Here is a 72,089-nt window from a genome sequence, read left to right on the forward strand (position 1 = left end):
GTTGTTATTGCTGCTGTTGTTGTTGTTGTTATTGCTGCTGATGTTGTTGTTGTTACTGCTATTGTTGTTGCTGTTGTTGCTGCTGTATTTGTTGCTGTTGTTGTTGTTATTGCTGCTGTTGCTGTTGTTGCTGCTGTTGTTGTTGCTGCTGATGTTGTTGTTGCTGATGTTGTTATTGCTGCTGATGTTGTTGTTGTTGCTGCTGTATTTGTTGCTGTTGTTGTTGTTATTGCTGCTGATGTTGTTGTTGTTATTGCTGCTGATGTTGTTGTTGTTATTGCTGTTGTTGTTGTTGCTGCTGTTGTTGTTGCTGCTGCTGTTGTTATTGCTGCTGCTGCTGTTGTTGCTGCTGTTGCTGTTGTTGCTGCTGATGTTGTTATTGCTGCTGATGTTGTTGTTATTGCTGCTGTATTTGTTGCTGTTGTTGTTGCTGCTGATGTTGTTGTTGCTGATGTTGTTATTGCTGCTGATGTTGTTGTTATTGCTGCTGTATTTGTTGCTGTTGTTGTTGCTGCTGATGTTGTTGTTATTGCTGCTGTTGTTGCTGCTGATGTTGTTGCTGCTGCTGTTGCTGTTTTTGTTGCTGTTGCTGTTGTTGTTGTTATTGCTGCTGCAGCTGTTGTTGTTGTTGCTGTTGCTGATGTTGTTATTGTTGTTATTGCTGCTGCTGCTGTGGCTGCGGATGTGTATAGGGTTGAATCATCAGCATAAATGTATTTCATTTATCCTTTATTTAAACATTGAGATTGAAAATCTATTTTACATGAGAACCCTGTACACATTACAATAAAACAGAATGATAAAACAGCATACACATACAGTATGTGTATAAAACAATATAATTCAGCACAATAAACAAAAAATAAACAGATTTAATAAAAGCAATCACATTCAACTACATAGAGGTCCTCAATCAATAATTTAAACTGCCTGAGTGGCACCAGCATATGTAACTGCAGTGCACTCTGCAGATTGTTCCACAAATTAGTAGCAACAAAAAAAAAAAAACGTAGATTTTCACAATCTGTGGAGACTAGAGGGATCTCTAGTGTTATCCATTCCTGTGAACGGGTTTGGTAACTTATGATTATTTTTTTAATTAACTAATGATGTTACATATAGACAGAATTTCTGTAAGATTGCTTTGTCAATAAATAAAAGACAATGCAGCTCTCTTCTTACAGACAGAGAGGTCCATCCCACATTTTATACAGACTACAATGATGAGTCCTACAATTGTCCCTTGTGATAAAACGGTATTGCTGAATGGTAGACGGCGTCCAAGGGGTTTTAAAATACAGGTTGCTACATGCATGTAAACAATATCACCAAAATCCAATACAGGGAGAAGCAATGTTTGAACAATCTTTCTCCTTTTTTTTAATACTAAGGCATGATTTATTTCAATAAAAAATAAAAAAACAATCTTGGATCTTAGCTTCTTAGTCAGATTTTCTATATGCGTTACGAAGGACTACTTGTCATCAATCCAGACACCCAGGAACTTAAATTGAAGAACAAGCTCAATTTGGGCTCCATTTGTAGCGCACATATGCATGTCCTCAAGGTCAACATTTTATGACCTAGAGAACAACATGAGCTTGGTTTTACTTGTATTTAACACTAATTTAAGACATGTAAGGGATTTCTGCATTGAATCAAAGTCATGCTGAAGTTCACGAACGACCTAAGGTGGCACAGGAATACAAAGCTGTGTCATCTGCATAGAGATGAATGTTACAAGTATTAACAGTGTTTCCTATGTCATTAATATACAAAGTGAACAATATTGGACCCAAAATAGAACCCTGAAGAACACCTTTTTGAATCTCAAGAAATTCAGATTTAAGCCCCATCTCTTAACCCTCCTGTTGTGTTCGTTTTATGTTAATTAGTTCTGTGTTCCCGGTCCAAAATGACCACCCCATTATAGCTGATTATAAATCCATAATAATACATATATTATCACCTAATGTTGTGTTAGATCGTTTTATCAACTTAATTTATTGTGAACATTACAAGGTTTGAACTTCTATGTGCTATTTATGGCCTGTAGGCCTCATTGACCTGAGCTCATACAACTCATTTGTGAGTAAAAAAAGCATAATGTATGGATTATTTTGACTATAACAAATACTCAGATTAAAGATATTGTGCTATTTTATCACAGACTACTTTGTTTAACAAGGACTCTCTCCTCCTCACCAGTGTCATGATCAAAGATATGATCAAGAGCCTCACATACAGTACATAATTTGGTCATTGTGCTGCCACAGAATGAATTGTGAGCGAGGCCTAAAAAAGCTTTATACACCAGAGCAGCGAGAAAAGTTATATATATTATTGAAACAATGTTGTGATTGTTTGTGAGAATGCCATCCACAGCAGGAGGGTTAAGATGGCTTGAGTTCTGTCGCTAAGATCATTTTGAAACCATAAACAAGTTGTATATTCCAGGCCTACTCTTCATCATTTCTCCAGCAAAACAGAATGATTAACAGTGTCGAACACCTTTGACAGGTTAATAAACAAGGCAACACAGCTCTTTTGAGAGAGAGAGAGAGAGAATTATTTATCCCATGTGGTCCAGTTTGCCGGGGTAAATTTAACACCACTTTATTAGAAGGACTGGGAATTGCCAGGGACCTCACAATACGGTACTTAGGTGCCAATACGATATGTGTTGCGATTCGATACTGTGATTTTATTGCGATTCGATGTTCCAAACATATTGCTCATCATATTTATTCTGCAGGGCGTCAAAAGGGAACCATCAGAAAACACGTTTTGATCAGTCATGGGTTAGGGTTAGTTTTCGTACAGGCACAGCGAACTAGCAATATTGTAGTGGTAGTGGTGGTGATGCTGGTGGTAGTGGTGGTGGTAGTGGTGGGAGTGGTGCTGGTGGTGGTAGTGATAGTGGTGGTGGTAGTGATGGTGGTGGTGATGGTGGTGGTGATGGTGGTAGTGGTGGTGCTGGTGGTGGTAGTAGTGATGGTGGTAGTGGTGGTGGTGGTAGTGATGGTGGTGGTAGTGGTGGTGGTAGTGATGGTGGTGGTGATGGTGGTAGTGGTGGTGGTAGTGGTAGTGATGGTGGTAGTGGTGATAGTGATGGTGGTAATGGTGGTGGGGGTGGCAGTGATGGTGGGGATGGTAGTGGTGGTGGTGGTAGTGATGTGGTAGTGGTGGTGGTGGTAGTGATGGTGGTGATGGTAGTGGTAGTGATGGTGGTAGTGGTGGTGGGGGTGGTGGTGGTGGTAGTGGTGGTAGTGATGGTGGTGGTGGTGCTGCTGGTGGTGGGGGTGGTGATGATGCTGGTCGTGGCGTACGTGTGTGTATGAAGGGGAGTTCCGAAGGCTGAAAACACCAGGATTCAATCAACAGCTCTAGCCTCTGTCCCAAATTATACTCTATTCCCTATATAGTGCACTACTTTTGACCAGAGCCCTGTGGCACCCTATTTCCTATATAGTGCACTGCTTTGACCAGGTACCATAGGGCTCTGGTCTAAAGTAGTGCACTACATAGGGAAAAGGGTCCCATAGGGTTCTGGTCTAAAGTAGTGCACTACATAGGGAATAGGATACCATTTGGGATTCACACTAAGATTCTCTCCTCATAGAAGGCTGATTAGAGCTGGGTTTGGTTGTAGTCTGGTTTTGACAAGTTTCCCTCCTTTCACTCAAGAAAAGCAATTAAAAAAAATGAAGGCCTGCTATTTATCCTTTATGCTGTTCTGAGGACAGCCTTTTTTTTTTAAAGAGTCAGTGGACTAGAGTCTGATGCTTTGCTGTTTTCACTGAGCAGCCTGGGGTTACCATACTTACAAAGAGCTTCCACAGAGAAAGAGAGAGAGAGAGAGAGAGAGAGAGAGAGAGAGAGAGAGAGAGAGAGAGGGGAGAGAGAGAGAGAGAGAGAGAGGGAGGAAAGAGAGCAAGAGAGAGAGAGAGAAGCAAAGAAGAGAGTGGGTGAGAGTGGGTGAGAACGATAGACAGAGAGAAAGAGATCTTTTTTTTCTCCTGTTCATTTGCCTGTGTAAAAGATGAGAGCTGCAGTTCAAATGCTTGTCATGTTAATCCCATTAGGAATAATCCCAGACCTAAAATGAGAAACAATACAGATGTGTCAGACAGACATTCTCCCTGAGTTGAAGGCCAGTGACATCATCTAGACCATCCACTAGGAAGGAAGGATCTGATTCAGAGCAGAGACACAAAGAGGATACGAGCATCTTGTTGAGTCTCTGTGTTTAGTCACACTCCTAGTATGATACACATATTGTCAGGGTTGGATGTCCTTGACAGGCTCAGATCTCAGATACTAGCTACAGTAGGCCACTAACTCAATTGAGCTGTTAGCTAGCTAACTTCGTGCACTATTTAGCTAAGTGAATTAAATGACATTTGCTAGCTAACTTCCTATCAACTAGCTCTCTTGATGTAATTATCAGCTAGCTAACTTCCTATCAACTAGCTCTCTTGATGTAATTATCAGCTAGATGACTTCCTATCAGCTAGCTCTCTTGGTGTAATCACCAGCTAGCTAACTTCCTATCAGCTAGCTCTCTTGATGTAATTATTAGCTAGCTAACTTCCTATCAGCTAGCTCTCTTGATGTAATCACCAGCTAGCTAACTTCCTATCAGCTAGCTCTCTTGATGTAATTATTAGCTAGCTAACTTCCTATCAGCTAGCTCTCTTGATGTAATTATTAGCTAGCTAACTTCCTATCAGCTAGCTCTCTTGATGTAATCACCAGCTAGCTAACTTCCTATCAGCTAGCTCTCTTGATGTAATTATTAGCTAGCTATCTTCCTACCAGCTAGCTCTCTTGATGTAATTATTAGCTGGTTAACTTCCTATCAGCTAGCTCTCTTGATGTAATCACCAGCTAGCTAACTTCCTATGAGCTAGCAATCTTGATGAAATCACCAGCTAGCTAACTTCCTATCAGCTAGCAATCTTGATGTAATCACCAGCTAGCTACCTTCCTATCAGCTAGCTCTCTTGATGTAATTATTAGCTAGCTAACTTCATATCAGCTAGCTCTCTTGATGTAATTATTAGCTAGCTAACTTCCTATTAGCTAGCAATCTTGATGTAATCATTATAAATTAATAACACAGTCTCCAAATGCATTTGTAGATAACAGCCAGAGAAGAGGGTGACATTGCAGCTCCAGCTGTCAGTAAAGGGACAGTGTAGACTAGTGGACAGGGCAGGTCACATTGAGGGAGAACATTAGGAAGATATTCCCCAGTTCCAGTCCCTAGAGGGGAAAACTTTGAAGACCGAGAGATAATAGCAAAATATTATTCAGTGCTGTCTAATTTTAGAATAATGAAGCCTGTTTCTTTGTGATGTTTTCTGTCCTCAGATATGGAAAGCTTTAAAAGCCTGTTTGTAGATGAAAAGAGAGGTCCCAATGAATGTCACAAGAGACTAACACTTTATCCTATATCCCATGGGTTATATGTGTAGGCCTACCTGTGTTAGGGTTATGGTGTATACAAATGTTGTATACAAAAATACAGTTAAACAGCACACACAATGTATAAACCTGTTACGATTGGAGCAGACCAACCCTGCTGGAGGTCTGCTGGGTGTGCAGGGTTCTGTTTCAGCCCAGCAATAACACACCTGATTCAACTCAAGAAATCTAGTGAGTTGATAATCTTGTGTGCTATTGCTGGGCTGGAACAGAACCCTGCACACCCAGTAGATCTATTACTGGGCTGGAATAGAAGTCTGCTCCCCCCAGTAGATCTATTACTGGTCTGGAATAGAAGTCTGTTCCCCCCAGTAGATCTATTGCTGGGCTGGAATAGAAGTCTGCTCCCCCCAGTAGATCTATTACTGGTCTGGAATAGAAGTCTGCTCCCCCAGTAGATCTATTGCTGGTCTGGAATAGAAGTCTGCTCCCCCAGTAGATCTATTACTGGTCTGGAATAGAAGTCTGCTCCCCCCAGTAGATCTATTACTGGTCTGGAATAGAAGTCTGCTCCCCCCAGTAGATCTATTACTGGTCTGGAATAGAAGTCTGCTCCCCCCAGTAGATCTATTGCTGGTCTGGAATAGAAGTCTGCTCCCCCCAGTAGATCTATTACTGGTCTGGAATAGAAGTCTGCTCCCCCAGTAGATCTATTACCGGGCTGGAATAGAAGTCTACTCCCCCAGTAGATCTATTGCTGGTTTGGAATAGAAGTCTGCTCCCCCCAGTAGATCTATTACTGGTCTGGAATAGAAGTATGCTCCCCCAGTAGATCTATTACTGGGCTGGAATAGAAATCTGTTCCCCCCAGTAGATCTATTACTGGTCTGGAATAGAAGTCTGCTCCCCCAGTAGATCTATTACTGGTCTGGAATAGAAGTCTACTCCCCCCAGTAGATCTATTACTGGTCTGGAATAGAAGTCTGCTCCCCCCAGTAGATCTATTACTGGTCTGGAATAGAAGTCTGCTCCCCCCAGTAGATCTATTACTGGTCTGGAATAGAAGTCTACTCCCCCCAGTAGATCTATTGCTGATCTGGAATAGAAGTCTGCTCCCCCCAGTAGATCTATTACTGGTCTGGAATAGAAGTCTGCTCCCCCAGTAGATCTATTACCGGGCTGGAATAGAAGTCTACTCCCCCAGTAGATCTATTGCTGGTTTGGAATAGAAGTCTGCTCCCCCCAGTAGATCTATTACTGGTCTGGAATAGAAGTCTGCTCCCCCAGTAGATCTATTACTGGCCTGGAATAGAAATCTGTTCCCCCCAGTAGATCTATTACTGGTCTGGAATAGAAGTCTGCTCCCCCAGTAGATCTATTACTGGTCTGGAATAGAAGTCTACTCCCCCCAGTAGATCTATTACTGGTCTGGAATAGAAGTCTGCTCCCCCAGTAGATCTATTACTGGTCTGGAATAGAAGTCTGCTCCCCCCAGTAGATCTAGTACTGGTCTGGAATAGAAGTCTGCTCCCCCAGTAGATATATTACTGGGCTGGAATAGAAGTCTGCTCCCCCCAGTAGATCTATTGCTGGTCTGGAATAGAAGTCTGCTCCCCCAGTAGATCTATTACTGGTCTGGAACAGAACCCTGCACACCCAGTAGATCTATTGCTGGGCTGGAATAGAAGTCTGCTCCCCCCAGTAGATCTATTACTGGTCTGGAATAGAAGTCTGCTCCCCCAGTAGATATATTACTGGTCTGGAATAGAAGTCTGCTCCCCCCAGTAGATCTATTACTGGTCTGGAATAGAAGTCTGCTTCCCCCAGTAGATCTATTACTGGTCTGGAATAGAAGGCTGCTCCCCCAGTAGATCTATTGCTGGGCTGGAATAGAGAGCTGCTCCCCCCAGTAGATCTATTACTGGTCTGGAATAGAAGCCTGCTCCCCCAGTAGATCTATTGCTGGTCTGGAATAGAAGTCTGCTCCCCCAGTAGATCTATTACTGGTCTGGAATAGAATTCTGCTCCCCCCAGTAGATCTATTACTGGTCTGGAATAGAAGTCTGCTCCCCCAGTAGATCTATTACTGGTCTGGAATAGAAGCCTGCTCCCCCCAGTAGATCTATTGCTGGTCTGGAATAGAAGTCTGCTCCCCCTAGTAGATCTATTGCTGGTCTGGAATAGAAGTCTGCTCCCCCAGTAGATCTATTACTGGTCTGGAATAGAAGTCTACTCCCCCCAGTAGATCTATTACTGGTCTGGAATAGAAGTCTGCTCCCCCCAGTAGATCTATTACTGGTCTGGAATAGAAGTCTGTTCCCCCCAGTAGATCTATTACTGGTCTGGAATAGAAGTCTACTCCCCCCAGTAGATCTATTGCTGATCTGGAATAGAAGTCTGCTCCCCCCAGTAGATCTATTACTGGTCTGGAATAGAAGTCTGCTCCCCCAGTAGATCTATTACCGGGCTGGAATAGAAGTCTACTCCCCAGTAGATCTATTGCTGGTTTGGAATAGAAGTCTGCTCCCCCCAGTAGATCTATTACTGGTCTGGAATAGAAGTCTGCTCCCCCAGTAGATCTATTACTGGCCTGGAATAGAAATCTGTTCCCCCCAGTAGATCTATTACTGGTCTGGAATAGAAGTCTGCTCCCCCAGTAGATCTATTACTGGTCTGGAATAGAAGTCTACTCCCCCCAGTAGATCTATTACTGGTCTGGAATAGAAGTCTGCTCCCCCAGTAGATCTATTACTGGTCTGGAATAGAAGTCTGCTCCCCCCAGTAGATCTAGTACTGGTCTGGAATAGAAGTCTGCTCCCCCAGTAGATATATTACTGGGCTGGAATAGAAGTCTGCTCCCCCCAGTAGATCTATTGCTGGTCTGGAATAGAAGTCTGCTCCCCCCAGTAGATCTATTACTGGTCTGGAACAGAACCCTGCACACCCAGTAGATCTATTGCTGGGCTGGAATAGAAGTCTGCTCCCCCCAGTAGATCTATTACTGGTCTGGAATAGAAGTCTGCTCCCCCAGTAGATATATTACTGGTCTGGAATAGAAGTCTGCTCCCCCCAGTAGATCTATTACTGGTCTGGAATAGAAGTCTGCTTCCCCCAGTAGATCTATTACTGGTCTGGAATAGAAGGCTGCTCCCCCAGTAGATCTATTGCTGGGCTGGAATAGAGAGCTGCTCCCCCCAGTAGATCTATTACTGGTCTGGAATAGAAGCCTGCTCCCCCAGTAGATCTATTGCTGGTCTGGAATAGAAGTCTGCTCCCCCAGTAGATCTATTACTGGTCTGGAATAGAATTCTGCTCCCCCCAGTAGATCTATTACTGGTCTGGAATAGAAGTCTGCTCCCCCAGTAGATCTATTACTGGTCTGGAATAGAAGCCTGCTCCCCCCAGTAGATCTATTGCTGGTCTGGAATAGAAGTCTGCTCCCCCTAGTAGATCTATTGCTGGTCTGGAATAGAAGTCTGCTCCCCCAGTAGATATATTACTGGTCTGGAATAGAAGTCTGCTCCCCCCAGTAGATCTATTACTGGTCTGGAATAGAAGTCTGCTTTCCCAGTAGATCTATTGCTGGTCTGGAATAGAAGTCTGCTCCCCCCAGTAGATCTATTACTGGTCTGGAATAGAAGTCTGCTCCCCCCAGTAGATCTATTGCTGATTTGGAATAGAAGTCTGCTCACCCTAGTAGATATATTGCTGGTCTGGAATAGAAGTCTGCTCCCCCTAGTAGATCTATTGCTGGTCTGGAATAGAAGTCTGCTCCCCCAGTAGATCAGGGATCAGTGGAGCAACATTGGCCAACACTGGTATGGAGTTTCTCTTGTTCCCCTGAAATTATTCTTTGGTAATAATAGCCTACTTGTTGCTACTCAGTGATATATTGTTGTTTAGACTAAGAGGTCTCGTCTTTAAATACAAGTTAGTTTATCACTTCCAAATGTTTAAATAAAGTGTTAAATCTTTGAAGTGAAGTAATTTTAAAATTGCTTTAATTGTTAAAGTATTATTCTAAATGAACCAGTGTCAATGTTGATTAATCACATATCACAATCCTGCAATAAAGGGAGGTAGGGGATCTGTCTGTAATGTGTCTGTGTTCCTGTGTTGTTTTCTCAAATGAACATTTCCTTTGTGTCCAGTTGTAAGATCTCCAATCTGTTTTAATTTGACTGTCACTCTGTCTCAGTATATCAGCCATGTGAATCCATTGTGCAGCTTATAATATGACATGCATCACCAATGCAGCCATAGGCCGACAGTATGATGTCATTACTAGCTTTATGGGCATCTGTGATCTGAAGCAGAGAATAGCTAAAACTCACACATTGTTTACATGTTGAGCTATATGTTCTCAATTTAAAATGAAGCCAGTAGACAATGTATATGAGGCAAACCATATACCAGATTTTGTACATGTCTATTAAGTGCTGACATAAAACATTGTTTAGTGCAAATCGAACCCTTCTAATGTTTGTACAGTATGAAAGTAAGGAGATGACATTTAGGCTACAGGAGATGAGCATTACAGGTATCATACGAGGTCAATTTTATTTCATTAATTTTAGCAATGTTGCTTCCAAAATGATTCCAGTTGGTTCCGTTAGGTTGACAGTAAATGGTTGCTCTATGTATCACTGATGCTGGATAAGCTAGTGACTATGCTAAAACTGATAGCCTTCTAAATCAATAATATGCTGTTTTTATTAACATTTTATTTGCTTTATAATCGTGAGAGAAATTGAACTAGCTAATAGCTTTATACCTAGGTAGCTTACAAGGTTAGCTGACATTTCTCAAAACAAACTTCATTGTGGTTTTGCTACACTTCTTGTCCCTCATGCTAGCCAGATGAACGTGGCCAAAATATCACTCCAAAAACAACATAATATTGATTATGTTCAGCATTGTAGATTATTTATCTCCTCATGCTTCAGCTCATCTCAAAACAACAGAGAAAGGCAGGGAAAACAGCGCGCTGCGGCACATTTTCAACGGGTAAATAGCGTTTTCGCATGGTGGAGACAGACGAGGACACTGGATCGATGAGGAGGACGACGATTAAGAAGCGAGTGAGAAGATGGTGGTGAAATGGATATGGAGCTTGAGATAAAACAATGGGGAAAAAAGTAGTGGAGATGATGGAGGCTGTGAGCCAGAGAGGAAGAAGTGAAGCAAGAGGGTTCATCCGCCCCAAATCTGTCCTGGAAAAAAAGACGGCAAAGTGAGAACACTCACTCACTCACACCCACCCACACACACACCCACCGACACACATACATACAGACACACACACGCACGTCTCCATCTCCCAAACCATGAGGCCCTATACAGGGAATGGTAAAATCGTCCCAGTTCAAACGCTGTCCAGGAATAATATACATCAGTTGCTTTACAAAAAACAAGGGACCAGAACATTTAAAAGAGGGGAAAACGATGAGGTAAAAAGGAGTAGCAGCAGAGTGAGAGAATACATGATGATGACTCCTCCTCCTCATCTCCCTCCTCTCCCTCCTCCTCGTCCCCCTCCTCATCTCCCTTCTCTCCCTCCTCTTCCTCCTCCCTCCACCCCTCCCCCTCCTCTCCCTCCTCTTCCTCCTCCCTCCACCCCTCCCCCTCATCTCCCCCCTCCCCCTCCTCATCTCCCCCCTCCCCCTCCTCATCTCCCTCCTCCCCCTCCTCATCTCCCTCCTCCTCATCTCCCTTCTCTCCCTCCTCTCCCTCCTCATTTCCCTCCTCTCCCTCCCCCTCGCCCCCCTCCTCATCTCCCTCCTCCCCCTCCTCATCTCCCTCCTCCTCGCCCTCCTCCCTCCCCCTCGTCCCCCTTCTCTCCCTCCTCCCTCCCCATTGTCCCCCTCGTCATCTCCCTCCTCTCCCTCCTCCCTCCCCCTCGTCCCCCTCGTCATCTCCCTCCTCTCCCCTCCCCCTCGTCCCCCTCCTCATCTCCCTCCTCCCTTCTCCCCCTTCCCCTCCTCGTCTCCCTCCTCCCTCTCCCCCTCGTCCCTCTCCCCCTCCTCCTCTCCCCCTCGTCCCCCCTCCTCCTCTCCCCCTCCTCCTCTCCCCCTCGTCCCCCTCCTCATCTCCCTTCTCTCCCTCCTCCACCTCCTCATCTCCCTCCTCCCTCTCCCCCCTCCTCCTCATCTCCCTCCTCTCCCTCCTCCCTCCCCCTTGTCCCCCTCCTCATCTCCCTCCTCTTCCTCCTCCCTCCCTCCCCCTCCGGCTCCTCTCCCTCCTCCTCTCCCCCTCGTCCCCCTCCTCCTCTCCCCCTCGTCCCCCTCCTCATCTCCCTTCTCTCCCTCCTCCACCTCCTCATCTCCCCTCCTCCCTCCTCCTCATCTCCCTCCTCTCCCTCCTCCCTCCCCCTTGTCCCCCTCCTCATCTCCCTCCTCTTCCTCCTCCCTCCCCCTCCTCCTCCTCTCCCTCCTCCCCCTCCTCGTCTCCCTCCTCCACCTCCTCATCTCCCTCCTCCCTCTCCCCCCTCCTCTTGGGGACTCTGGGGACATGTTGCATGTCATCTCAGCGTCTCACTGTGAAGTGGAGCGGTGATGATGTGGTGGGAAGGGGCAGTGTGTGTGTGTGTGTGAGTGTGTGTGTCTTTGTGTGTGTGTGTGTGTGTGTGTGTGTGTGTGTGTGTGTGTGTGTGTGTGTGTGTGTGTGTGTGCGAGGGCATGCATGTCTGTGTGCAGCGGTGCGGGGATGATGTGACGGGGCAGTTCAGAATAAAGTCAAGGTTACGGGGTGATGGGGGAGCTAAACACTGTGGCTGTCTCCAAATAAATATATGGATGAGAGAGAGAGAGAGAGAGAGAGAGAGAGGAGAGTGGAAGGAGGGGGAGAGAGAGAGAGAGGTATAGGGGAGAGGAGGAAAAGGAGTGATGGGAGTGAGAGAGAAACAGAGAGAGAGAGAGGTGTAGGGGAGAGTAGGAAAAGGAGTGATGGGAGAGAGAGAGAGAAACAGAGAGAGAGAGACAGAGGTGTAGGGGAGAGGAGGAAAAGGAGTGATGGGAGAGAGAGAGAGAAACAGAGAGAGAGGTGTAGGGGAGAGGAGGAAAAGGAGTGATGGGAGAGAGAGAAGCAGAGAGAGAGAGAGAGAGGTGTAGGGGAGAGGAGGAAAAGGAGTGATGGGAGAGAGAGAGAGAAACAGAGAGAGAGGTGTAGGGGAGAGGAGGAAAAGGAGTGATGGGAGTGAGAGAGAAACAGAGAGAGAGAGAGGTGTAGGGGAGAGGAGGAAAAGGAGTGATGGGAGAGAGACAGAAGCAGAGAGAGAGAGAGGTGTAGGGGAGAGGAGGAAAAGGAGTGATGGGAGTGAGAGAGAGAGAAGCAGAGAGAGAGAGAGGTGTAGGGGAGAGGAGGAAAAGGAGTGATGGGAGAGAGACAGAAGCAGAGAGAGAGAGAGGTGTAGGGGAGAGGAGGAAAAGGAGTGATGGGAGAGAGAGAGAGAGAAGCAGAGAGAGACAGAGGTGTAGGGGAGAGGAGGAAAAGGAGTGAGGGGAGAGAGAGAGAGAGAAGCAGAGAGAGAGAGAGGTGTAGGGGAGAGGAGGAAAAGGAGTGATGGGAGAGTGAGAGAGAGAGAAGCAGAGAGAGAGAGAGGTGTAGGGGAGAGGAGGAAAAGGAGTGATGGGAGAGTGAGAGAGAGAGAAACAGAGAGAGGGATGGACATGGTCTTTCCCTCCCATCCTAAGCTCTTCCAGACATCACATGATGAACTGTCTTTCTCGCCTTTCTCCGAGAGCAGAAACGAGTTCAGAAGAATTACTGTAATCTACAGAGTCAAAGCCTACAGACAGCAGCAGAATTAGTCGCTATTTGTGCATCGGCCTCACTAGAGATGCTATGTGACTTGCGTTGCATCCCTATGGCCCTTGTAAAAAGTAGTGCATTATTTAGGTCAGGGTTCATCAACTAGGTTTGGCATTGTGACAAATTTCTTCTGCGCTAATAGTCGGCGGGACAGAACATAATTAGTATATGGTATTAGCACAATTAATTGACCTACACTACAGATTTAACAACATTTTTAACACATCTGATTAGTACATCATAAATTCAGTGATTACGCTCCTAAAATCACCATGCCTCTCTTCAATTATTATTTTGTTGTCTATTTCTCTGTGCGTTGATTGTTGGGGAAAACAGGTCTACGTAGCAATTAACTTGTTAGGCAAGACAAAATGTCGCTCTCATAAAGTATCAAAAGAAAGGCGGATAATGAAAATCGAAGTTTCAGGGTTAGAACGTACTGTGAGATATGCGTTCATATTTTCCCCAATGCCAATATGCAATGAAAATGTCGCTGTTTGCAAGGAATTCGATCTCAGACGTAATTATGAATCTAAGCATGAAACTTTCAAAGTGGCCTTCGATCACCAGACAAGAGGCCCAACACAGAAACATCTTAGCGTTAACTGCAAGCTGCACGTACAGATTTTTTGGGGGCTGACGTATTCTGTCACTTAAACGGGTTAAATCTCCAGTTACAAGGAAGAGGGGAAACAGTCGTGTACATGGTGGAAAAAAAACGTGAAGCCTTTTACTAGGAAGCTTGAATGGTTCGATTTGGACTTGTCATCCGGGAAGGCTACTGTACTTCAGCACACTGAAGAAACGAAAAGGCTGAGGGACCAGGCCGCAGCATGGAAGATTTCATCAAGCAGCTGAGGGACAATTTATCCAGCAGTTTTGAAGACTACAGCATGCCCAATGATATAATTGTGTTTGTACGTGATCCTCTCACACTCCTCCCTTGCTAAGAAAACGATACCCTCGCTGGATGTAGCCGGAATTCAAACGGAGCAGATAGAGAAAAATCAGGGATGCGCTCAGTAGTCCTTGTGTGCGTTTTGGGTGACATGCTCAGAGGAATACAGCCAATAAAGAAACTTCATTTGACAACAATGTTTGGTTCAACTTACACCTACGAGTCCTCCTTTTCCTCTATGAACGCAGAACACTCTCACGACAGGAACTGGCTTTCACATAAGTAAATCAAGGACTGCCTACGCATCAAAATCACATGCATCTCACGCAAAATCCACAAGATTGTGTCCGAGGGGAAATGCAACTTTTCCCATTGAATGGGTATAGTTGCCTATGTGACTGTATTTAGTAAATACTAACATTATTTTGAGTGCTTGTCCAAGGATATTTAGTTCTCAAGCTGACAGTATTTTCTGTTTGTTCTGTCGTTAGAGGAGCAGGCTATCCCGATACAGACATTCAGACACAGAAATCGCATTTTTTTTCCCTTTCAATTATTGTTTTATGTAGGATGATACATTTTTGGCCAGTTGCAATTGTAAAAAAAAAATCAAAATCGCACTTCTATTAGGCCATATATTTTTTTGATGGTGAAAGATGCTGGTAAACCTCATAGCCTACCTCAGCCAGTTTAGTTATTTCATATAGGCCTAGGCTCGGGAAAGAAATACATTCCAATGTAGCACTCTTGTTGTTTGTAAAGTCAAATTAAAATGAAGATTATTGTTTAAATAAATGGATCGACTGGTGTAGGTTTTCTCCATCTGTCGCTGTGCAACACTTGCATAACAAGTGAGCTATATTTTCTGCACCAGGTAGCTGTTCACCTATTTATTTCGCTGTGGTTGTAGCTTTACGTTTGAGCACCACACGAAATGGTCCGCTGCCTGCTTTATTAGTTGACTGTCTCCTGCATTCTCCCTCCCTCCTCACGAATGAAATTGAAATGTAATTTTTGCATTATTTAGGTAGTGTAACTTCCTTCTTGGAACATTACATTTCGGAGTTTTTTTCATCTCGTGTCCGATCATTTTTTATTATTATATTCATAATACATTTTGGGGGCTTTGGGATGGCCAAATATTATTGTTGGCGGGCCAGATTTGGCACGCGGACCGCCAGTTGGGGAACCCTGATTAATCAAATTAAGTAATTGCCTGTAATAACATGTAGCTGTTGAAAACCACCATTAAATCCACCTCAACCAATTATGGCTGGTTCTGTGCAAGATATTCATTAATGTCATTTAGAGAGTTTAAACTGAGTGTTTTTTTTAAGACTCATCCTGCAGCATTAATAGTCCTAGTTTATTAGGCCCAGGGGCTGGTGTGCTTGTGTGTGAGTGTGTGCATGTTTTTTTTTTATCTGTCTAATGATTCCCTCTACTCTTCACTATTCAAACAGTTCTAAGTGGATCATTTGGTTTATTTAATTAAACTAAGTAACACTAAGTTACACTTACATTAAGTTCCCCTAATACTATGTAACTAAACAGTAATAACTACAGTAGTTACATAGGTATTACTATGTAACTAAGCAGTAATAACTACAGTAGTTATATAGGTATTACTATGTAACTAAACAGTAATAACTACAGTAGTTCGAGGTATTACTGTGTAACTAAACAGTAATAACTACAGTAGTTACATAGGTATTACTATGTAACTAAGCAGTAATAACTACAGTAGTTATATAGGTATTACTATGTAACTAAACAGTAATAACTACAGTAGTTCGAGGTATTACTGTGTAACTAAACAGTAATAACTACTGTAGGTACATAGGTATTACTGTGTAACTAATCAGTACTAACTACTGTAGTTACATAGGTATTACTGCATAACTAAACAGTAATAACTACTGTAGTTACATAGGTATTACTGTGTAACTAAACAGTAATAACTACAGTAGTTAGAGTTATTACTATAACTAAACAGTAATAACTACAGTAGTTAGAGTTATTACTATAACTAAACAGTAAAAACTACAGTAGTTAGAGGTATTACTATAACTAAACAGTAATAACTATAGTAGTTACCATGGTATTATGATGTAAACACATGGTAGTAGGGTTGTAGGGCTATCAGTTATTACACAATTGGAACAGGGACTGTGTAATTGAAGGTTATTTCACACGAGTAATTACTGATGTTATTACACATTTTCTTGTTTTTCCGCTACGCACCTAACGTTTTGTAATTACACACTGAAAGTCACCAGCGAATTACCATGTTAATAACTCGACTCAAAACTACAGTGTTGCCGCCACCCAATCCACATGTAATACCAGTGTTGATAAATACGCTCGGAGCGGGTCACAACAATTGAACAAGGCACACCCTGTCACAAGCTAGGTTTCCATCCAATTGGCGAGAGATTTTTCGTATGAATATTCTAAAATCTGCATTAAAACACACCAGGGATATGTTTCCATCCAATTGATTTGTGACAGATTAAAGACTATGCGTGATGACGTAGATCAATATATAAAAAATATACATTTTGCGGTTAAATTCCCATGTAACGAATAACAAATACAAGTTGAGTGGGTTTCCATGGCATTTTCAACTCTACTGATGGTTTTCTCACCCTCCAAAAAAGTGCGTAATATAGCGAGTGTGTTAACTCTGTTAAAGGCACCTGCGTCCTAGCCAGCAGCGTACTGTACCGGCGTGCTGTTGGCTAGAGAGAATGTATAGCCTACATGTTGAGATAATTACGGACAGAAGAGCGAGATGATTCGTATTTGTCAGAAGGCAGCCAAGCATCCGCGATCATGTTACCAGAATAAGACCCTGGATATATATTGGAAAAGAGTAAACAAGCTCACATTATGCTTGCATTTTCACCACCATGGGAAGTTCATAATCACCTTTTTATTTAACTAGGCAAGTCAGTTAAGAACAAATTCATATTTTCAATGACGGCCTACGAACAGCCTTGTTCAGGGGGCAGAACAACATATTTTTACATCGTCAGCTCGGGGATTCGATCTTGAAACCTTTCGGTTACTATGCCAATGCTCTAACCAGTAGGCTACCTGCCGCCACTTATTTCATCTGTGGGCTAATAAACTGCACGCTTTCCCGACGAGTGGGAGGATCACATGACATGTAATCGCGTGACTCCAAGTTTACATCGATCGTTATAATGGTTATTATATAAATATTTGCGCATAAGCTTTTCCACTGACATTTCTCACATAATTCATTTTATATACACAAAAAAATCCTACCATATATATATCTTTTTTTTCTGTAATGTAATGTAAAAACAATGTAGTTACATAGGATATACTTGTAATTGTCATATACCTACCCAGGAGCAAGAAACTTAATGTGAATTGAAACCCAATAGGGTATAACCTTAATAACTACTATCTAGTTACAATGTAACAACCTTTGTTACATGTAATGGATTATAAAAAAATTAAAAAAATGTAACTGTAATCCGCTACATTACCAGCAAAAATATTGTAATCAGATTACAAATACTTTAGAGAAATTAGATTATTAAATTCAAAAAGGTTGTTTGGTAAAAAAAAACGTAGGCACTTTTCTGTTTTCTCAATAGCTGGGTTTCCATCCAATTTGCAGACAGATTTTCATGTGAATATTCTAAAAATCCGCAAAAGAAAATATGCGTATTTTCCCACCAGTGGGTGTTTTACCAAATTGACAGTTTATGTACCGAATAAAAGTTTATGTACCGAATAAAAATCTAAACTTCAATGTGTTTCCGTCACATTTTCAAATCTAACAATAGTTTTGTCACAAAAATTGTTGCGTTAAATTGCAAAGTGCTTACTCTGGTCTTTGCATGTGCGTTCTAGCCTTAACAAATAAACGCTTGGAGGTAAGGATGACAGCTGGGGTGTAGCCTACGGGCAATATGGATTTCACTTATTATTGATATCTACATTTACATTTACATTTTAGTCATTTAGCAGACGCTCTTATCCAGAGCGACTTACAGTAGTGAATACATACATTTCATTTCATGCATTTTGTTACATAGCGTATTGATGTGAATCATACTGCAGCTCTCTCATTTAGCTTTTTGTACCTTATTGATTGTGGTGGTTGTGGATGGCTGTTCACAAATGTACAGTATATGTTTATTTTAACCCAATAATGGTTGAATTGAAGAAGTTTAAGTTGCCTATAAATCATTGTTTTTGCGAAAGCAAGTGAAAAATGTGGTCTTGCAAAAGTTGCATAGTGCAAATCCAGGGCCTGATTAATGCATAAACTTACAGGGGCTGAAGCCCTGGGGCCCAAGGACATAAGGGGGGCATTGAGGCAGATTTAAAAAAAAATGTATACATATAAATACATATAAATACATGTCCTCAAAGATGGAAGGAAGGAGGGAGGAGGCGAGATCAGGCGGGACCATTCTAGCCAATGAGAGGGCAGATACGCATGTGAACAACAGGCCATAGAGATAGATAGAGGACTCATCTTTGTATCGGTGTCCTGTCTCTTTGTCCTAACCTGTCCTGTCTCCCTGTCCTGTCTATCTGTACTGTACCTCTGTCCTGTCCTGTCTCTCTGTCCTGTCTCTTTGTCCTAACCTGTCCTGTCTCCCTGTCCTGTCTCTCTGTCCTGTCCTCCTGTATTGTCCTGTCCTGTATCTCTGTCCTGTAATGTCCTGTCCTGTTCTCCTGTACTGTCCTGTCTCTCTGTCCTGTACTGTCCTGTCCCTCTGTCATGTATTGTACTGTCATGTCCTGTTCTCCTGTACTGTACTATCCTGTCTCTCTGTCCAGTCCTGTCCTGTCTCTCTGTCCTGTCCTGTCTTGCTGTCCTGTCTCTTTGTCCTGTACTGTCCTGTCCTCCTGTCCTGTCTATCTGTACTGTCCTGTTCTCCTGTACTGTCCTGTCTGATCTCTCTGTCCTGTCCTGTCTCTCTGTCCTGTCCTGTCCTGTCTCTGTCCTGTCCTCTACTGTTCTGTACTTCCTTGCACTCATTTCCTGTCCTCTTCTGTCTCTGTCCTGTCTCTCTGTCCTGTCTCTCTTTCCTGTCCTGTGTCTCTGTCCTGTCTCTCTGTCCTGTCTCTCTTTCCTGTCTCTCTGTTTTGTCCTGTCTACCTGTCCTGTTCTGTTCTGTGTCTCTCTCCTGCCCTGTACTGTCATGTCCTTTTTATCTGTCCTGTCCTGTAATGTCATGACCTGTCCTGTTCATCTGTCCTGTCTCTGTCCTGTCCTGTGTATCTGTCCTGTCTTGTGTATCTGTCCTGTCTCTGTCCTGTCCTGTGTATCTGTCCTGTCTGTCCTGTCCTGTGTGTCTGTCCTGTCTGTCCTGTCCTGTGTATCTGTCCTGTCTCTGTCCTGTCCTGTGTATCTGTCCTGTGTATCTGTCCTGTCCTGTGTATCTGTCCTGTCTCTGTCCTGTCCTGTGTATCTGTCCTGTGTATCTGTCTCTGTCCTGTCTTGTGTATCTGTCCTGTCTCTGTCTCTGTCCTGTGGTCCTGTCTTGTGTATCTGTCCTGTCCTGTGTATCTGTCCTGTCTCTGTCCTGTGTATCTGTCCTGTCTCTGTCCTGTGTATCTGTTATGACCTGTCCTGTCCTGATCCACACACACTACCTCACACTCCTATGTGGCACATTTTATCTTTGGCAGAAGTAGTTCTCCAACCAATATATGGGAAAGTAAGGATAAGGATTAAACTGGAAGCAAAGGGACGCTGAAAATCATACGAGAATCCCAGAGGAATCCCAGAGGAATAACAGAAGAATTACATAGGAATCACAAAGGAATCACAGATGAATCACAGAGGTATCACACAGGAATCACAGATGAATCACAGAGGTATCACACAGGAATCACAGATGAATCACAAAGGAATCACAGATGAATCACACAGGAATCACTGATGAATCACAAAGGAATCTCAGTGGAATCACAAAAAAGGAAAAAAAGTGTTTTTTTTTGTAACATGATCGACATTACCTTGTGCTGTTACTGCGTGTAATGACTACTGCATTATAACAAAAACTTTCAGAACTGTGTTGATAAACTGATCAGCAAGCCGCTTGAATGAGCCAACACCATTGTCCTCAAACAGACAGACAGTCAGACAGACATAATGCTATTGGTAACACAAGGACAGAGGGGCAGAGACCATGTCTGCTCTCCATCTAGTCATGATGAAATTCTGGAAGTCTGGCGGTAGGGAATTAGTTCCTTTGTCCCGAGCATGCAGCATGGGGCCTTGTGATTGGCTGGGCACGAGCTCATCTACAGAACATGCTCCCCACATTGCCATAGTAACTGTGGGAGGCTTCTGAGACTAAGGCCAGGAGTACCAGTCAGGACTGTGTGCCCGCTAACCATGTCAACAGATAAAAAGAGAATATCTTGCATGCACACACACACACACACATACCCTCCTACTCGGCGACGCTCTTCTCTCTCTTTCATCTTGCCGAGCTACTAAATGTCTCTGTGCCATCTGGAGTTTGAGAAGGAAAAGAGCTTTCAGGAGCCGCTTTTATTTTAACGACAAGACTGTGCAGATACTCATTCTAATCAAAGATCTCCATCTACTCATGATATCACCGTACACAGCGGAGCAACTTCCTGCTCACTATACTATACAGGCGTCAAACAACAAGAGCAGGATGGGAATCTATTCCAAGAACAACGCTATCCCAATGTCACCCCTCCACACGCATGCAAGCACACACAGCAGTATGTGTGTATGCATACATCCCATTGTGTAGGTGTACAAGTCCATTCTTCTTGTTGCCTAGTCCAGTCCACTAAGTCCATTCCAGTCCAGTACAGTATAGTATAGTGCAGTCCAGGTGAATTCCAGTCCAGTCAGAGACTCAGCACAGTACGTGGTTTGGAACCTACCTTCTCATTCATCACCATCACAGCCAACTGTGTGTGGATATGCATGCAAAGTCAGTTAAGAACAAATTCTTATTTACAGTGACAGCCTAGGAACTGTCTTGTTCAGGGGCAAAACAACAGATTTGTACCTTGTCAGCTCAAGGATTCGATCTAGCAACCTTTCAGTTACTAGTCCAACGCTCTAACCACTAGACTACCTGCCGGCCCAGTGTGTCCATACAAGTTTCAGTGTGTGCGTGTGTGTGTGCGTGTGTGTGTGTGTGTGTGTGTGTGTGTGTGTGTGTATCTTTCACCATCACAGTACTCACCAGTGTGCAGTATGTCTCAGGTGGGTCTCCACAGGTGATATTGGGCGGGTCCAGGCTGACGGTCAGGTACTTGGTCATGACTGTAGCTTCTGGTTGACAGGCCATGTAGTCCCATGTTAACCCTTCCTCTGTGTAGATCCGACTCTTACACACGTCATAGTGGGACCAAGCAGCTGGGTATTGCTGCATGGCCACACACACACTCACACACACACTTACACACACACACACCGCCTGCAGTGTCAAAATCTCTGGACAACGCATCGCAGGTTTCTCTTTTGTCCGTCCTATCGTGACAAAGTGGCAGGTTTTTACTGTCCCTTTGTACTCACACAAAGAGAAGATGGACAGAAATAAGATGGACAGAAAGAAGATGGACAGAGAGAAGATGGACAGAAAGAATATGGACAGAAAAAAGATGGACAGAAAGAGAAGATGGACAGAGATAAGATGGACAGAGAGAAGATGGACAGAGAGAAGATGGACAGAAAGAAGATGGACAGAGAGAAGATGGACAGAAAGAAGATGGACAGAGAGAAGATGGACAGAGAGAAGATGGACTGAAAGAAGATGGACAGAGAGAAGATGGACAGAAAGAAGATGGACAGAAAGACAATGGGCTGAAAGAAGATACACAGAGAGAAGATGGACAGAGAGAAGATGGACAGAGAGAAGATGGACAGAGAGAAGATGGACTGAAAGAAGATGGACAGAGAGAAGATGGACAGAGATAAGATGGACTGAGAGAAGATGGACAGAGAGAAGATGGACTGAGAGAAGATGGACAGAGAGAAGATGGACAGAGAGTACTTTGAAAAGATGGTTCCCAACGTCAAAAGGTGGGAAGAGGGGGCACCATGTTACTGTGTGTGAGCAGCTTCAGACTACTGTTATTCCTCTTCGTTTACTGGTCTTTGTGGGACCAGGCTGGAGCTACAGTCACTATTGTGGGACCAGGCTGGAGCTACAGTCACTGTTGTGGGACCAAGCTGGAGCTACAGTCACTGTTGTGGGACCAGGCTGGAGCTACAGTCACTGTTGTGGGACCAAGCTGGAGCTACAGTCACTGTTGTGTGACCAGGCTGGAGCTACAGTCACTGTTGTGGGACCAGGCTGGAGCTACAGTCACTGTTGTGGGACCAGGCTGGAGCTACAGTCACTGTTGTGGGACCAGGCTGGAGCTACAGTCACTGTTGTGGGACCAGGCTGGAGCTACAGTCACTGTTGTGGGACCAGGCTGGAGCTACAGTCACTGTTGTGGGACCAGGCTGGAGCTACAGTCACTGTTGAGTGACCAGGCTGGAGCTACAGTCACTGTTGTGGGACCAGGCTGGAGCTACAGTCACTGTTGTGTGACCAGGCTGGAGCTACAGTCACTGTTGTGGGACCAGGCTGTTGTTTTTCTGGTGAAAGGTCGAGAGAGTGTGTCAGAAGGAAACGTTGTTCAGAAGTGTTGATTGTTAAATGTTTTTGAAGAGCTCAACGATGGGTCGGGGATGGTGTGGAGGGGTGGGGCCAACCTGTTGTCTGTATCTTCATCAACCAAGCAGTTTGTATGGTCTCAGGTCACTGTGGTCAGCCAGTGCTCTGTGGGAGAGAAGGAGAGGAGGTTATCTTACAGTCAGTGCTCTGTGGGAGAGGAGGAGAGGAGGTTATCTTACAGTCAGTGCCCTGTGGGAGAGGAGGTTATCTTACAGTCAGTGCTCTGTGGGAGAGAAGGAGAGGAGGTTATCTTACAGTCAGTGCTCTGTGGGAGAAAAGGAGAGGAGGTTATCTTACAGTCTGTGCTCTGTGGGAGAGAAGGAGAGGAGGTTATCTTGTAGTCAGTGCTCTGTGGGAGAGGAGGAGAGGAGGTTATCTTACAGTCAGTGCTCTGTGGGAGAGAAGGAGAGGAGGTTATCTTACAGTCAGTGCCCTGTGGGAGAGGAGGTTATCTTACAGTCAGTGCTCTGTGGGAGAGGAGGAGAGGAGGTTATCTTACAGTCAGTGCTCTGTGGGAGAGAAGGAGAGGAGGTTATCTTATAGTCAGTGCTCTGTGGGAGAGGAGGAGAGGAGGTTATCTTACAGTCAGTGCTCTGTGGGAGAGAAGGAGAGGAGGTTATCTTATAGTCAGTGCTCTGTGGGAGAGAAGGAGAGGAGGTTATCTTATAGTCAGTGCTCTGTGGGAGAGAAGGAGATGAGGTTATCTTATAGTCAGTGGTCTGTGGGAGAGAAGGAGAGGAGGTTATCTTATAGTCAGTGCTCTGTGGGAGAGAAGGAGAGGAGGTTATCTTACAGTCAGTGCTCTGTGGGAGAGAAGGAGAGGAGGTTATCTTACAGTCAGTGCTCTGTGGGAGAGAAGGAGAGGAGGTTATCTTACATTCAGTCCTCTGTGGGAGAGAAGGAGAGGAGGTTATCTTACAGTCAGTGCTCTGTGGGAGAGAAGGAGAGGAGGTTATCTTACATTCAGTCCTCTGTGGGAGAGAAGGAGAGGAGGTTATCTTGTAGTCAGTCCTCTGTTGGAGAGGAGGTTATCTTATAGTCAGTGCTCTGTGGGAGAGGAGGAGAGGAGGTTATCTTACAGTCAGTGCTCTGTGGGAGAGGAGGAGAGGAGGTTATCTTACAGTCAGTGCTCTGTGGGAGAGAAGGAGAGGAGGTTATCTTATAGTCAGTGCTCTGTGGGAGAGAAGGAGAGGAGGTTATCTTACAGTCAGTGCTCTGTGGGAGAGGAGGAGAGGAGGTTATCTTATAGTCAGTGCTCTGTGGGAGAGAAGGAGAGGAGGTTATCTTATAGTCAGTGCTCTGTGGACAGGAAGTGGATTAGTAGATACGTGGTCAGTGATCATGCACGCACACACACACAAACGCACACACGCACGCACGCACACACACACACACACACACACACACACACACACACACACACACACACACACACACACACACACACACACACACACACACACACAAGTTGTCTTATTTGACCACCGTTATCTACCCTTCAATAATGGCTCAGCTGAACTATACAATTTAAATGTGTCTTTGCTCGGATGTGAAACTTAATATTCATTAGAATTCCAAACAAAGCGGTGCTTTTCCATGTGTCGAGTAATTTAAATTGCTTTTCCAGTCAGCCCCTTTTATTTGTTGGAATTTCAGAGTTCAGTGTCATACATACACCCACATAATACCCTATTCCCTAGTTAGTGCACTACTTTTGACCAGGGCCCTGATCTAAAGTAGTGCACTATGTAGGGAAGAGCGTGTCATTTGGCGACACAGTTTAACTACTCATATTCTTTGGAGCGGTGGAGGTAGAGAAAATTGGGAGAGGAAAAATGGTGTGTTGAGGGATTGTTTTGCAGCTATCACTGAGAACTACTGTTCCTGTAAAAGTACCTGGCAGCCTTCAGTGTGTGTGTGTGTGGATGTGTGTGTGTGTGTGTGTGTGTGTGTGTGTGTGTGTGTGTGTGTGTGTGTGTGTGTGTGTGTGTGTGTGTGTGTGTGTGTGTGTGTGTGTGTGTGTGTCAAATCAAATCAAATATTATTTTATTTGAGCAACAGGTGTAGATGAACAGTGAAATGCTTACTTACGGGCCCTTCCCAACAATGCAGAGAGAAAATTAGAAAGATAATAACACAAGGAATAAATAAACAATAAGTAACAATAAATTGGCCAAATACAGGAAGTACCAGTACCAAGTAGATGTGCAGGGGTACAAGGTAATTAAGGTAGATATGTACATATAGGTAGGGTTAAAGTGACTAGGAAGCAGGATAGATAATAAACAGTAGCAGCAGCGTATGTGATGAGTCATAAGAAAAGTGCAAAAGGGGGACAATAGTCCAGGTAGCTATTTGGTTAACAATTTATCAGTCTTATGGCTTTGAGGGTAGAAACCGTTCAGGGTCCTGTTGGTTCCAGACTTGGTACCACTTGATGGGTGGCTGGAATATTTGACAATTTTTATGGCCTTCCTCTGACACCTAGTATAGAGGTCCTGGATGGCAGGAAGCTCGGCCCCAGTGATGTACTGGGTCGTACTCACTACCCTCTGTAGCGGCTTGCGGTCGGACGCCGAGCAGTTGTCATACCAAGCAGTGATGAGGCTCATACCAAACCTTTTTAGCCTCCTGAGAGGGAAGAGGCGTTTTAGAGCCTTCTTCACAATTGTGTTGGAGTGTATGGACCATGTTAATTCCTTAGTGATGTGGACACCAAGAAAACTTGAAGCTCTCGACCCGCTCCACTACAGCCCCCCATCAATGTGGTTGACGGCGTACTCGCCCCCCCGTTTCTTGTCTTAGTATCGTTGGTGATCCAGCCTACCACCTTCGTGTCATCCGCAAACTTAATGATGTTGTTGGAGTCGTGGGTGAACAGGGAATACAGGAGGGTGTCTGGGTTAGTTTCCTGCTCCTTGAAAGCAGCAGCTCTAGCCTTTAACTCAGAGCAAATGTTGTTCGCAATCCATGGCTTCTGGTTGGGATATTGTACGTACAGTCACTGCAGGGATGACGTCGTCGATGCACTTATTAATGAAGCCAGTGTTAATTAAACACCTCAATGTTATCGGATGAATCCCGGGAACATATTCCAGTCTGTGGTAGCGAAACAGTCCTGAAGCTTAGCATCTGCTTCAACGTACCACTTCTGTATTGAACAAGTCACTGGTACTTACTGTTTGAGTTTTTGCTTTTGAGCAGGAATCAGGAGGATAGAGTTATGGCCTTGTATGAGAGAGCCTTGTATGACCTTTTGTGTGTGGGAGTAAAGGTGATTAAGAGTTTTGTCACCTCTAGTTGCACAAGTGACATGCACTAAAATCACCGGCCAGTAGAAGCGCCACCTCTGGATGTGCATTTTCTTGTTTGCTTATGGCCGTATACAGCTCGTTGAGTGCGGTCTTAGTGCCAGCAACGAACGGTTTGAGGTGGTAAATAGACACCTACGTAAAATATAGATAAACTTTATTGGTAAATAGCATGGTCTGCAGCTTATCATGAGGTTCTCTAACTCTAGAAACGTCCTTAACCTTAGAGATCGTGCACCAGTTGTGGTTAACAAAGTGTGTGTGTGTGCGCGTGTGTGTGCCTGCGTGCGTGTGTGTGCGTGTGTGTGCGTGTGTGCGTGTGTCTGTGTCAGTAACGTAAAGCCTGTCAATAGGTGTGGGCAAAAAGAAACCAAAATAGATGATAACATTTGAATGCCAACCTCAGGATGAGTATATAGGACAGCTCTGAGCGAGAGTTAAGGTACTGTTGATTACATGTTGGTAACACCGATATTTCAACTCAAGGTGTTTCTGACTTTACAAGGCTATCTTTTAATGAATTTTCCATTGTGCTTGACTAAATATAGTCCTTTGCTGCTTTCAAGACAAAATCTACAATTTATAACGTAATCTTTATTTCAAGGGAAATAACTGCTTTTACTCTATGGCGTCATCAACTATTTAAAATAAATAAATAGATTTATGAACTACAGTGACAATCAAAAGAAATAGAATCCTTCAAATAAATCCTTCAACCACATTGACATTTTCAAATGTACATCTTAACGTGTCTCCTATTCCCTGATATCTTAACGTGTCTCCTATTCCCTAACATCTTAACATGTGTCCTATTCCCTGACATCTTATCGTGTCTCCTATTCCCTAACATCTTATCGTGTCTCCTATTCCCTGACATATTTCTTTCTACTGTATCATTGATTGTATGTTGTTTTACTCCATGTGTAACTCTGTGTTTTTGTATGTTGTCGAAGTGCTTTGCTTTATCTTGGCCAGGTCGCAATTGTAAATGAGAACTTGTTCTCAACTTGCCTAACTGGTAAAATAAAGGTGAAATAAAAAATAAATAAAAAACATCTTAACGTGTCTCCTATTCCCTAACATCTTATCGTGTCTCCTATTCCCTGACATGTTATCGTGTCTCCTATTCCCTAACATCTTAACGTGTCTCCTATTCCCTAACATCTTAACGTGTCTCCTATTCCCTAACATCTTAACGTGTCTCCTATTCCCTAACATCTTAACGTGTCTCCTATTCCCTAACATCTTAACGTGTCTCCTATTCCCTGACATCTTATCGTGTCTCCTATTCCCTGACATCTTAACGTGTCTCCTATTCCCTGACATCTTATCGTGTCTCCTATTCCCTGACATCTTAACGTGTCTCCTATTCCCTGACATCTTAACGTGTCTCCTATTCCCTGACATCTTAACATGTCTCCTATTCCCTGACATCTTAATGTGTCTCCTATTCCCTGATATCTTAACATGTTTCCTATTCCCTGACATCTTAACGTGTCTCCTATTCCCTGACATCTTAACGTGTCTCCTATTCCCTGACATCTTAACTTGTCTCCTATTCCCTGATATCTTAACGTGTCTCCTATTCCCTGACATCTTAACGTGCCTCCTATTCCCTGACATCTTAACGTGTCTCCTATTCCCTGACATCTTATCGTGTCTCCTATTCCCTGACATCTTAACGTGTCTCTTATTCCCTGACATCTTATCATGTCTCCTATTCCCTGACATCTTAACATGTCTCCTATTCCCTAACATCTTAACGTGTCTCTTATTCCCTGACATCTTAACGTGTCTCCTATTCCCTGACATCTTAACATGTCTCCTATTCCCTGACATCTTAACGTGTCTCCTATTCCCTGACATCTTAACATGTCTCCTATTCCCTAACATCTTAACGTGCCTCCTATTCCCTGATATCTTAACATGTTTCCTATTCCCTGACATCTTAACATGTCTCCTATTCCCTGACATCTTAACGTGTCTCCTATTCCCTGACATCTTAACGTGCCTCCTATTCCCTGACATCTTAACGTGTCTCCTATTCCCTGATATCTTAACATGTCTCCTATTCCCTGACATCTTAACATGTCTCCTATTCCCTAACATCTTAACGTGCCTCCTATTCCCTGATATCTTAACATGTTTCCTATTCCCTGCCATTTTAACATTGCTGCATATTTAACCATTCTTAATAGAACCCAGATGACTGGCCCAGATTTATAAGAACTGGGATTCAAACACATCAAGCAGTACCAGTTTCTACCAATGTAATACTTCTTTACATTGGTGGACTGACTCCGGAGCTGAAAAGGCTCTGAATACACTCAGGTTAAAGGGATACTTCGAGTGTTTTTTTTTAGCAATGATAATCTCATTGGTACAAATTTGTATGTCGCTGTGTCCAGTATGAAGGAAGTTAGAGGTAGTTTTGTGAGCCAATGCTAACTAGATTTAGCAGAATGACTGGAAGTCTACACTGTTAGAGAAAATGGTTCCAAAATAGTTCTTCAGCTGTCCCCATAGGAGAACCCTTTTTGGTTCCAGGTTTTTTTTCTAAGAGTGTATAGGTATCTGCTAGCATGCCAGTAGATACACATGACTTTCAGTCATTGCCCTAAACTCTAGTCAGAATTTGCTCAGAAAAAGACCTCTAACTTCCTTCATACTGGACACAGATACATAAAAATGGTATCCACGAGTTCATCTGGGGAAGCAGATAAATTCTGCCAAAATCCTGAGGTATCCATTTAAGTCCCCTAGTTTTAACCAGGTCCCCGCTGGCTCTTGTCAAAGGTAGTGCACTGTATAGGGAATAGAGTGCAATTTGGGATGCAGATATTGATGAAAAGACTGAAATATTTCTTTACACTGGAGACACGATCATTTCTGCAATTCATCCACATCTGAACATTTAAAATGAAACATGTTAGGAATGTATTACTGACAGCCTTGATTAGATATACATCTATGGGTGAGAAAGGGGAGGAGGAGGGAGAGAGGAGAGGGAGGAGGGAGGATGAGAGAGAGGATAGAGAGAGGAGGGGGAGAGGGAGGCGGGAGAGATAGTAGGAGGGAAGAGGAAGAGAAGGAGGGGAGGAGAAAGGGCGGGAGGGTGGCAGGGAGGGCAGAAAGGGGGAGAAGGGGAGAGAGGAGAAAGGAGGAAGCAGAAAGAGATGAAGGTGAAATGAGGAGGAGAGTGAAGGGAGAGAGGGAGAGAAAGGGAGGGAGGAGAAAGGAGGAGGAGAGAGAATGGAGGGAGGAGGGGAGAGATGAAGGTGAAATGAGGAGGAGAGTGAAGGGAGAGAGGGAGAGAAAGGGAGAGAGGAGAAAGGAGGAGAGAGAATGGAGGGAGGAGGGGAGAGATGAAGGTGAAATGAGGAGGAGAGTGAAGGGAGAGAGGGAGAGAAAGGGAGAAAGGAGGAAGCAGAAAGAGATGAAGGTGCAATGAGGAGGAGAGTGAAGGGAGAGAGGGAGAGAAAGGGAGGGAGGAGAAAGGAGGAAGCAGAAAGTGAGTAGGGAGAGATTTAGATTAGATTCAACTTTATTGTCATTGAACAAGTACAAGTACAACAAAATGCGGTTAGCATCTGACCAGAAGTGCAAATAAAGAGTACAAAAAATGTACATGTGAAACAATTAAGTTCAATGTATGTTATTAAGTGGGATGTATAAAAGTGCAATGAAGGAAATTGAAATTGCAAGGAGGTATGCAACTGAAATGCAGGGATAGCAGCAATGAGGTTACCGAGGTAGACATGTACAACTGAATTATGTCCTTAATCGGACTTTGCAAAGCAATGTCAGAGTCCAGTCGTACCGTGAAGAGTGCAAAGAGAGTAGTGCAACAAGGTCCCTGAGAGGCAGTACTAAGCGGTGGGCGGGTGGATATGGCTAGTGCCGTGTCACAGAGTTCAGCAGGGTTACAGTAGCTGGAAAGAAACTGTTCTTGAGCCTGTTAGTGCGGGAACATAGAGACCTGTACCGCCTGCCTGAAGGTAGGAGTACAAACAGTTTGTGGCATGGATGTGACAGGTCCCTGATGATGCCACGCGCCCTAAGCAGACACCTAAGCAGTCCCACTATAGCTCAGTTGGTAGAGCATGGCGCTTGCAACGCCAGGGTTGTGGGTTTGATTCCCACGGGGGGGGGCCAGTATGTAAAAATGTAATAAAAATGTATGCACTCTACTGTAAGTCGCTCTGGATAAGAGCGTCTGGACTAAAATGTAAATGTAGGTCTTCAATGGCTGGGCGTCAGTGATGTGCTGGGTGGTTTTCACCACCTGTTGCAGAGCCTTTTGGTTGGCCACGGTGCATCCGCCAAACCACACTGTGGCGCAGTTAGTCAGAATGCTCTCGACTGTGCAGTGGTAAAAGTTCACCAGGACCTAGGGAGACAGACAGGCCTTCTTCAACCCCCTCAAAAAGTACAGGTGCTGCTGTGCCTTTTTGACCGGTGTTGAGGGTCCAGGAGAGGTCCTCAGAGATGTAGACACCCAGTAATTTGAAGCTGTACACACGCTCCAACTCAGTGCCATCAATGAGAACTGGTGCATGGCTGCAGCTTTTAGACTTCCTGTAATCCGCAATGAGCTCCTTGGTTTTCTTTGCATTGAGGACCAGGTTGTTGTCAGCGCACCATGCAGCCAGGTGCTTGACCTCCTCCCTGTAGGCTGACTCGTCATTGTCACTGATCAGGCCTACCACCGTGGTGTCATCTGTGAACTTGACAATGGTCCGTGTACAGGAATGCAGTCGTAGGTGAAGAGGGAGTACAGGAGGGGGCTCAGCAGGCAGCCCTGTGGCACACCGGTGTTCAGGTTCAGGGTTGAGGAGGTGAAGTTGTCTAACCTGACAGACTGGGGTCTGTTGGTCAGGAAGTCCAAAGTCCAGTTACAGAGAGAGGGGCTGATCCCTAGGTCATGGAGTTTGGTGACCAGCCTAGAGGGAATGATCGTATTGAATGCTGAGCTAAAATCTATGAACGGCATTCTCACATAGGTGTGGGTTTTGTCCAGGTGGGTCAGGACAGAGTGCAAAGCTGTGGAGATGGTGTCATCTGTAGACCCGTTCGGTCGGTAGGCAAACTGGTGGGGATCCAGTGTTGGAGGACTTAAGGTAGGCCAAAACCAGTCTTTCGAAGCACTTCATGATCGTGGGGGTGGGTGCAACAGGTCGGAAGTCATTCAGGCTTGATGCGGTCGAATGCTTCGACACTGGCACAATGGTTGCCATCTTAAAACACGTGGGGACAACCGCCTGAGCCAGTGACAGGTTGAAAATGTCAGTGAAGACCTCGGCCAGCTGCCCAGCACATGCTCTGAGCACACGACTGGGGACACCATCAGGACCAGCAGCCTTGTGTGCATTCACCCTGCTTAGTGCAGACAAAACATCTGCGATGGATAGTCTAAGGGGGAGGTCATCTGGGGGGAGCTCAGCTTTGATGTCTGGATCCTTGTTGTCCCTGTCGAAGCGAGCATAGAACCTGTTTAACACGTCGGCGATGGAGACGTCGCTGGTTGTGGGGGTAGGGTTTTTTGGCTGATAGTCTGTGATGGCTTGGATGCCCTGCCACATGCGTCGAGGGTCGGAGTTGTTGTTGAAGTGCTCCTCAATCTGCAGTTTGTGGTCATGTTTAGCTTGGTCATGTCTTGATGCCCTTTTTCAGGTTGGCCCTGGATGAGCTGTAGGCTTCTGCATCGCCGGATCTGAAAGCAGCATTGCGTGCCTTTAGCAGTAGTCGGACCTCTCTGTTCATCCAAAGCTTCTGGTTGGGAAAGGCCTTTATTAGTTTATGGGTGGTGACATTTTTGATGCAGATGTTGATGTAATCCAGAACAGAAGAAGCATATGTTTCTATGTCCATATGTGAGTCAAGGGTGGCCTGAGTGGCAAACAATCTCCAGTCTGTGTGTTGAAACTGGTGCTGTAGTAATGAGTCTGACCCCTCTGGCCACACACTGACTGTCCTCACTGATGGTTTCACGCGTTTAATAAGGGGTAAATACTTGATGAGCAGGAACAGTGAAAGGTGATCAGACTGTCCCATGTGGGGGAGGGGAATGGCTTTGTAAGCCTCCGGAATGTTTGTATACACGTGGCCTAGTGTATTGTGTCCCCTAGTGGGGCAGGAGACATTTTCGTGGAATTTGGGAGAAACAGTTTTCAGATTTGAGTGGTTAAAATCCCCTGCAACAATAAAAGCACCATCAGGATGTGCCGTTTGCTGTTAGCTATTAGCAAAGTGAAGTTCTTTCATTGCTAATTTAGCATTAGCATCCGCAAGGTATATATAGGCTTCAGTAACAACAATGGATGTAAGCTCCCGAGGAAATTAGAAAGGCCTGCAGCAAATCATCAGGTAGTCCAGATTGGTTGAGCAGTGACTCCTGGTTATCTTACTGCCTGTACACCATGCTTTGTTTACATAAATGCACAGACCACCTCCTCTGGTCTTACCAGAGTCCTCTGCCGTACGATCAGCCCTGAAGACGTCACGCCCCTCTAGCCCAATAGCGTTGTCGGGCTGTTGTTTAGCCACGTTTCCGTGAAAATCATGACGCTACAATCCACAATCCTTTTTTTGTTAGATGATTCTTAGTCGTATTTTGTTCATTTTTGTTCGCCAATGTCCGGACGTTACCGAGGAAAAGGCTAGGTAGTGAAAGCTGATGTGGGGTAAGCTTTTGCCTCGCCCGGAGGCCACCTCACTTCCCTCGCCTTTGTTTACAATCTCGACGCCGCCTCCAGGCATGCACTTCCTCTCTGCTATGTTTCAGTCTCCTGGGGTTTCTTCGCGATCTCCAGAGGAAGTTGTCAAAAAACTCTTTGTGCATTGTGATACAATATCCAGGAGTTCTTGTTGGCTATTTAGAGTGTACGTCAGGCTGTACTGAGTACTGAGTGAATAAACTAAGAACTATTAAGTAAATGACTGCTAATTCGCTAAATCTAGGTAGATGCCAAGCCTCGTGTTGTACACTCGCTGCAATACAGAATGTGAAAGGTTTGTCTCTCTAAATGTGCTGATATCAATCAAGAAGTCTTGTAACAAGAAGCCAATTACAAATTTGATATCTATCCCAGAACTGAATATGATGAAGTCACCGGCCAGGAAGCTGCCCAGGGGAGGAGGGAAGACCGTGATGTGATAAAGTGAGATAAAGTGTAGAAGATGGTGTGTTAGTGTGTTTAATAATAACACAAATAAAATGGTGGGTGATTATATTTGTTCTAACTGCAGGGGGTTCCAGGAACTGATAAGGGCTAGGCTGAGGAAAATCACCATAATCACCATTTAGATAGAAACCTCCCGCCCATTATCGGATGCTTGAGTTTCATTATTCCACTGGTCAGATTATGTTTCACACTTACCTCTCTCTCTCTCTCTGATCACTGGAGTGAATCTGTGGAGCCGTGGAGCCGCCTTGCTTCTTATCTGTTTTGCATTAGGAAAAGTGAAAAAGAGAAATTCAACGCTAAGCGATAGTGGATGGGGCTGACTGCATGAATATTGGATGTCATTCAGAGAGCGAGAGAGAGAAAGAAGAGAGAGAGAGAGACAAGAGAGAGAGAGAGAGAGAGAGAGAGAGAGAGAGAGAGAGAGAGAGAGAGAGAGAGAGAGACAGAGAGAGAGAGAGAGAGAGAGAGAGAGAGAGAGAGAGAGAGAAGTGTCCGGACATTCTGCCATGATGGTGGAATAGTGGAATGATCTCCAGGACAACCTGATCAAACTAAATGTTGACAGTTTAAAATATGTGGTAATAATATTATGAAGATATTTTGCAGCTGAATAAATGTTGCTTTTGATGCAAAATCCACACATTTCTTTTAGTACTAACTTACTCACAGTGTGGTTTTCATCTGACTAAATAAGATGATACTAATGTCTAGCCTTTAGCTCAGTGGGCTAACACAGTCCTGAGCAACACTGGAGACCAGGGTTTGAACTCACTCGGTCACACACCATGTTACCCAATGACTAATGCACTGGGGATAACAACATTTTCAGGGTCCAAGGTTGCAGGAAGAAAATGCTAAGGCTGCTAGGATGCATTCTATATTAAAATTCATAAATATTTCACCAGATCTCTTTATGTTCAGGAGAGAGAGAGAGAGAGAGAGAGAGAGAGAGAGAGAGAGAGAGAGAGAGAGAGAGAGAGAGAGAGAGATCCAGAGGTTGTCTATCTTAAATCCTCTCTTCTGTTGTTTTTTTAGTTGTGTGAAACACCCGCTTGTGTCTGCTATCATCCCATCCTATGGGCCAGTCAGGCATGGTGGAGTGTTTAAAGATGGCATCCGGCCTCTTTCTCTACATACCCCTCTCATACCCAATATGGCGCCGAAGAACATGGCTGACGTTTTACATTCTCCCAACCAATTGTGCAATTTTGTTATATTTTTTGCGTTTTGTTTAACACATTTTTTTTTACTTATTGTGTACATAATGTTGCTGCTACCCGAAAATAACTTCTGGACATCGCGATTACTCACCGCGGGCTGGAAGAAACTTTTTCCTTTAACGAGTCCGACGAGAAGGATATCCTGCTTTCACTGGATCAGGCCCAGATCCACGCCTTTTGCGTGAAGAAAAGACGCAAGAAAAAAGGGGACGCAGATCGGGAATCCTTCTGAGAATCCGGAGAAGAGCGAGTAAACGCCCAATGCCTTCCATTCTCCTTGCAAACGTGCAATCGTTAGAAAATAAAATTGATGACCTAGTATTAAGATTATTCTACCAACGGGACATTAAAAACTGTAACATCTTATGTTTCCCCGAGACGTGGCTGAACGAAGAAACGGACAATATAGAGCTGGTGGGATTTTCAATGCACCAGCAGAACAGAGACGCTACCTCTGGTAAGACAAGGGGTGGGGGTGTGTGTCTTTTTGTCAATAACAGCTGGTGCGCGATGTCTAATATTAAAGAAGTCTTGAGGTATTGCTCACCTGAGGTAGAGTACCTTATGATAAGCTGCAGACCACACTATCTACCAAGAGAGTTCTCATCTGTATTATTCGTAGCTGTCTATTTACCACCACAAAGCGAAGCTGGCACTAAGACAGCTCTCAACCAACTCTATAAGGCCATAAGCAAAGAAGACAATGCTCACCCAGAAATGGCGCTCCTAGTGGCCAGGGACTTTAATGCAGGCAAACTTAAATCCATTTTTCAAATTTTTTACCAGCATGTCACATGTGCAACCAGGGGAAAAAAAATCCTAGACCAGCTTTACGCCACACACAGAGATGCATACGAAGCTCTTCCCCGCCCTCCATTTGGCAAATTTGACCTCAATTCTATCCTCTTGATTCCTGCTTACAAGCAAAAACTAAAGCAGGAAGAACCAGTGACTCGCTCAATACGGAAGAGATCAGATGATGCGGATGCTACACTACAGGACTGTTTTGGTAGCACAGACTGGAATATGTTCTGGGATTCCTCCAATGGCATTGAGGAATACACCACCTCAGTCATCGGCTTCACCAAGAAGTTCATCGATGACGTCGTCCCCACAGTGACTGTACGTACATATCCCAACCATAGGCCATGGATTACAGGCAACATCCGCATCGAGCTAAAGGCTAGAACTGTCGCTTTCAAGGAGCGGGAGACTAATCCGGACGCTTATAAGAAGTCGCACTATGGCCTCAGATGAACTATCAAACAAGCAAAGTGTCAATACAGGATTAAGATTGAATCCTACTACACTGGCTCTGACGATCGTTGGATGTGGCATGGCTTGAAAACTATTACAGACTACAAAGGGAAACCCAGACGCGAGCTGCCCAGTGACACGAGCCTACCAGACGAGCTAAATGCCTTTTATGCTCGCTTCGAGGCAAGCAACACTGAAGCATGCACGAGAGCACAAGCTGATCTGGATGACTGTGTGATAATGTTCTCGGTAGCCAATGTGAACAAAACCTTTAAACAGGTCAACATTCACAAAGCCGCTGGGCCAGATGGATTACCAGGACGTGTACTCAAAGCATGCGCAGACCAACTGTCAAGTGTCTTCACTGACATTTTCAACATGTTCCTGACCGAGTCTGTAACACCTAAATGTTTCAAGCAGACCACCATAGTCCCTGTGCCCAAGGAAGCGAAGGTATCCTGCCTAAATGATTACCGCCCCATGCCACTCACGTCGGTAGCAATCGAGTGCTTTGAAAGGCTCGTCATGGCTCACATCAACAGCATCCTCCCGGACACCCTAGACCCACTCCAATTCGCATACCGCCCCAACAGATCCACAGATGACGCAATCTCATTTGCACTCCACACCGCCCTTTCTCACCTGGAGAAAAGGAACACCTATGTGGGAATGCTGTTCATCGACTACAGCTCAGCGTTCAAAACCATAGTGCCCACGAAGCTCATCACTTAGCTAAGGACTCTGGGACTAAACACCTCCCTCTGCATCTGGATCCTGGACTTCCTGATGGCCCGCCCCCAGGTGGTAAGAGACAGCAACAACACATCTGCCACGCTGATCCTTAACACTGGGACCATTCAGGGGTGTATACTTAGTCCCCTCCTGTATTCCCTGTTCACCCACTACTGCATGGCCAAACATGAATCCAACACCATCATTAAGTTTGCTGACAACACAACAGTGGTAGGCCTGATCACCGACAACGATGAGATGGCCTTTGGGAGGAGGTCAGAGAACTGTCAGTGTGGTGCCAGGACAACAACCTCTCCCTCAATGTGAGCAAGACAACGGAGCTGATCGTGGACTACAGGAAAAGGCGGGCTGAACAGGCCCCCATTAACCTCACTAGGGTAGGGGGCAGCATTTGGGCAGCATTCGGAATTTTGGATGAAAAGCATGCCCATAGTAAACTGCCTGCTACTCACGTCCAGAAGCTAGGATATGCATATAATTGGTAGATTTGGATAGAAAACACTCTAAGGTTTCCAAAACTGTTCAAATAATGTCTGTGAGTATAACATAACTGATTTCCTCAGGCGAAAACCTGAGGAAAATCTATCCAGGAAGTACTATTATTTTGAATTGCCTGTTTTTCCATTGAAAGCCTATCCACCATACAAAGACTTATGACGCAGTTCACGATCCCCATGGCTTCTTCCACTACATGTGGCCAGCTGGTGTATAACATTTGTATCTTTTATGTATGTTTATTACGCTCTGCAATTTCACCGGATGTTGTTTGAGACAGTGGATTACTGAACAAAACGCGCTAACAAAATGGAGGTTTTTGGATATAAAGAGGTACTTGATCGAACAAAACGAACATTTATTGGGTAACTGGGAGTTTTGTGAGTGTAACCATATGAAGATCAAAGGTGATTAATTTTAGCGCTATTTCTGACTTTTGTTACTCGTCTACTTGGCTGGTTACTGTTTGTAATGATTTGTCTGCTGGGCGCTGTTCTCAGATAATCGCATAGTTTGCTTTCGCCGTAAAGTCTTTTTGAAATCTGACACCGTGGTTGGATTAACAAGAAGTTAATCTTTAAACCAATGTATAACACTTGTATGTTTCATGAATTTTTATAATGAGTATTTCTGTTTTTGAATTTGGCGCTCTGCAATTTCACTGGATGTTGGCCAGGTGGGACGGTAGCGTCCCACACCCCCTAGAGAGGTTAACATCGAAGGGGCTGTAGTGGAGCTGGTCGAGAGTTTCAAGTTCCTTGGACTCCACATCACCAACGAGTTATCATGGTCCAAAATTACCAAGAAAGCCGTGAAGAGGGCACGACAAAACCTTTTCCCCTCAGGAGACTGAAAAGATTTTGCATGGGCCCCCAGATCCTCAAAAGGTTCAACAGCTGCACCATCGAGAGCATCCTGACCGGTTGCATCACTGCCTGGTATGGCAACTGCTCGGCAGTAAGGCGATACAGAAGGTAATGTGAATGGCCCAGTACATCACTGGGGCCAAGCTCCCTGCCATCCAGGACCTATATAATAGGCAGTGTCAGAGGAAAGCCCATAAAATTGTCAGAGACTCCAGTCACCCAAGTTATAGACTGTTTTGTCTGCTACTGCACGGCAAGCAGTACCGGAGCACCAAGTCGAGGACCAAAAGGATCCTCAACAGTTTATACCCACAAGCCATAAGACTGCTGAATAATTCATAAAAATCGCCACCGGACAATTTACATTGACACCCCCCCCCCTCTTGTACACTGCTGCTACTCGCTGTTTGTTTGTTACCTAGGCATAGTCACTTCGCCCCCACCTACATGCACAGATTACCTCAACTAGCCTGTACCCCCGCACACTGACTCAGTACCGGTGCCCACTGTATATAGCCTCGTTATTGTTATTCTTATTGTGTAACTTTTTATTTTAGCCCACTTGGTAAATATTTTCTTCTTCTTGAACTGCACTGTTGGTTAAGGGCTTGTAAGTAAGCATTTCACGGAAAAGTCTATACTTGTTGTGTTTGGTGCATGTGGCAAATAAAATTTGATTCTCTCCCTCTCTCGCTCTCTCTCGCTCTCTCTCTCTCTCAATTCCATGGGCAAATAGTTAAAGTACAAAAGAGAAAATAAAAAACATAAATATGGGTTGTATTTACAATGGTGTTTGTTCTTCACTGTTTGCCCTTTTCTTGTGGCAACAAATATTGCCGATATTATTGCCCAATAGATATGAGTTTATCAAAGGTTTTTCAAAATTGTATTTGTTTTCAAATTCTTTTTGGATCTGTGTAATCTGAGGGAAATATGTGTCTCTAATATGGTCATACATTTGGCAGGAGATTAGGAAGTGCAGCTCAGTTTCCACCACATTTTGTGGGCAGTGTGTACATAGCCTGTCTTCTCTTGAGAGCCAGGTCTGCCTATGGCGACCTTTCTCAATAGCAAGGCTATGCTCACTGAGTCTGTACATAGTCAAAGCTTTCCTTTATTTTAGTTCAGTCACAGTGGTCAGCTATTCTGCCACTGTGTACTCTCTGTTTAGGGTCAAATAGTATTCTAGTTTGCTCAGTTTTTTTGTTAATTTTTTCCAATGTGTCAAGTAATTATCTATTTGTTTTCTCATGATTTGGTTAGGTCTAATTGTGTTGCTGTCCTGGGGTCTCTGTGGGGTGTGTTTGTGAACAGAGCCCCAGCACCAGCTTGCTTAGGGGACTCTTCTCCAGGTTAATCTCTCTGTAGATGAAATACATCCTTCAAACAAAAGTGTGATGGAAGCTTCAAACATCTTCTCCTTTCCTTTCGCACTTTCAGCCATAAGAAATGTATATACAGCGCAAGCATATCGTCACTGTCTGATAAAAACGTCCTCTCTCTCAAAACAGAAACTTTTCAGGAAATGAAAAAAAAAAAATATATATATATATATATACACTGCTCAAAAAAATAAAGGGAACACTTAAACAACACAATGTAACTCCAAGTCAATCACACTTCTGTGAAATCAAACTGTCCACTTAGGAAGCAACACTGATTGACAATAAATTTCACATGCTGTTGTGCAAATGGAATAGACAACAATTGGAAATTATAAGCAATTAGCAAGACACCCCCAATAAAGGAGTGTTTCTGCAGGTGGGGACCACAGACCACTTCTCAGTTCCTATGCTTTCTGGCTGATGTTTTGGTCACTTTTGAATGCTGGCGGTGCTTTCACTCTAGTAGTAGCATGAGACGGAGTCTACAACCCACACAAGTGGCTCAGGTAGTGCAGCTCATCCAGGATGGCACATCAATGCGAGCTGTGGCAAGAAGGTTTGCTGTGTCTGTCAGCGTAGTGTCCAGGGCATGGAGGCGCTACCAAGAGACAGGCCAGTACATCAGGAGACGTGGAGGAGGCCGTAGGAGGGCAACAACCCAGCAGAAGGACCGCTACCTCCGCCTTTGTGCAAGGAGGAGCAGGAGAAGCACTGTCAGAGCCCTGCAAAATGACCTCCAGCAGGCCACAAATGTGCATGTGTCTGCTCAAACGGTCAGAAACAGACTCCATGAGGGTGGTATGAGGGCCCGACGTCCACAGGTGGGGGTTGTGCTTACAGCCCAACACCGTGCAGGACGTTTGGCATTTGCCAGAGAACACCAAGATTGGCAAATTTGCCACTAGCGCCCTGTGCTCTTCACAGATGAAAGCAGGTTCACACTGAGCACGTGACAGACGTGACAGAGTCTGGAGACGACGTGAACGTTCTGCTGCCTGCAACATCCTCCAGCATGACCGGTTTGGTGGTGGGTCAGTCATGGTGTGGGGTGGCATTTCTTTGGGGGGCCGCACAGCCCTCCATGTGCTCGCCAGTGGTAGCCTGACTGCCATTAGGTACCGAGATGAGATCCTCAGACCCCTTGTGAGACCATATGCTGGTGCGGTTGGCCCTGGGTTCCTCCTAATGCAAGACAATGCTAGACCTCATGTGGCTGGAGTGTGTCAGCAGTTCCTGCAAGAGGAAGGCATTGATGCTAGGGACTGGCCCGCCCGTTCCCCAGACCTGAATCCAATTGAGCACATCTGGGACATCATGTCTCGCTCCATCCACCAACGCCACGTTGCACCACAGACTGTCCAGGAGTTGGCGGATGCTTTAGTCCAGGTCTGGGAGGAGATCCCTCAGGAGACCATCCGCCACCTCATCAGGAGCATGCCCAGGTGTTGTAGGGAGGTCATACAGGCACGTGGAGGCCACACACACTACTGAGCCTCATTTTGACTTGTTTTAAGGACATTACATCAAAGTTGGATCAGCCTGTAGTGTGGTTTTCCACTTTAATTTTGAGTGTGACTCCAAATCCAGACCTCCATGGGTTGATAAATTGGATCTCCATTGATTATTTTTGTGTGATTTTGTTGTCAGCACATTCAACTATGTAAAGAAAAAAGGTTTTAAAACGATTATTTCTTTCATTCAGATCTAGGATGTGTTGTTTAAGTGTTCCCTTTATTTTTTTGAGCAGTATATATATATATATATTTATTTTTTCTCACAATAACTAATATACAATTATTAACTTCAGAAGCTAAATGCTTGTTGTCCAGACTGATGACTGTAAAACGCCCCCCCACCCCACCCCCCCCCCCACCCCCCTTCACAGATTTCAATTGTCCAACACCCATTTCTTCCCTATGAGCCAGAGCCAGCCAGTGCGTGATCAATTGGCAGGAAACACAGACGTGGCATCCGCTACCAGCCCCCTTCTGTCTATCTCTGTATTCCTCTCCCTCCCGCTCTATCTACAGTACCAGTCAAAAGTTTGGACACACCTACTCATTCCAGGGTTTTTCTTTATTTTTACTATTTTCTACATCAAAACTATGAAATAACACATATGAAATCATGAAGTAACCAAGAACGTGTTAAACAAAGTGTTAAACAATGAAAATATACTGGAGATTTGAGATTCTTCAAAGTAGCCACCCTTTGCCTTGATGACAGCTTTGCACACTCTTGGCATTCTCTCAACCAGCTTCACATGAAATGCTTTTTCCAACAGTCTTGAAGGATGAAGTGGAACATTTCTGGGATCTTTTATTTCATCTCATGAAACATGGAACCAAGTTTACATGTTACGTTTACATTTTTGTTCAGGGTATTGCTCTACCTCTCTCTCTCTGCCTTTCTCACTCTGTCTCTGTGCTTCTCTGCCTGTCCCTCTCTTCTGCTCACTCTCCCGAGTAACAGTTTAAATTTAGCCACAAACAGTTAATGTCTGATGGCTGAATGGTTAACCCAGGCTTGGTAGCTCGGTGGGGAATTTCTGATACAGTATATAGTACATTGTGTAAAGGATACATTTTGCTGACGTGTTGGGCTGACGCACCGATTTAATGCTTTCTTAATTAGAACCCAGGCAGTATTCTGTTAATTAGCACCCAGCTAGTACATTGTTGATCAGCACCCAAGCGGTACTGTGTTAATCTGCACCCAAGCGGTGCTGTGTTAATCAGCACCCAAGCGGTGCTGTGTTGATCAGCACCCAAGCGGTGCTGTGTTAATCAGCACCCAAGCGGTGCTATGTTGATCAGCACCCAAGCGGTGCTGTGTTAATCAGCACCCAAGCGGTGCTGTGTTAATCAGCACCCAAGCGGTGCTGTGTTAATCAGCACCCAAGCTGTGCTGTGTTAATCAGCACCCAAGGTGTGCTGTGTTAATCAGCACCCAAGCTGTGCTGTATTAATCAGCACCCAAGCAGTACTGTATTAATCAGCACCCAAGCAGTACTGTGCTAATAAGCACACAAGCAATGCTGTGTTAATCAGTCCACTCATCTATGGTTAAAGATCACCAGAGGGTAGACATACAGCACTCCAGTCCTGTCAGTACAAACTCAGCCCTGTCTATAGTCTATACAACCTCAGCCCTGTCTATAGTCTACACAAACTCAGCCATGTCTATAGTCTATGCAACATCAGCCCTGTCTATAGTCTCTACAACCTCAGCCCTGTCTATAGTCTATACAACATCAGCCCTGTCTATAGTCTATGCAACATCAGCCATGTCTATAGTCTATGCAACATCAGCCCTGTCAACAGTCTATGCAACCTCAGCCCTGTATATAATCTCTACAACCTTAGCCCTGTCTATAGTCTCTACAACCTCAGCCCTGTCTATAGTCTATACAAACTCAGCCCTGTCTATAGTCTATGCAACCTCAGCCCTGTCTATAGTCTATACAACCTCCGCCCTGTCTATAGTCTCTACAACCTCAGCCCTGTCTATAGTCTATACAACCTCCGCCCTGTCTATAGTCTCTACAACCTCAGCCCTGTCTAGTCAATACAACCTCAGCCCTGTATATAGTTTATACAACCTTGTCTATAGTCTATACAAACTCAGCCCTGTCTATAGTCTCTACAACCTCAGCCCTGTCTATAGTCTATACAAACTTAGCCCTGTCTATAGTCTCTACAACCTCAGCCCTGTCTATATTCTATACAACCTCAGCCCTGTCTATAGTCTATACAAACTCAGCCATGTCTATAGTCTATACAAACTCAGCCATGTCTATAGTATATGCAACATCAGCCCTGTCTATAGTCTCTACAACCTCAGCCCTGTCTATAGTCTATACAAACTCAGCCATGTCTATAGTCTATACAACCTCAGCCCTGTCTATAGTCTCTACAACCTCAGCCCTGTCTATAGTCTATACAAACTCAGCCATGTCTACAGTCTATACAAACTCAGCCATGTCTATAGTCTATACAAACTCAGCAATGTCTATAGTCTATGCAACATCAGCCCTGTCTATAGTAAGCAACATCAGCCCTGTCTATAGTCTATGCAACATCAGCCCTGTCTATACAACCTCAGCCCTGTCTATAGTCTCTACAACCTCAGCCTTGTCTATATTCTATACAACCTCAGCCCTGTCTATAGTCTATACAAACTCAGCCATGTCTATAGTCTATACAAACTCAGCCATGTCTATAGTCTATGCAACATCAGCCCTGTCTATAGTCTATGCAACATCAGCCCTGTCTATAGTCTATGCAACATCAGCCCTGTCTATAGTCTCTACAACCTCAGCCCTGTATATAGTCTCTACAACCTCAGCCCTGTATATAGTCTCTACAACCTCAGCCCTGTATATAGTCTATACAACCTTGTCTATAGTCTATACAAACTCAGCCCTGTCTATAGTCTATACAACCTCAGCCCTGTATATAGTCTCTACAACCTCAGCCCTGTATATAGTCTCTACAACCTCAGCCCTGTATATAGTCTATACAACCTTGTCTATAGTCTATACAAACTCAGCCCTGTCTATAGTCTATACAAACTCAGCCCTGTCTATAGTCTATACAAACTCAGCCCTGTCTATAGTCTATACATGTCACGGGTGTCGTTGGGATTGGACCAAAACGCAGTGGGAACGTGTAAACTCATCTTCTTATTTTATTAAAGAAGGAAAACAAAAGAAACACGTATACAAAAACAACAAATGACACTAAACAGTCCTGTCAGGTGCACGAACACAAAACAGGAAATAACTACCCACAAAAACCCATGAAAAAACACCCCTACTAAATAGGACCTTCAATTAGAGGCAACGAGGAACAGTTGCCTCCAATTGAGGTCAACCCAATAAACTACAAATAGAAATAGAAAGACTAGAACGAACATAGAAATATACTAACATAGAACATTAACCACAAACTCCGAAACACATAAAACAAACACCCCCTGCCACGTCCTGACCAAACTATAATAACAAATAACCCCTTTACTGGTCAGGACATGACAATACAACAGCTCTGTCTATAGTCTACACAACCTCAGCTCTGTCTGTAGTCTATAAAACACATGTCTAGTCTATACAACCTCAGCCCTGTCAGTACAATCTCAGCCCTGTCTGTACAACCTCAGCCATATCAAAAGTCTATACAACGTCAGCCCTGTCTATAGTCTATTCAACATCAGCTCTGTCTATAGTCTATACCACCTCAGCCCTGTTAATCGTCTATACAACCTCAGCCCTGTTAATCGTCTATACAACCTCAGCCCTGTCAGTACAACCTCAGCCCTGTCAGTACAACCTCAGCCCTGTCTGTACAACCTCAGCCCTGTCTGTACAACCTCAGCCCTGTCTGTACAACCTCAGCCATATCAAAAGTCTATACAACATCAGCCCTGTCTGTAGTCTATACAAAATCACCTTTGTCTATACAACCTCAAGCTCTGGCTATAGTCTATACAACCTCAGCCATGTTAATCGTCTATACAACCTCAGCCCTGTCTATAGTGTATACAAACTCAGCCCTGTCTATAGTATATACAAACTCAGCCCTGTTTATAGTCTACCCAACCTCGGCCATGTCTATAGTCTATACAACCTCAGCTCTGTCTATAGTCTATACAAAAGCAGCTCTGTCTATACAACCTCAGCCCTGTTAATAGTCTATACAAACTCAGCCCTGTTTGTAGTCTCCTCAACCTCAGCTATGTCTGCAATCTACACAAAACATGTCTAGTCTATACAAACTCAGCCCTGTCTACAGTCTATACAACCTCAGCCCTGTCTATAGTCTATATAACCCCTGTATGTAGTCTACACAACCTCAGCCTTGCCTATAGTCTATACAACCTCAGCCCTGTATACAGTCTATACAAACTCAGCCCTGTCCATAATCTATATAACCCCTGTCTGTAGTCTACACAACCTCAGCCCTGTCCATAATCTATACAAACTCAGCCCTGTCTATAATCTATATAACCCCTGTCTGTAGTCTACACAACCTCAGCCCTGTCTATAGTATATACAACCTTAGCCCTGTCTATAGTATTTACAAACTCAGCCCTATTTATAGTCTACCCAACCTTGGCCATGTTTCTAGTCTATACAACCTCAACCCCGTCAATAGTCTATACAAACTCAGCCCTGTTTATGGTCTCTACAACCTCAGCTCTGTCTGCAGTCTATATAACCCCTGTCTGTAGTCTATACAAATGTAGCCCTTTCTATAGGCTATACAACCTCAGCCCTGTCTATAGTCTATTTAACCTCATCCCTGTCTGTGGTCTATATAACCCCTGTATGTAGTCTATACAACCTCAGCCCTATCTGTAGTCTATACAACCTCAGCCCTATCTGTAGTCTATACAACCTCAGCCTTGTCTATAATCTATATAACCCCTGTTTGTAGTCTTTCCATCCTCAGCCCTGTCTATAGTCTATACAAATTTAGCCCTGTCTATAGTCTATTTTACCTCATCCCTGTCTGTGGTCTATATAACCCCTGTATGTAGTCTTTACAACCTCAGCCCTATCTGTAGTCTATACAACCTCAGCCCTGTCTATAGTATATACAACCTTAGCCCTGTCTATAGTATTTACAACCTCAGCCCTGTCTATAGTCTACATAACCCCTGTTTGTAGTCTACACAACCCCAGCCCTGTCTATAGTCTATATAATCCATGTATGTAGTCTTTCCAACCTCAGCCCTGTCTATAGTCTATACAACCTCAGCCCTGATTTTAGCCTGTACAATATCAGCCCTCTTTGTAGTCTATACAACCTCAACCCTGTCTATAGTCTATACAACCTCAGCCCTGTCTATAGTCTTTCCAACCTCAGCCCTGATTTTAGCCTGTACAATGTCAGCCCTCTTTGTAGTCTATACAACCTCAGCCCTGTCTATAGTCTATACAAACTCAACCCTGTATATAGTCTATACAACCTCAGCCCTGTATATAGTCTATACAACCTCAACCCTGTCTATAGTCTATACAACCTCAGCCCTGTCTATAGTCTATACAAACTCAGCCCTGTATATAGTCTATACAACCTCAACCCTGTCTATAGTCTATACAACCTCAACCCTGTCTATAGTCTATACAACCCATGTATGTAGTCTACACAACCTCAACCCTGTCTTTATTCTAAACACTATCAGCCATGTCTGTAGCATGTAAAACCCCTGGCTGCCCAGTTTGAACAATAACCGCTGGATTATTACTCAGAACAGAAATTAACTCAAAGATTAACAAACATAAATGTAATATACTTCGGATGCCTATGGCTCACCATATAATTTTTTTTTTTACAAAAACGTAACAAATTGGCCTATTTAAATCAGATATTTGTTCAAAATTGGAAAATAATTGATTATTGCACACAATTTTGTTCAAATTCGCAAGAGCATGACTACTTGTATTTCAATTAGAACTATAGCTAAGGAATACGCACAGGTTTCCCAGGTGGACTGGAAATGACCTGTCGTAACCATTCAAAAAGTTCAGTATGCAACATTGGAACAGGTTTGGGCTTAACGTAGTTTAATTACAGAGTTAGTGTGTTGCAAGAGGTCATGGAACAGATTGCAATATCTGATTTAGTCCTTGTCACACTCCCCATGTTGAAAAAGTCTTTGTAAAATCAAAATCTATATCACAATAGCCAACCGAGTCCTACGCGTAAAGCGCGCATTCAGAAAGCAACGGACAGGGTAAAACACAGCTCTCGTCCTAAAAACAATAGAATATTAAATGAAGATCTAAAATACCGATACAGCTGCTCAACTTTTGTTTTCAATTCATAATCGGTTATTTCTCTACTTCTTCTTACCGTTGGCAATCTCTTTTACATCGCTCCTTTTCATGCAGAGCGGGACCTCCCGGGAGCGCAAACAACCTCTTCTCTCTAGGTCTCTCTCGTCTATTACCGCTCAGACGCGACTCCTGAGACACTGGAATCACCCCGAGACACGGGAAACCTCCCAGTTTATCTTCAATCATCCGCTTCTTTTACGCAACGCAGACCGCCTCTCAGGATGCAGATGATATATTGTGTCATTTCACCTTGCGGGCGTTCCTCTGGTCTCGGGAGCTTTCGTGATAACCCCATAAACCCACCAAACTATCTCGTGATCTCTGCTCACTGATTCGCTAAGGAACAGAACCACAGAGCGCCAGACAAATAGCGTATTCTGGAGTGGGTAATCGCAGACTTGCACCTGCCTCTGTACCACTTGTCTCTGCCCAACAAGAGTCAAGAGTGACGGACTAGACTGGAGATAAGCAATATATGTTTTCCTAATGTGAGGTAATAGGAACGACGATACGTATTCTGGTTCAACACTTGTCTCTCCCACTCTTCTGGGTCCTAGAGATAACCTGTACCAAAGGGGAGAGATGAAATCACCCGAGATATGGACTGATAAGAGATAGGAGAATACTCTTTATACATGGAGTAGCCTAACCGAGTTTATACCGGGGGAGACATTGGGGAATGAAGGGGTGTAATATCAGTGTCATCGCATTCTTGACCAAATCTGTATATCTATAAAATGTGAAAATGTCTATTTCACGTGTGGTTTCCACTATATGTCAATGGAATAATAATAACATATATATAATTTCAGAATAAAACATCACAATAATTTCTTATCTTCCGATAAGAATTTATTTAGTTCGTGTAAACCAAATGCAGCTGTTTTTCATGCGTAATTTCAGGCGTACCAACACTTACCTTGTTAATCTGTCAATTATAAAATGTAGATAACAAGACAGATATAACAATATAGGTATAAACAACGCATCATCAACATATCAAAGGACTAATGTATTACATGATCACTGGACATGCAAGTGTCATTCCCTAGCCTACTAGTCATTTATCTACACATGAGACACACAGACAGTAAAAAAAACGCCTGTTACGCATTGTTCATGTATCCTTGAAGCCAATAAAGAAGTCAAGCGCTTACCTTTCCTTTCCAAGTTCAACAGTCAATGAAATAAACTCAAATGGGAACTCCTTGAAATAGACCATGGACAATGTGATGACTTTTGAGCGTTTTTCCGGGCACAGAAGCAGGATGCTGTGGTGCGGGGGTTGTTGTATGTGGCTCCCCGCGATGAGGAGTCATCGATGTCACATTCACCCCTACAGAGTGCCGAACAGTGGAGGAAGTGTCGTGAGGAGTGGGTTCGAACAAACCGCTTAATGTTATTGTATTTCCAAATCCGGGAGCGAGAGAGAACCGAACTGAATCGGGAAGGTCAACGTCATAAAACTGTGTCCGTAAATGACGAATAGAGCGTTGAAGTAGCCTATAGAATAAGTTTTTTATTTTCTTCCTAGTATAGGCAAAGTATCTTTCAGTGACGGTTTGAAACTCCGGACCGCACCTCAACAGCACCAGTGCTTTGTTATTTTCTGATATTTTCATCATTATTTTTTTTTCTCCCTCTATTGACAGGTGGCTCTTCACAAACCCTGAGCACGTCAGCAAAACATCGATTACAATCTTAGAAAGAAAAAGAAAAAAACCTTGTAAATTGGATCAATATGGCATACATCATGTATAATGATACATGAATAAATCAGTCAATCAGAATCCACTATATCCCACTGGTTTGAAACCATGCAATACCTTGTCAGTCACATCTCATATTGTAATTTCAAATTGTGTAAATAAATCAAAAATAAATCATGAAACTCTTCAGAATGTCAATTGATAATAAACCCACAGTGGATTGGTTAATGAGGAGGCAGTGTGTATTCGAGCAGGAGGTGTGTGTGTGTGTGTGTGTGTGTGTGTGTGTGTGTGTGTGTGTGTGTGTGTGTGTGCGTGCGCGTGTGTGTACTTGCACGCACATGTATGTATCTACAGCAAGAGGTGTGTGTGTATGTGCACATGTGTGTTTTTGTGTGTGTCGGTGTGTCTGTGTGTCTCTCTGTGTGTGTGTATGTGTGTATCTACAGCAAGAGGTGTGTGTGCAAGTGTGTGTGTGTGTGCATCTAGAGCAGAATTTGTTGTGCTGTATCCTGGGGACACACAGAGGAGCAGTACAACACTAGAGAGAAACAAGAGCCTGGCCAATGCTCTGAGTGAGTAAGAGATGTGCGTGTGTGTGTGTTTCTGTGTGTGTGTGTGTGTGTGTGTGTGTATGTCGGTGCGTGCGTGTGTCTGTGTGTTTCTGTGTGTGTGTGTGTCGCGTGCGTGTGTGTGTGTGTGTGTCGGTGTATATGTGTGTGTGTGTTTCTGTGTGTGTGTGTGTGTGTGTCGCGTGTGTGTGTGTGTGTGTGTGTCGGTGTATGCGTGCGTGTGTGTGTGTTTCTGTGTGTGTGTCGAGTGTGTGTGTGTGTGTCGGTGCATGCGTGCGTGCCTGCGTGTGTGTGCATATGTCTGTACATGTGCCTGTGCGTGACTGAACCTCCCTTGGTCCTTCGCCAGGCTTGATATATTTAACTCACTTTTCTTTCAAAACATGTAAGCTAAGTTTCAAGGTCTTCAGTGCACATTTGTACCGGTCCCCAAAGATGGTCAGTCTAATCGAATTCCTGCAGCGAAAGTCCCATTAAAGAGATGCCATTTCCATATTGATAAAGAGCTGATCTTGGACCAGACCGCAATGACAATCAGCTTCAAATTATGTCGGAGGTGAGTAGATGATTCAGTGTGAGTTGATCTCAAATGGCAGCTTATTCCCTATGTAGTGCACAACTTTTAAACTGGAGCATTATGGGGTTTCTGAATGTCTTTGGAGAAAAGCAGTGCACTAAAAAGGGAAGAGGGTGTAATTTGGGAAATAGCTATGTATCAGGGGATTCGGTGGCACCTGATCGGAGCAAGTACCAATCTTGTCATTTCTATAAAATCTCAGGTCCTGTATTCTACTGAGCAGACCTTACTAGTCAGACACAGAAAATAAAGCCATGTGAGTTAGATACAACTTTACCAGTCAGATACAACTTTACCAGTCAGATACAACTTTACCAGTCAGTTACAACTTTACCAGTCAGATACAACTTTACCAGTCAGATACAACTTTACCAGTCAGATACAACTTTACCAGTCAGATACAACTTTACCAGTCAGATACAACTTTACCAGTCAGTTACAACTTTACCAGTCAGTTACAACTTTACCAGTTAGATACAACTTTACCAGTTAGATACAACTTTACCAGTTAGATAACAACTTTACCAGTTAGATAACAACTTTACCAGTTAGATAACAACTTTACCAGTCAGATACAACTTCACCAGTCAGATACAACTTTACCAGTCAGATACAACTTTACCAGTCAGATACAACTTTACCAGTCAGATACAACTTTACCCATCAGATACAACTTTACCAGTCTTACCAGTCAGATACAACTTTACCAGTCAGATACAACTTTACCAGTCAGATACAACTTTACCAGTCTTACCAGTCAGATACAACTTTACCCATCAGATACAACTTTACCAGTCAGATACAACTTTACCAGTCAGATACAACTTTACCAGTCAGATACAACTTTACCAGTCAGTTACAACTTTACCAGTCAGATACAACTTTACCAGTCAGATACAACTTTACCAGTCAGATACAACTTTACCAGTCAGATACAACTTCACCAGTCAGATACAACTTTACCAGTCAGATACAACTTTACCAGTCAGATACAACATCACCAGTAAGATACACCTTTAACAGTCAAATACAGCTTGATCTGTCAGTCAGACACAACTTTACCAGTCAGATACAACTTTACCAGTTACAACTTTACCAGTCAGATACAAATTTACCAGTCAGTCAGATACAACTTTACCAGTTAGATACAACTTTACCAGTTAGATACAACTTTACCAGTCAGATACAACTTTACCAGTTAGATACAACTTTACCAGTCAAATACAACTTTACCAGTTAGATACAACTTTACCAGTCAGATACAACTTTACCAGTTAGATACAACTTTACCAGTTAGATACAACTTTACCAGTTAGATACAACTTTACCAGTCAGATACAACTTTACCAGTCAGATACAACTTTACCAGTCAGATACAACTTTACCAGTCAGTCAGATACAACTTTACCAGTCAGTCAGATACAACTTTACCAGTCAGATACAACTTTACCAGTCAGATACAACTTTACCAGTCAGATACAACTTTACCAGTCAGTTAGATACAACTTTACCAGTCAGTCAGATACAACTTTACCAGTCAGATACAACTTTACCAGTCTTACCAGTCAGATACAACTTTACCCATCAGATACAACTTTACCAGTTAGATACAACTTTACCAGTTAGATACAACTTTACCAGTCAGATACAACTTTACCAGTTAGATACAACTTTACCAGTCAGATACAACTTTACCAGTCAGATACAACTTTACCCATCAGATACAACTTTACCAGTCAGATACAACTTTACCAGTCAGTCAGATACAACTTTACCAGTCAGATACAACTTTACCAGTCAGATACAACTTTACCAGTCAGATACAACTTTACCAGTCAGTCAGATACAACTTTACCAGTCAGTCAGATACAACTTTACCAGTCAGATACAACTTTACCAGTCAGATACAACTTTACCAGTCAGTCAGATACAACTTTACCAGTCAGTCAGATACAACTTTACCAGTCAGATACAACTTTACCAGTCAGATACAACTTTACCAGTTAGATACAACTTTACCAGTTAGATACAACTTTACCAGTCAGATACAACTTTACCAGTCAGATACAACTTTACCAGTCAGATACAACTTTACCAGTCAGATACAACTTTACCCATCAGATACAACTTTACCAGTCAGATACAACTTTACCAGTCAGATACAACTTTACCAGTCAGATACAACTTTACCAGTCAGTCAGATACAACTTTACCAGTCAGTCAGATACAACTTTACCAGTCAGTCAGATACAACTTTACCAGTCAGTCAGATACAACTTTACCAGTCAGATACAACTTTACCAGTCAGATACAACTTTACCAGTCAGATACAACTTTACCAGTCAGATACAACTTTACCAGTCAGTTACAACTTTACCAGTCAGTTACAACTTTACCAGTTAGATACAACTTTACCAGTCAGTTACAACTTTACCAGTCAGATACAACTTTACCAGTCAGATACAACTTTACCAGTTAGATACAACTTTACCAGTCAGTCAGATACAACTTTACCAGTCAGATACAACTTTACCAGTCAGATACAACTTTACCCATCAGATACAACTTTACCAGTCAGATACAACTTTACCAGTCAGATACAACTTTACCAGTCAGATACAACTTTACCAGTCAGTCAGATACAACTTTAACAGTCAGTCAGATACAACTTTAACAGTCAGTCAGATACAACTTTACCAGTCAGTCAGATACAACTTTACCAGTCAGTCAGATACAACTTTACCAGTCAGATACAACTTTACCAGTCAGTTACAACTTTACCAGTTAGATACAACTTTACCAGTCAGATACAACTTTACCAGTTAGATACAACTTTACCAGTTAGATACAACTTTACCAGTTAGATACAACTTTACCAGTCAGATACAACTTTACCAGTCAGATACAACTTTACCAGTCAGTTACAACTTTACCAGTCAGTTACAACTTTACCAGTTAGATACAACTTTACCAGTCAGATACAACTTTACCAGTTAGATACAACTTTACCAGTTAGATACAACTTTACCAGTCAGATACAACTTTACCAGTCAGATACAACTTTACCAGTCAGATACAACTTTACCAGTCAGATACAACTTTACCAGTCAGTTACAACTTTACCAGTCAGTTACAACTTTACCAGTCAGATACAACTTTACCAGTCAGATACAACTTTACCAGTTAGATACAACTTTACCAGTTAGATACAACTTTACCAGTCAGATACAACTTTACCAGTTAGATACAACTTTACCAGTCAGATACAACTTTACCAGTCAGATACAACTTTACCCATCAGATACAACTTTACCAGTCAGATACAACTTTACCAGTCAGTCAGATACAACTTTACCAGTCAGATACAACTTTACCAGTCAGATACAACTTTACCAGTCAGATACAACTTTACCAGTCAGTCAGATACAACTTTACCAGTCAGTCAGATACAACTTTACCAGTCAGATACAACTTTACCAGTCAGATACAACTTTACCAGTCAGTCAGATACAACTTTACCAGTCAGTCAGATACAACTTTACCAGTCAGATACAACTTTACCAGTCAGATACAACTTTACCAGTTAGATACAACTTTACCAGTTAGATACAACTTTACCAGTCAGATACAACTTTACCAGTCAGATACAACTTTACCAGTCAGATACAACTTTACCAGTCAGATACAACTTTACCCATCAGATACAACTTTACCAGTCAGATACAACTTTACCAGTCAGATACAACTTTACCAGTCAGTCAGATACAACTTTACCAGTCAGTCAGATACAACTTTACCAGTCAGTCAGATACAACTTTACCAGTCAGTCAGATACAACTTTACCAGTCAGATACAACTTTACCAGTCAGATACAACTTTACCAGTCAGATACAACTTTACCAGTCAGATACAACTTTACCAGTCAGTTACAACTTTACCAGTCAGTTACAACTTTACCAGTTAGATACAACTTTACCAGTCAGTTACAACTTTACCAGTCAGATACAACTTTACCAGTCAGATACAACTTTACCAGTTAGATACAACTTTACCAGTCAGTCAGATACAACTTTACCAGTCAGATACAACTTTACCAGTCAGATACAACTTTACCCATCAGATACAACTTTACCAGTCAGATACAACTTTACCAGTCAGATACAACTTTACCAGTCAGATACAACTTTACCAGTCAGTCAGATACAACTTTAACAGTCAGTCAGATACAACTTTAACAGTCAGTCAGATACAACTTTACCAGTCAGTCAGATACAACTTTACCAGTCAGTCAGATACAACTTTACCAGTCAGATACAACTTTACCAGTCAGTTACAACTTTACCAGTTAGATACAACTTTACCAGTCAGATACAACTTTACCAGTTAGATACAACTTTACCAGTTAGATACAACTTTACCAGTTAGATACAACTTTACCAGTCAGATACAACTTTACCAGTCAGATACAACTTTACCAGTCAGTTACAACTTTACCAGTCAGTTACAACTTTACCAGTTAGATACAACTTTACCAGTCAGATACAACTTTACCAGTTAGATACAACTTTACCAGTTAGATACAACTTTACCAGTCAGATACAACTTTACCAGTCAGATACAACTTTACCAGTCAGATACAACTTTACCAGTCAGATACAACTTTACCAGTCAGTTACAACTTTACCAGTCAGTTACAACTTTACCAGTCAGATACAACTTTACCAGTCAGATACAACTTTACCAGTTAGATACAACTTTACCAGTCAGATACAACTTTACCAGTCAGATACAACTTTACCAGTCAGATACAACTTCACCAGTCAGATTTGAATTGTTTATGGAAAAAAGGGTTCTCCTATGGGGAAACCTGAAGAAACCATTTGAAACTCTTTTTTATTAAAGTTCTACAGTCCCCATCCCCCTCTCAGAGAGCTGTCTGGGAGAAATGAAGAGGCGTTTGATTCTGGTCTCTGTGGCTCGGAGAGCTGTCTGAGAGAAATGAAGAGGCGTTTGATTCTGGTCTCTGTGGCTCAGAGAGAAATGGAGAGGCGTTTGATTCTGGTCTCTGTGGCTCAGAGAGCTGTCTGAGAGAAATGGAGAGGCGTTTGATTCTGGTCTCTGTGGCTCAGAGAGCTGTCTGAGAGAAATGGAGAGGTGTTTGATTCTGGTCTCTGTGGCTCAGAGAGCTGTCTGAGAGAAATGAAGAGGCGTTTGATTCTGGCCTCTGTGGCTCAGAGAGCTGTCTGATAGAAATGGAGAGGCGTTTGATTCTGGTCTCTCTGTCTCAGAGAGCTGTCTGAGAGAAATGGAGAGGCGTTTGATTCTGGTTTCTGTGGCTCAGAGAGCTGTCTGAGAGAAATGGAGAGGCGTTTGATTCTGGTCTTTGTGGCTCAGAGAGCTGTCTGAGAGAAATGGAGAGGCATTTGATTCTGGTCTCTGTGGCTCAGAGAGCTGTCTGAGAGAAATGGAGAGGCGTTTGATTCTGGCCTCTGTGGCTCAGAGAGCTGTCTGATAGAAATGGAGAGGCGTTTGATTCTGGTCTCTGTGGCTCAGAGAGCTGTCTGAGAGAAATGAAGAGGCGTTTGATTCTGGTCTCTGTGGCTCAGAGAGCTGTCTGAGAGAAATGGAGAGGCGTTTGATTCTGGTCTCTGTGGCTCAGAGAGCTGTCTGAGAGAAATGGAGAGGCGTTTGATTCTGGTCTTTGTGGCTCAGAGAGCTGTCTGAGAGAAATGGAGAGGCGTTTGATTCTGGTCTCTGTGGCTCAGAGAGCTGTCTGAGAGAAATGGAGAGGCGTTTGATTCTGGTCTCTGTGGCTCAGAGAGCTGTCTGAGAGAAATTAAGGTGTATGATTGTGTATGATTGGTGTATGAGGTGTATGATTGATTCTGGTCTCTGAGGATGTATTGACTGCTTCAAAGACCAGTCCACCTGCCATCACTTTAATAATCTATTCACAGTATCTGGTCGCAGCAGGGACTCTTTGTGTGTGTGTGTGTATGTGTGTGTGTGCATGTGTGTGCCCATGTGTGTATTGTCCTTTCCAACTTCCAGTCCTGCTGAGTCTGTCCTGTGTGTAACAGGTAACTCTGAGTCTATCCTGTATGTGACAGGTAACTCTGAGTCTGTCCTGTATGTGACAGGTAACTCTGAGTCTGTCCTGTATGTGACAGGTAACTCTGAGTCTGTCCTGTATGTGACAGGTAACTCTGAGTCTGTCCTGTATGTGACAGGGAACTCTGAGTCTGTCCTGTGTGTGACAGTTGACTCAGTGTCTGTCCTGTATGTGACAGGTAACGTTGAGTCTGTCCTGTATGTGACAGGTAACGTTGAGTCTGTCCTGTATGTGACAGGTAACTCTGAGTCTGTCCTGTATGTGACAGGTAACTCTGAGTCTGTCCTGTATGTGACAGGTAAATCTGAGTCTGTCCTTTATGTGACAGGTGACTTGTAACAGCGGCCTACTCATGTGTCAGGTAACTAAGGTAACAAACTATCCCTGGTAGCTGTGTAATGTAGCTGAGAAGTTTTTTGGGTATCTGAAACCAGGCTAGAGCCAACCCACGAGGAAGCCAATGGGGCCCCTTGTCTCCTGTCTCCTACCAGAGAGGAATCATGTTGTCTATGAAATAATTCTAGAAACTAGAGATCTTTCAGTGGCACACTTTCAGCCGGGTAGCTGAGCACCTGAGCAGGTGAAATCAGGCCATTGCCAGCCCAGACAGCTGCTGGATGGGGCCACCTGTCTCCCCCCAGGCTAGATGAGGGTAAGGTTTGTTTCCAGCTAGGGTAGAGGAAGAGGAGGGTAAAGTGGGAATTCTGCCAGCCACACCTCACAGGGTGTGCTACATATACACACGTAAACACACACACACACACCCACACACACACACACACACACACACACACACACACACACACACACACACACACACACACACACACACACACACACACACACACACACACACACGTAAACACACACACGTAAACACACACGTAAATTCAAACACACACACAGACACACACTAACAGACTCCTGGGCTGCGGGACACAATGAATTGTACCCCACCTCACTGTTCCAGACAGCGAAGGAATGTCTGTCACACACACACACACACACACACACACACACACACACACACACACACACACACACACACACACACACACACACACACACACACACACACACACACACACACACACACGTAAATGCGCACACTTAGTCACACACACAGCCACAGGTAGGTCGACTTCACTACAAAAATCATTTGTAACCGTAGCTTAATACAACTACAGGGTTATTGACACTAGATATTATGTTTATATTACTGATTTTACTCTTTCCACCACCGTTTTAATAAAAAACAATGTTAGTTTATTCCCTCTGTGGAATAAACACTCTCTGTCATCAATAACTCACTACTCAGTCTGGCTGCTGCCCTTAGAGTGGAAGTCATCTGTAACAACTGAAGAATGGCTACAAGGCAATACACAGTCAAACGTTGGTATCTTTCAACAATAAAGAAGCATTTTTTTAAATCCCCCTTTTGATTGTCCTACAAAAATAGATCATGTTTCCTTTACTCTTCATGCACCTGGATTGTGGAAATGGTGATCATGCAGACAATAGTACCTGCTGTCATGGTGAGCCACTGAGCTTGTTTGTGTTTCATTCGGACAAGACCTTCTGGCAGATGAAACTCTGGTCTTTCATCTCTCTCTCTCTCTCTCTCTCTCTCTCTCTCAGCCTCTCTCTTCCTCTCTCTCCACTCAATTGAATTCAATTCAAGGACTTTATTGGCATGGGAAACATATCATAAAACCTCTTAAGGATCGGACCCTTTTATTTTTCCATTTTCACCAAAAATGACATACCCAAATCTAACTGCCTGTAGCTCAGGCCCTGAAGCAAGGAAATGCATTTTCTTGATACCATTTGAAAGGAAACACTTTGAAGTTTGTGGAAATGTGAAAGGAATGTAGGAGAATATAACACATTAGATCTGGTAAAACACCAACCGTTTTTTTTTGTACCATCATCTTTGAAATGCAAGAGAAAAGCCATAATGTATTATTCGAGCCCATGTGCAATTTATACATTGGCCACTAGATGGCAGCAGTGTATGTGCAAAGTTTTAGTGTGATCCAATGAACCATTGCATTTCTGTTCAAAATTTTGCATCAAGACTGCCCAAATGTGCCTAATTTGTTTATGAATAACTTTTCATGTTCAAGACTGTGCACTCTCCTCAAACAATAGCATGGCATTCTTTCACTGTAATAGCTACTGTAAATTGGACAGTGCATTTAGATTAACAAGAATTTAAGCTTTCTGCCAATTTCAGATATGTCTATGTCCTGGGAAACATTCTTGTTACTTACAATTTTAAGCTAATCGCATTAGCTCAACCTTACCTCAGGGGACCCACCAATCCAAAAGAAGTTTTTTAAAATCGCCAAAGCAAGTGAAGCAGATAATAAACAAAAGTGAAATAAACAATAAAAAGGAACAGTAAACACTACACTCACAGAAGTTCCAAAAGAATACAGACATTTCAAATGTCATATTATGTCGATATACGGTGTTGTAACAATGTGCAAATAGTTAACCTGTTAGGGCTAGGGGGCAGTATTTACACCGCCGGATAAAAAACGTACCCGATTTAATCTGGTTACCACTCCTACCCAGTAACTAGAATATGCATATACTTATTACATATGGATAGAAAACACCCTAAAGTTTCTAAAACTGTTTGAATGGTGTCTGTGAGTATAACAACTCATTTGGCAGGCAAAAACCTGAGAAGGTTTCATGCAGGAAGTGGCCTGTCTAACAAGGTGTTGTTGTTTTTGCTTCTGTTTATTGAAGAGTCAGGATCTTAGCTGTAACGTGACATTTCCTACGGCTCCAATAGGCTCTCAGAGCCCGGGAAAAACCTGAACGATGACGAGGCAGCCTCAGGCTGAAACACATAATCGCCGATGCCAAGTGGCCCATCAGAGGACAATGGAATTAGGCGCGTGCCCGATTCGACCCAGTGATATATTTTCCTTCGGCTGTTTATCTAATTGCAGATTCCCGGTCGGAATATTATCGCTTTTTTACGAGAAAAATGGCATAAAAATTGATTTTAAACAGCGGTTGACATGCTTCGAAGTACGGTAATGAAATATTTAGAAATCTTTTGTCACGAAATGTGCCGTGCGCACGACCGTTATTTACCATTGGGATAGTGTCTAGAACGCACAAACAAAACGCCGCTGTTTGGATATAACGATGGATTATTTTGGACCAAACCAACATTTGTTATTGAAGTAGAAGTCCTGGGAGTGCATTCTGACGAAGAACAGGAAAGGTAAGACCATTTTTCTTATAGTAAATCTGATATTGGTGAGTGCTAAACCTGCTGGGTGTCTAAATAGCTAGCCCTGTGATGCCGGGCTATGTACTTAGAATATTGCAAAATGTGCTTTCACCGAAAAGCTATTTTAAAATCGGACATATCGAGTGCATAGAGGAGTATGGGAATCTATAATTCTTAAAACAATTGTTATGCTTTTTGTGAACGTTTATCGTGAGTAATTTAGTAAATTGTTAGTAAATTCGCCGGAAGTTTGCGGGGGGTATGCTAGTTCTGAACGTCACATGCTAATGTAAAAAGCTGTTTTTTGATATAAATATGAACTTGATTGAACAAAACATGCATGTATTGTATAACATAATGTCCTAGGTGTGTCATCTGATGAAGATCATCAAAGGTTAGTTCTGCATTTAGCTGTCTTCTGGGTTTTTGTGACATTATATGCTAGCTTGAAAAATGGGTGTCTGATTATTTCTGGCTTGGTACTCTGCTGACATAATCTAATGTTTTGCTTTCGTTGTAAAGCCTTTTTGAAATCGGACAGTGTGGTTAGATTAACGAGAGTCTTGTCTTTAAATAGCTGTAAAATAGTCATATGTTTGAGAAATTGAAGTAATAGGATTTTTAAGGTATTTGAAAATCGCGCCACAGGATTCAACTGGCTGTTACGTAGGTGGGACGAATTCGTCCCGCCTACCCCATAGAGGTTAAAGTATAAAAGGGAAAATAAATAAACATAAGTATGGGTTATATTTACAACAGTGTTTGTTCTTCACTGGTTGCCCTTTCTTGTGGCAACAGGTCACACATACAGGTATTGCTGCTGTGATGGCACACTGATATTTCACCCAATAGACTTGGGAGTTTATAAAAATTCAGTTTGTTTTCGAATTCTATGTGTGTCTGTGTAATCTGAGGGAAATACGTGTCTCTAATATGGTCATACATTTGGCAGGAGGTTAGGAAGCGCAGCTCAGTTTCCACCTCATTTTGTGGGCAGTGTGCACATAGCCTGTCTTCTCTTGAGAGCCAGGTCTGCCTACGACGGTCTTTCTCAAAAGCAAGGCTGTTCTCACTGAGTCTGTACATAGTCAAAGTTTTCCTTAAGTTTGGGTCAATCACAGTGGTCTGGTATTCTGCCACTGTGTACTATCTGTTTATGGCCAAAAAACATTCTAGTTTGCTTTGGTTTGTTTTAAATTATTTCCAATGTGCCAAGTAATTATCTTTTTCTTTTCTCATGATTTGGTTGGGTCTAATTATGTTGCTCTCCTGGGGCTATGTGGGGTGTGTTTGTGAACAGAGTCCCAGGACTAGCTTGCTTAGTGGACTCTTCTCCAGGTTCATCTCTCTATAGGTGATGGCTTTGTTATGGAAGGTTTGGGAATCGCTTCCTTTTATGTGGATGTAGAATTTTAACGGCTCTTCTCTGGATTTTAATAGTACTGTCAGGGCCTAGTTCTGACAGAATCTGTGCAGAAGATCTGCTGCTGTAGGTCCTCCTTGGTTGGTCACAGAAGGACCAGATCATCAGCAAACAGTAGACATTTGACTTCAGATTCTAGAAGGGTGAGGCCGGGTGCTGCAGACTGTTCTAGTGCCCTCACCAATTCATTGACATATATGTTAAAGAAGGTGGGGCTTAAGCTGCATACCTGATTCACCCCACGGCCCTGTGGAAAGAAACGTGTTTGTTTTTTTGCCAATTTTAATTTTAACACTTGTTGTTTGTGTACATGGATTTTATAATGTCGTATGTTTTTCCCCAACACCACTTTCCTTCAATTTGTATAGCAGACCCTCATCCCAAATTGAGTCAAAGGTTTTTTTTAAACCAATAAAGCATGAGAACATTTTGTATTTGTTTTGTTTTGTTTGTTTGTCAATTAGGGTGTGCAGGGTGAATACGTGGTCTGTTGTATGGTAATTTGGTAAAAAGCCAATTTGACAATTGCTCAGTACATTGTTCTCACTGAGGAAATGTACGAGTCTGCAATTAATAATAATGCAGAGGATTTTCCCAAGGTTGCTGTTGATGTCATGGATCCTTAAGGGCAGGAGGAAGTGGCAGAGTCAAATGCAGGAGACTTATGTCCAGTAGTGCCGAAGTTTATTTACACCGACACCACTCGGTGGTCAAAAAGGCACAGGGTGCGCACAATACCCAAAAGGGAAACAGGTAATCCACAAATGAAAAAATACGCACGGGGCGCAGCCCGGCAATAATAATAATCCAATGTGTTCCGCTGGGAAAACACAACAACAGCGTACGCAAACACTGCCCGCTGACATACAATTAATCCCGCACAAAAAACGAACCCAAAGGAACAAACTAAATACCCCCCCCCACTAATGACAGACAAGAAACAGGTGCTGACCTAGACAAACAAAAACCAAAGAACACAGAAACATAGATCGGTGGCAGCTAGTAGACCGGCGACGAAGACCGCCGAGCGCTGCCCGACCGAGGAGGGCCGCCATCTTCTGTGGATACTGTGACAGTTGACGCATATCCCACGGTAGTTATTGGTGTCAAATTTGTCTCCACTTTCGATCAGGCCTTGGTTCCTAATATTGGGGAAGAAGCCAGAGCAAAGCATGATGTTAAAGAGTTTAAGTATAGCCAATTGGAATTTGTTGTCTGTATATTTTATCATTTCATTGAGAATACCATCAACACCACAGGCCTTTTTGGGTTGGAGGGTGTGTATTTTGTCCTGTAGTTCATTCAATGTAATTGGATAATCTATTGGGTTCTGGTAGTCTTAATAGTTGATTCTGACTTGTATTTGATCAAGTATATGTTTTTGCTGTTTATTTCTTGTTATAGGGACAAAAAGATTGGAGAAGTGGTTTATCCATACATCTCCATTTTGGATAGATAACTCTTCGTGTTGTTGTTTGTTTAGAGTGTTCCAATTTTCCCAGAAGTGGTTAGTATTCTTCGGTTTTCTGTTTGACATTTTTAGATTTGATAGGGAAGCTGAGAGGTCAAATATACTGTTTAGGTTTCCTAGTGTCAAGTTTACACCTTCACTATTACAGTGGAATGTTTTGTCCAGGAAGTTGTGTAAAAGGGATTGAATTTGTTGTTGCCTGATAGTTTTTGGTAGGTTTCCACACTCTCTCTCTGCCTTTCCTCTCAGTCTCTCCCTCTCCCTCTCTGCCTCTCTCTCTCTACCTCTCTCTCCACTCTCTCTGCCTCTCTCTCCCTCTCTCTCCACTCTCTCTCTGCCTCTCTCCCTCTATCTCTCTGCCCCTCTCTCCCTCTCTCTACCTCTCTCCACTTTATCTCTGCCTCTCTCCCCCTCGCTTGCTATCTCTCTCTATATATACGCCTTCTGTCTCTCTCTCCCCTCTCCTCTCTCTCGCTCCCTCTCTCTCACTCTCTGTCTCTCCCCCTCTCCTCTCTCTCACTCGCTATCTCTCTCTATATATACTCCTTCTGCCTCTCTCCCACCTGTCCTCCCTCTCTCTACCTCCCTCCCTCGCTCTCTCTCTATCTCAATTCAATTAATCTCTCTCTCTCCCTCTCCTCTCCCTCTCCTCTCTCCCCCTCCTCTCCTCTTCTCCCTCTCCCCTCCACTTCTCCTTCTCCTCTTGAGATCTTCGAACAGCCATCACATAGTAGAGAGGTCCAGTCTGTCTGAAAGCTCTTTAAACCATCATGATCCTGTTAACCATAACAGACCAAGCAGTAGGAAACAAATAGCCTGAGTTCCAGTCTGTTTGTGCTATCAAACCAACTCTGTGACTTATTGTCATACCAGACATGGCTGGGACCAGGCTAGGTAACTAAGTAGAAGGGTTTTAAATTAAAGCCTACAGTACAGAATACTCATCTTGGCCAAAAGCCAAGTTTAGCTAACCCCCCCCCCCCCCCAAGAACAGCCTTCATTTGGCAGGGCATGGACTCTACAAGGTGTCGAAAGCTGGCCCATATGTTGAATCAAATGCTTTCCACAGTTGTGTCAAGTTGGCTGGATGTCCTTTGGGTGGTTGACCATTCTTGATACACACTGGAAACTGTTGAGCGTAAAAACCCAGCAGTGTTGTATTCAAACTGGTGCACCTGGCACCTACTACCACACCTCGTTCAGAGGGACTTAAAATCTTTTGTCTTGCCCATTCACCTTCTGAATGGCACACATACACAATCCATGTCTCAATTGTCTCAAGTCTTAAAAATCCTTCTTTAACCTGTCTCCTCCACTTCATCTACACTGATTGAAGTGGATTTAACAGGTGACATTAATAAGGGATCATAGATTTTACCAGGATTCACCTGGTCAGTCCTTGTAAAAATGGCGCAGCAGACGTTTTACGAGCCCCCAACCGATTGTGTTTTTTGTTTGTTTATTTGTGTTGTTTGTAACTTATTTTTTTTACTTATTTTGTACATAATGTTGCTGCTACCGTCTCTTATGACTGAAAATAACTTCTAGACATCAGGACTGCGATTACTCACCACAGACTTGCAGAAAACCTTTTTTCCCTTTAACGAGTCTGACGAGCTCAACACGAACGATATACTGCTTTCTCGAGAACAGGCCCAGATCCCTGTGATTTGCGTTAAGAGGATTTTACATTACATTTACTTTCATTTCACTATAAGGTGTACACCTGTTGTATTCGGCGCATGTGACTAATACAATTTGAGTTGATTTTGATTTGATTTGTCATGGAAAGAGCAGGTTGTTCCTAATGTTCCTAATGTTTTGTCCACTCAGTATATATATTAGGATATTCCAACCTAAGACAGCTGAACAACATGTCCACTATGTTAGGAACATGTTTACTAATATTCTTCAGGCACTTCCTTTAGATAGCTCATCGCAAAATAAGAGGGATGATTTCCATATTGGATAAAAGAAAAAAACTGAAATGTGAAATATGCAAACATGTATACATTTTTTAAGTTTTCCACCAATATAACTGTGTAAAAAAAACAAAATCAGTTACCTCCATCTCCGGTCTATATAAAACACTTCCTGATTGGATCCAAACTGTCAGAACGGTAGTTAGTTAGCAAGTCTCCAGCAGCGAGCAGCTGGGAAATTGTCATAAAAACATCTTGTTGTTCAAGCTGATGAAAACCTTTTTTTTTTACTGAATGTTAAACGTGTGTGTTATGTAGGGCTGCTTACGACTGGCAATCATTATTATGACGCTGAAGCACCTGGCAGACAGAAGCAAGATGAAAAAAAGAAGAAAAAAAAAACTCTACGCCTCTTCTTCGTTGTGCACTAAACAGTGAATAAAGAAGATGCCCTTTTGTGACGTATTCCTGCTCTGTTACCGTAGAGACTCAGTAACAACGATGTACAACAACAACAACGAAAAATGTATGTGCGTATACTTGACTTGACTTAATGCAAATCTGGTGAAAGATGAACTGTAAAGATCTGCAGAGTACTGGTGCCACTCAGTACTGGTGCAGTTTACATTATGGCTTGAGGACCTCTACGTAGTTGAATGTTTATATGTTGTTATTGTGTGCTGAATTATATTGTTTTATATATATATATATATATATATATATATATATATATATATATATATATTATATATATATATATATATATGTATGTGTGTATGTTTAGTTATTCTGTTTTTATTGTAATGTATACAGGGCTCTCTTGTAAAAATTGATTTTGAATCTCAATGTGACTCCCTGTTTAAATAAAGATTAAATTAAATAAAAAATAAAAAATACAATAATCTCTGTCACAGAGGTTTGTGAACATGCTTTTAGATATTATGGAAAAGTAATTGACTGTGTTTTGGTGTAGCCTTGACACCGTAAGTGACATCGGCATTTTATATAGTGCACTACTACTACTACTCAGCGTCCATAGGTTGCCATTTGGGACACGACCTGTAAGTAAGCAGTCACTGTGGGATCTCTCTGAAAATAGTTTGCCATTCTGAAGTATTGCATGTATATTGATATCTTTAAATCCCCCAAAGATGATCACATCAGACTGTCCCTATGGAATGTATATACAATTATGTTTGCATATGCACACAGTTGTTAGTAGACACGCACACAACCCCCCCCCCACACACACACACACATAAACACCTTATAGGTCAGTATGTGTGATTGATATGACTAAGCTTCCCTGAAGTTTAGACTATAACACATTTAGAGCACAATATATGGAGCAAACAAGGACAATCTTTTTTTACATTCAATTCCCATATTTCAGCGGGTTAGCAGAGAGATACTCACAGCATTGTTGACATTCAACCTTGAATACAGACATAGCAGGATTTGCTATGAAGGGAGTGAAACAATGAGTGTGTACGTCATAATAGGATTGGGGGAGAGAGAGTGACTGTGACTGTGTGAGAGAGTGAGACTGTGTGAGAGTGAGTAAGACTGTGTGTGAGAGAGTGACTGTGTGTGAGAGAGAGATAGTGACTGTGAGAGAGAGAGAGAGAGAGAGAGAGAGAGAGTGACTGTGTGAGAGAGTGAGACTGTGTGAGAGAGTAAGACTGTGTGTGAGAGAGAGAGTGACTGTGTGAGAGAGTGAGACTGTGTGAGAGAGAGAGTGACTGTGTGTGAGAGAGAGAGAGAGAAAGAGAGAGAGAGTGACTGTGTGAGAGAGTGAGACTGTGTGTGAGAGAGTGACTGTGTGTGAGAGAGAAAGAGACAGAGAGTGACTGTGTGAGAGAGTAAGACTGTGTGAGAGAGCGAGTGACTGTGTGAGAGAGAGAGAGAATGACTGTGTGAGAGAGTAAGACTGTGTGAGAGAGAGTAAGACTGTGTGAGAGAGAGTAAGACTGTGTGAGAGAGAGTGACTGTGTGAGAGAGAGAGAATGACTGTGTGTAGAGAGAGAGAGAGAGAGAGAGAGAGAGAGAGAGAGAGAGAGAGTGACTGTGTGAGGGTGAGACTGTGTGAGAGAGTGTAAGACTGTGTGTGAGAGTGAGTGACAGTGTGGGAGAGAGAGAGTGACTGTGTGATAGAGTGAGTGACTGTATGAGAGAGAGTGACTGTGTGAGAGAGCGTGACTGTGTGAGAGAGAGAGAGAGATAGTGACTGTGTGAGAGAGAGTACACTGAGTGAGAGAGAGTGACTGTGTGTGAGAGAGAGTGAGACTGTGTGAGACAGAGAGACTGTGTGAGAGAGTGAGACTGTGTGAGAGAGTAAGACTGTGTGTGAGAGAGACGGTGACTGTGTGAGAGAGTGTAACTGTGAGAGAGAGTAAGACTGTGTGTGAGAGAGAGTGACTGTGTGAGAGAGAGAGTGACTGTGTGAGAGAGTGAGTGACTGTGTGAGAGAGAGTACACTGTGTGAGAGAGAGTGGCTGTGTGAGAGAGAGTGACTGTGAGAGAGAGTGAGACTGTGTGTGAGAGAGAGAGACTGTGAGAGTGAGACTGTGTGAGAGAGAGTGAGACTGTGTGTGAGAGAGTGAGACTGTGAGAGTGAGACTGTGTGAGAGAGAGTGAGACTGTGTGAGAGAGAGTGAGACTGTGTGAGAGAGTGAGACTGTGTGAGAGAGTGAGACTGTGTGAGAGAGTGAGACTGTGTGAGAGAGAGTGAGACTGTGTGTGAGAGAGTGAGACCCTCCCCTTCTCTCACCCTCCCCTTCTCTCTCTCCCCCCTTCTCTCTCCCTCCTTCCATCTCTTTCTCTCTCTCCCCCCTTCTCTCTCCCTCCTTCCATCTCTTTCTCTCTCCCTCCCCTTCTCTCTCCTTCCCCTTCTCTCTGTGAGAGAGAGTGAGACTGTGTGAGTGAGGGTAGGACTGTGTGAGTGAGAGTGAGACTGTGTGAGAGAGAGAGTGACTGTGTGAGAGAGTGAGTGACTGTGTGAGAGAGAGTACACTGTGTGAGAGAGAGTGGCTGTGTGAGAGAGAGTGACTGTGAGAGAGAGTGAGACTGTGTGTGAGAGAGAGAGACTGTGAGAGTGAGACTGTGTGAGAGAAAGTGAGACCGTGTGTGAGAGAGTGAGACTGTGTGAGTGAGACTGTGTGAGAGAGAGTGAGACTGTGTGAGAGAGAGTGAGACTGTGTGAGAGAGTGAGACTGTGAGAGTGAGACTGTGTGAGAGAGTGAGACTGTGTGAGAGAGAGTGAGACCCTCCCCTTCTCTCACCCTCCCCTTCTCTCTCCCCCCTTCTCTCTCCCTCCTTCCATCTCTTTCTCTCTCCCTCCCCTTCTCTCTCCCTCCCCTTCTCTCTCCCTCCCCTTCTCTCTCCCTCCCCTTCTCTCTCCCTCCCCTTCTCTCTCCTTCCCCTTCTCTCTGTGAGAGAGAGTGAGACTGTGTGAGTGAGAGTAGGACTGTGAGTGAGAGTGAGACTGTGTGAGTGAGAGTGAGACTGTGTGTGTGAGTGAGACTGTGTGTGAGAGAGAGTGAGACTGTGTGAGAGAGAGTGAGACTGTGTGAGAGAGAGAGTGAGAGTGTGAGTGTGAGTGAGACTGTATGTGAAAGAGAGTGAGACTGAGTGAGAGAGAGAGACTTCGCAATAGGTAGGTAGCTGACCCATAGCACCGTGAGGCTACACTATGGGGGCTATGGGAGGGCTATGGGAGGGCTACAGGGGCTATGGGAGGGCTATAGGGGCTATGGGAGGGCTATGGGAGGGCTACAGGGGCTATGGGAGGGCTATAGGAGGGCTACAGGGGCTATGGGAGGGCTATGGGAGGGCTATAGGGGCTATGGGAGGGCTATGGGAGGGCTACAGGGGCTATGGGAGGGCTATGGGAGGGCTACAGGGGCTATGGGAGGGCTATGGGAGGGCTATAGGGGCTATGGGTGGGCTATGGGAGGGCTATAGGGGCTATGGGTGGGCTATGGGAGGGCTATGGGAGGGCTACAGGGGCTATGGGAGGACTATGGGAGGGCTATAGGGGCTATGGGTGGGCTATGGGAGGACTATGGGAGGACTATGGGAGGGCTATGGGAGGACTATGGGAGGACTATGGGAGGGCTATAGGGGCTATGGGAGGACTATGGGAGGGCTATGGGAGGGCTATGGGAGGGCTATGGGAGGGCTATGGGAGGACTATGGGAGGGCTATAGGGGCTATGGGAGGACTATGGGAGGGCTATGGGAGGGCTATTGGGGGGCTATGGGAGGGCTATGGGAGGACTATGGGAGGGCTATGGGAGGGCTATGGGGGCTATGGGAGGACTATGGGAGGGCTATGGGAGGGCTATTGGGGGGCTATGGGAGGGCTATGGGAGGGCTATGGGAGGGCTATGGGGGGCCTCTCTCAGCTTGTCTCTATCATGCTGATTTGTAATTCCACTGTTCAGACTTGCTGACGACACAACAGTGGTAGGCCTGATCAACGACAACGATGAGACAGCCTATAGGGTAGAGGTCAGAGAACTGGCAGTGTGGTGCCAGGACAACAACCTCTCCGTCAATGTGAGCAAGACAAAGGAGCTGATCGTGGACTACAGGAAAAGGAGGAATGAGCACGCCCCTATTCTCATCGACGGGGCTGTAGTGGAGCAGGTCGAGAGTTTCAAGTTCCTTTGTGTCCACATCAACAACAAACTATCATGGTCCAAACATACCAAAACAGTCATGAAGAGGGCAAGACAAAACCTATTCCCCTCAGGAGACTGAAAAGATTTGGCATTTATTTATATTTTTTACTAGGCAAGTCAGTTAAGAACAAATTCTTATTTTCAATGACGGCCTAGGGGCAGAACGACAGATTTTTACCTTGTCAGCTCAGGAATTCAATCTTGCAACCATGCGGTTACTAGTCCAACGCTCTAACCACTAGGCTACGCTGCCGCCCGGATTGGTCCCCAGATCCTCAAAAGGTTCCACAGCTGCACCATTGAGAGCATCCTGACCGGTTGCGTCACCGCCTGGTATGGCAACTGCTCAGCATCTGACCGTAAGGCGCTACAGAGGGTAGTGCAAATGGCCTACATCACTGGGGCCAAGCTTCCTGCCATCCAGGACCTATATAATAGGTGTTGTTCTTATTGTGGAACTTCTTCTTATTACTTTTTATTTTAGTCTACTTGGTAAATATTTTCTTAACTATTCTTCAATTGCACTGTTGAATAAGGGTTTGTAAGTAAGCATTTCACGGTAAAGTCTACACTTGTTGTATTCGGTGCACGTGACTAATAAAGTTTGATTTGATTTCCTTGTTTCCCACCTCATTGGCCTCTCTCTCCTCATTTCTCTCCCTCCCTTTCTCTCCCCCCTTCTCTCTCCCTCCCTTCTCTCTCCCTCCTTCCATCTCTTTCTCTCTCCCTCCCCTTCTTTCTCCTTCCTTCCATCTCTTTCTCTCTCCCTCCCCTTCTCTCTCCTTCCCCTTCTCTCTCTCCCCTTCTCTCTCCCTCCCCTTCTCTCTCCTTCCCCTTCTCTCTCTCCCCTTCTCTCTCCTTCCCCTTCTCTCTCCTTCCATCTATTTCTCTCTCTCTCCCCTTCTCACTCCCTCCCCTTATCTCACCCTCCCCTTCTCTCTCCCTCCATCCATCTCTTTCTCTCTCTCTCCCTCCCGTTCTCTCTCCTTCCCCTTCCCCTTCTCCCTCCTTCCATCTCTTTCTCTCCCTCCCCTTCTCTCTCCCTCCATCCATCTCTTTCTCTCTCTCTCCCTCCCGTTCTCTCTCCTTCCCCTTCCCCTTCTCCCTCCTTCCATCTCTTTCTCTCCCTCCCCTTCTCTCTCCCTCCCCTTCTCTCTCCCTCCTTCCATCTCTTTCTCTCTCCCTCCCCTTCTCTCATTCTCTTATTCCTCTCTCAAACTCCTGAAATCAGCACACAATGAGGTTTGACCAGATTTGCATACTGAGATGCCTATGAAATGCATCCTAAATGGAACCCTAATCCCTATATAGTGCACTACATTTGACCAGGGCCCAATTGAGGATTAGGGTGTCATTTGGGATGCATGTCGTTTAATTACTCAGGATTCCAACAGACAACGAAAGGAAGAAGGATAAGAAAACGTGATGTTTTTCCTCAAATCAGAGGGTTGACAGTCAGGGTACTGAGAGACGACACATACCAGATGTTTTCCTCAAATCAGAGGGTTGACAGTCAGGGTACTGAGAGACGACACATACCAGATGTTTTCTTCAAATCAGAGGGTTGAGGGTCAGGGTACTGAATGATGACACATACCAGATGTTTTCTTTAGGTCAGAAGATTGACGGTCAGATGATAACTCTCTAACTCAGTTACTTATTAAAAAAGGAAGATACGCCAGTTATACACAAACGAGACGTCAATAACTTTTATTTAACCAGGCAAGTCAGTTAAGAACAAATTCTTATTTTCAATGACGGCCTAGGAACAGCCTTGTTCATGGGGCAGAACAACAGATTTTTACATTGTCAGCTCGGGGATTCGATCTCGCAACCTTTCGGTTATAAGTCCAATGCTCTAACCACTAGGCGACCTGCCTCCCCTATGCAGCACTGGTCTGTGTCTGAGGACTTCTGTATCCCAGACTGGAATCGAATTGTCAAAGATAAATCAAAAGTAAAGCTCACTAAATGTACAGGACTCTCTGCATCTTTCCTAGTCATGGTATTTAAATGGCATTTCTCTCTTCATACCTCAGTCTATCCATGAAAACCACAGGGGAAATGGAACATAATGGGCCAGTTTTCTAGGGAAACAGGGGCAATGGAACATAATGGGCCAGTTTTCTAGGGGAACAGGGGCTTTGGAACATAATGGGCCAGTTTTCTAGGGGAACAGGGGCTTTGGAACATAATGGGCCAGTTTTCTAGGGGAACAGGGGCTTTGAAACATAATGGGCCAGTTTTCTAGGGGAACAGGGGCTTTGGAACATAATGGGCCAGTTTTCTAGGGGAACAGGGGCTTTGGAACATAATGGGCCAGTTTTCTAGGGGAACAGGGGCTTTGGAACATAATGGGCCAGTTTTCTAGGGGAACAGGGGCTTTGGAACATAATGGGCCAGTTTTCTAGGGGAACAGGGGCTTTGGAACATAATGGGCCAGTTTTCTAGGGAAACAGGGGCTTTGGAACATAATGGGCCAGTTTTCTAGGGGAACAGGCTCTTTGGAATATAATGGGCCAGTTTTCTAGGAAAACAGGGGCTTTGGAATGTAACGGGCCAGCATTCTAGGGAAATTAACACGAGTAAAAGCTCTTGCACTGTGACCGTGATGAATGGTGTGTGTGTGTGTGTGTGTGTGTGTGTGTGTGTGTGTGTGTGTGTGTGTGTGTGTGTGTGTGTGTGTGTGTGTGCGTGCGTGCGTGCGTGCGTGCGTGCGTGCGTGCGTGCGTGCGTGTGTGTGCGATAAACTGAATAATGTGATGTGGTCTTTGGAACATAATGGGCCAGTGTTTTAGGGGAACTGGTGATTTGTAACATAAAGTCATTTTTTGTTGTCCTTGAAACCAGATAAGAACACTTTACCTGGACAAAATGTATGACCAGGGTTTTGTAGAATAGATGAGTTTTGTTATGTAGCATATAGCTGTGGGTTTAAACAGCTCTGCATTTTCGTTGTGTAGGATCGGACCCTTTATATCAATTTTCGCCTAAAATAACTGCTCAAGACCTGAAGTGAGGATATGCATATTCTTGATACCACTTGAAAGGAAACACTTTGAAGTTTGTGGAAATGTGAAATTAATGTAGGAGAATATAACACATTAGATCTGGTAAAAGATAATACAAAGAAAAAAACATGTTTTTTTGTTAGTTTACAAAAAATATCCTCATAATCTTATGATTTAGGAATTT

At 43.7% G+C, this 72,089-nt stretch overlaps 1 long non-coding RNA gene across 1 annotated transcript; it reads right to left on the minus strand.

Annotated features, from left to right (window-relative positions):
- Positions 1 to 22,104: 22,104 nt before the first annotated feature.
- Positions 22,105 to 47,596, minus strand: LOC106569820 (uncharacterized). The gene is made up of 3 exons (XR_001320562.2): positions 47,185 to 47,596; positions 33,542 to 33,605; positions 22,105 to 22,956 (listed from the first exon to the last, which is right to left on the minus strand). It is a non-coding gene; the product is annotated as an uncharacterized lncRNA (long non-coding RNA).
- Between the last annotated feature and the right edge of the window lie 24,493 nt (positions 47,597 to 72,089).

The sequence above is a fragment of the Salmo salar genome, chromosome ssa14, assembly GCF_905237065.1.
Source record: "Salmo salar chromosome ssa14, Ssal_v3.1, whole genome shotgun sequence".
NCBI lineage: Eukaryota > Metazoa > Chordata > Actinopteri > Salmoniformes > Salmonidae > Salmo > Salmo salar.